The 69,719-nt window shown below is 41.1% G+C and overlaps 6 protein-coding genes across 11 annotated transcripts in view; 4 read left to right on the top strand and 2 right to left on the bottom strand.

The window, feature by feature from the left end:
• Positions 1-10,927, top strand: part of ctdspl2a (CTD (carboxy-terminal domain, RNA polymerase II, polypeptide A) small phosphatase like 2a) — an 11,225-nt gene extending 298 nt beyond the window's left edge. The window contains exons 2-13 of one of the 4 annotated variants that reach the window (XM_015974900.3): positions 992-1,203; positions 1,479-1,614; positions 1,849-1,995; positions 2,390-2,605; positions 2,893-2,986; positions 3,281-3,392; positions 4,739-4,825; positions 6,682-6,744; positions 6,842-6,921; positions 7,006-7,132; positions 7,210-7,305; positions 10,253-10,927. In XM_015974900.3, coding sequence (XP_015830386.1) covers positions 1,015-1,203; positions 1,479-1,614; positions 1,849-1,995; positions 2,390-2,605; positions 2,893-2,986; positions 3,281-3,392; positions 4,739-4,825; positions 6,682-6,744; positions 6,842-6,921; positions 7,006-7,132; positions 7,210-7,305; positions 10,253-10,318 — 1,413 coding nt within the window. In that variant the 5' untranslated portion in view covers positions 992-1,014 and the 3' untranslated portion in view covers positions 10,319-10,927. Of the gene's footprint in view, positions 1-991; positions 1,204-1,478; positions 1,615-1,848; positions 1,996-2,380; positions 2,606-2,892; positions 2,987-3,280; positions 3,393-4,738; positions 4,826-6,681; positions 6,745-6,841; positions 6,922-7,005; positions 7,133-7,209; positions 7,306-10,218 lie in introns of all 4 variants that reach the window. The other 3 variants (XM_015974899.3, XM_054732940.2, XM_054732939.2) reach the window with 3 other exon arrangements.
• A 1,139-nt stretch (positions 10,928-12,066) lies between these two features.
• si:ch73-330k17.3 (insulin-like growth factor-binding protein 4) lies at positions 12,067-13,481 on the top strand. Its single transcript, XM_015974896.3, has 4 exons — positions 12,067-12,479; positions 12,861-12,948; positions 13,027-13,222; positions 13,314-13,481. The coding sequence occupies exons 1-4, from the start codon at positions 12,152-12,154 to the stop codon at positions 13,371-13,373; spliced, it is 672 nt and encodes a 223-aa protein (XP_015830382.1). The 5' UTR covers positions 12,067-12,151; the 3' UTR covers positions 13,374-13,481.
• A 4,696-nt stretch (positions 13,482-18,177) lies between these two features.
• On the bottom strand, positions 18,178-28,510 carry parp16 (poly (ADP-ribose) polymerase family, member 16). Of its 2 annotated transcripts, none has more exons than XM_015974903.3 (7): positions 28,491-28,510; positions 27,593-27,792; positions 26,608-26,745; positions 26,320-26,526; positions 26,000-26,171; positions 25,782-25,926; positions 18,178-18,604 (listed from the first exon to the last, which is right to left on the bottom strand). In XM_015974903.3, the coding sequence occupies exons 2-7, from the start codon at positions 27,782-27,784 to the stop codon at positions 18,469-18,471; spliced, it is 990 nt and encodes a 329-aa protein (XP_015830389.1). In that variant the 5' UTR covers positions 27,785-27,792; positions 28,491-28,510; the 3' UTR covers positions 18,178-18,468. The 2 variants fall into 2 exon arrangements, with proteins under 2 accessions (XP_015830389.1, XP_015830388.1); XM_015974902.2 differs by lacking the exon at positions 28,491-28,510 and adding an exon at positions 28,399-28,490.
• Positions 28,511-30,064: 1,554 nt separating this feature from the next.
• scamp5a (secretory carrier membrane protein 5a) lies at positions 30,065-35,954 on the top strand. The gene is made up of 7 exons (XM_015974904.3): positions 30,065-30,204; positions 30,898-30,978; positions 31,096-31,215; positions 33,772-33,928; positions 34,020-34,121; positions 34,771-34,888; positions 35,005-35,954. Exons 2-7 carry the CDS (start codon positions 30,972-30,974, stop codon positions 35,191-35,193), a joined length of 693 nt encoding a protein of 230 aa, XP_015830390.1. The 5' UTR covers positions 30,065-30,204; positions 30,898-30,971; the 3' UTR covers positions 35,194-35,954.
• A 7,738-nt stretch (positions 35,955-43,692) lies between these two features.
• Positions 43,693-62,056, bottom strand: LOC107395503 (ubiquitin-conjugating enzyme E2 Q2). Of its 2 annotated transcripts, none has more exons than XM_015974897.3 (13): positions 61,757-62,056; positions 51,384-51,488; positions 49,741-49,863; positions 49,610-49,666; positions 49,366-49,518; positions 49,195-49,279; positions 49,046-49,106; positions 48,872-48,962; positions 48,727-48,785; positions 48,462-48,510; positions 48,213-48,308; positions 44,356-44,422; positions 43,693-44,283 (listed from the first exon to the last, which is right to left on the bottom strand). In XM_015974897.3, the coding sequence occupies exons 1-13, from the start codon at positions 61,913-61,915 to the stop codon at positions 44,252-44,254; spliced, it is 1,137 nt and encodes a 378-aa protein (XP_015830383.1). In that variant the 5' UTR covers positions 61,916-62,056; the 3' UTR covers positions 43,693-44,251. The 2 variants fall into 2 exon arrangements, with proteins under 2 accessions (XP_015830383.1, XP_015830384.1); XM_015974898.3 differs by having other exon boundaries at positions 49,366-49,515.
• A 3,579-nt stretch (positions 62,057-65,635) lies between these two features.
• LOC107395509 (UDP-glucuronosyltransferase 2C1) lies at positions 65,636-68,070 on the top strand. The gene is made up of 2 exons (XM_054732938.2): positions 65,636-65,752; positions 66,381-68,070. The coding sequence occupies exon 2, from the start codon at positions 66,397-66,399 to the stop codon at positions 67,990-67,992; it is 1,596 nt and encodes a 531-aa protein (XP_054588913.1). The 5' UTR covers positions 65,636-65,752; positions 66,381-66,396; the 3' UTR covers positions 67,993-68,070.
• The last annotated feature ends 1,649 nt before the right edge of the window (positions 68,071-69,719 follow it).

Below are 69,719 nucleotides of genomic sequence, written 5' to 3'. Positions count from 1 at the left end.
TGTTTATATATATGCATTACTGTACACGTATATTAACACATTCTACACACACACACATTAAAGAGGACTAACGTAACGCACTGTGGTTAGCGAGGCTATTAACGTTAATGTATTTCTTTGACTACCGTTGATGTTTTGTTAGCCTCAAAGCTAACTGTAACCTGTTAGTCACAGATTGCACCGACAGCATGTAGCTTGTTAGCATCATTAAGACATTCACCCAGATGATGAGTGTCACCAGTCTCTATGAACGTGTAATGCATTACCAAACGTAAGTCATCAGCGTACACCCGGTGCTCGGCGAACAGCGGGCTGTCGCTGCTTTGTGGCTAATAACGCTGACTGAACGCAGCCTGTTTGATGTTACATAACGACAGTCCGCGGTTCCGTTTGATGTCAGATCGAATTTAGCAACAATCGACTAGACACAAGCCACTAACGTACCTACTAGTCATCAATAAAACTTGAACAAATCGATGAAAGGCCTTAAATTTGCAAATATCTTTTTTTTGTAATACATTACACCTAGTACACAAACGCACATCTTAAAAACATTTTCTGAATCAGGATTAACTTTTGGTTTTAATCACTTCCTTCTACATGTGTAGACATTATTTTATGTTAGAAGTGTGTTATTTGTACTGCTTCTGTCATTTTTTTCAGCTATTTCTTAAATGTGTCTAATTCAGTTTGTCCTGCTGTAAAGTGAGATCATCATAGCTTTTGAATCTCTTGAACATTATAAATGTACATGTATCACTAGCAAAATATTAAAACAATATTATTGAGTTGGTATATTTTCAAAAGTAAAACAGTTTAGGCATAAGAAATTGTTTGCATGTAATTGCAGTGAAATAAAAATGTTATTTGATTAATCTGGATATTAATCGTCGTTTGTTTCAGTGCATGTCCTTTATTCAGTGTCACAAAACAAAACCTTCATCCAAAGTCACGTTTTTCTTTTTCTCGCTGTTTTTGTCGCCCTCATCAGATTTTTCTATGTGACGTTGGAGCATGATGAGGCTGAGAGTGCGTAAAGCTCCTCAGCAGCTGAACCGAGGCCACCGAACGCATCCGTCCCAGGCCAAACGGAAACATTGCGACGTGAAGCCGTCACCAGTGAGGGGTCGAGGCAAGATGCAGAAGAACGAAACAGGCCTGTTCTCTACTATAAAGAAATTTATTCGAGGAAATGCTGTTAAGGTGGGAACAGATTTCCAAATGTTTCTTTACAAATTTCTCTGATTTCCAAAAGAGTGTCTGCATAAAAGCTTTATTTTGTGCTTGTTTAGATTGTTTTAGTCTCAACTAGTGCAAATGGAAACGCATAGTTGCAACATTAAATTATCCCACTGATTATAAACTGGAGTTAATTAGTATTTGCCTTGATCAAAGTCTGTTAACAAGGCTGAGGGTTTGTTTAGAGGACTGAAAACTTGCTGTGAAGATGGACTTTTTAAATTATTATCATGTTTCAGGTGGAGCAGGAGATCCCAGCCAAGAGAAGTCGCACAGATTGTAATGCAAACAATGATCTCATTACTTCAACACCTCAGACCAGAGGTCTCTCCAACAAATCAGTCTCCAGAGTTGGCAGGAAAACTCAAAGTAAAGGTACCAAAGCACTTCTTTCACCTGGATTTCAGAAGACTCATGTCATCCTATGAACTTAGCTTTTCATACTGTTTTTGTGTTAAAAAAAATAGTCATGGTGCACATTGGGATATATTAAAACAAATGTTTGGAAGCAGTAAATTGAAATGTTAAACCTTTGAATGTATTTAAATTTACTGTTACTGTAGTTAAAAGAAGTTGTTTGTATTAAAATGTGTATTTGTTTGTTTTAAGACACGATGACCTGCAACAATATACCCCTGAAACCAAATGGTAAACTAGAGGCCCCAGTCGACACGTCCAGCAGCCCGCCACGTACAACGCTACTCGGGACCATCTTCTCCCCGGTCTTCAACTTTTTCTCACCAGCAACTAAAACTGGTGAGAAACAGTTATTTACCTTCAACTGTGGGATTCCATCAGACGTGGGCCACACGTGGTTTCCTGCTGTCACTTTGCAAACTTTAGAGAGTCAAGGACAAACTTTGTTGATGGTGCAACACATTTCCAGTCACGTTAGTATTACAGGCACACAGGTGTGATGTGGGTCTTCGCTGAAGTTTCACTCATCTGTTTTTCACCTGCTGCCTGAATCCTCGTCAGTAGTTGGTAGAATCTTCTGTCTGTCACTTTTGTCATTTTGAAGCTTTCTAAATTGAATCAAGTTCAACTTGCTTCCTATCAACTGTTTATAATTTTTTTTCCACATCCATTTCTGCCAAAAGTTAAAAATTATTTATATTCAGAAAAAAAAACTTTCTTTAAGCCACCCCAGGCTCTGATTCTCCGGGACAAGCAGTAGAAGCTGAGGAAATCATGAAGCAGCTGGACATAGAACAGGCTGAGGAAATGCCCAGCAGCACTTTCACATCCAGAGAAGGAATCACTCCGTGTCACACCATCCCCATCCTACCACAGAGGCTTCAGATCTCCTCAGAAACAACAATAGAAGGAGAGATTGTCACTGAAACTGACATACCCCCACTAACAGGTAGGACCTCCCTCTCGTAAAAGCCTCGGCTTCAAAATGAAGCAGCTACAAAAGTTGTCACCAGTGTTTTTGTTTTTGCCTTTTTTTTAGGCTCATAGACCTAAAAGTTTACACGTAGCTTGTTAATTACAACATAACACCACCCTGTTAATGCTAAAGCTTCAGTTTTACCCAATCAGCTTCACACAGCACTGAAGCTAAATTGGCTCTATATTTGGTAGTAAAATTGATATAATTGAAAGTATGAGCTGCTTATTTCTCTTTTCCTGGCTTCATGTCTCTCTCAGCTCCTGGGTGTATGCCAGACGGCAGCTACCCCCACCCGCTCCCCTCAGCACCTGCTGAAACCTCGTATGATGAGGAATGGGAAGTTTTTGACCCGTAAGCACATCAGAACACTTTTTGATATTCTTGTGAAACAAACGTTATAAGTCTATACAGAATGTCTGCTTTTAGTTTCTATATTAAACTCTATGTTGAGATTATGGATACAAGCACATGTTTAGGATGACAGTTTATAATCTGTAACTTTTAGCCACTAGATGGCAACAAAGAGCAACAACTGTTCCATCAGAGATGGTAAAATAGTTTAATTAAAGTCAGTTTAAGCGTGGCTGATTTTAATCACCTTATTTGACTGAATACCATTACATCATAAGACTTCTCATCTTCTAGATACTTCTTCATCAAGCACGTGCCTCCGCTGACAGAAGAACAGTTAACACGGAAACCAGCGTTACCTTTGAAAACACGCAGCACGCCCGAGTTCTCCCTGGTCCTAGATCTGGTAAGCAGCCAAAGGTTTAATGGAGATTCATTACCTGTTAGATAGAGCTGTAGCAAAGCGTTGATGACGTCGACAGCGCGATTCTAAAAATTCGTCTACGTCAGATCCGGTAGTCGACACACCACGCCCACTTGTTGCATCCCCAGGAGTTTGTAAATAGAGGAGGAATCTGCAAGTTTTTCCTCCTCTAGTTCGCCCTCTTCTCCGCCTTCACTAACATCTCCGCCAAATACAGAAGACCCGGAACAATGTCCGTCGGCTACTAGATTCCTTTCCTGTTTTGCCCACCTTGGTCTCCCGGCAACGGACAACAACTTCCGGGGTCAGATGCGCTGCTTCGTCTCTACCGCAGATGTAGAAAATCACCGGGAGCGTTTCTCCCTTCATAAAGGAGCTTCTTTCAGACATTAGGAGAGCTGTTTTTATGGTAGCAGTCTCTCCTCCATGCTGGTCTGTTTGCTGCTGGGTATTTTTGGTTTATTTAAACTTGGTAACTTGAACTTAACGTTGGTAAAGCTACTGTTAGCATTTTCGCTAACAGCTTCTTGTGTTTGGATACGCTGTTACGTTTTGGTTTAGAGTTTATCTTTTTTGTGGTACAGATCTCCCTTTTATTACATTTAGAGTGGTGTGGGTTTTCGGTTTAGTTTAAAATATCACCTTGAGTTTGGTTTAACCGCCCAGTTTAGAGTTTGGACCTTTGGAGATTCTTATTTTGGTCCAGAACCCAGTAATCTTTGCCCAGTGGGACATCCCTAGTTATTTGTACTTTTATTTTAATTCCCCACAGACAGAATTAGTTTTATAATTCCCAACCTGTGGATGGAAAGATTTATGATTTTTGTAGTTGTAAATAAACCTGATCATCATTTTAACTTTTAAATCCCGTTATTGTCCCTTCCTTTTTGCACACGAGCCAAACTCCCCAAGAAGAGTCGTAACACCACTCGCCTCACGCACATAAGTGACCAAAACAAAGCAGTATGGAGACACTCCGTCTCCAACCACCTCTCAGGCAGCAGCCTGCACTCCCAAGTTCTACACGTCACCAGAACGTAACCAACCGCTACACAATAAAAGCAGTATTCTATAAAATGGAAGGCCTGTAGTGTTTGTTCTCTTACAGTAACAATTTATCAATTTTTTTTGAGGAATTTATTTGAGATTTTCTTGTTTTCATTAATTGTGCAATAAGAAAATAATCGCTAGATTAATTATCTAAACAATCATTAGAATAGTCGACTATTCGATAAAATAATCGTCAGACTAATCGTTTTAAAAATAATCGTTTACCCTGCTCTTAGAAAAACATTGATTTGTTTATTTTGTTTTCATTATGCTGCCAGGATGAAACTCTGGTTCACTGCAGTCTGAATGAATTAGATGATGCAGCCCTGACATTCCCAGTCCTCTTCCAGGATGTAATATACCAGGTAAGACCTATACATTGCTCAAAGAAAATAAAGGGGACACAAAATAAGATATCCTAGATCTGAATGAATGAAATCTTATTAAATACTTTGTTCTTTAACACTAATATTATCAATGAAAATTAAATGTATCAACCCACGGAGGTCTGGATTTGCAGTCACTCTCAAAATTAAAGTGGACAATCACAACAGGCTGATCTAACTCTGATGGAATGCTCTTAAAACAAGTAAAAATGAGGCTCAGTAGTGTGTGTGGGCTCCACGTGTCTGTATGACCTCCCTACAACGCCTGAGCATGCTCCTGATGAGGTGGCAGATGGTCTCCTGAGGGATCTCCTCCCAGACCTAGACTACAGCATGCACCAACTCCTGGACAGTCTGTGGTGCAACGTGGTGTTGGTGGATGGAGTGAGACATGGAGTCTCAGATCTGCTCAATTGGATTCAGGTCTGGGGAACGGACGGGCCAGTCCATGGCACCAATGTCTCGTCTTGCAGGAACTGCTGACACAGTCCAGCCACATGAGGTCATTGTCTTGCATTAGAAGGAACCCAGGGCCAACCACACCAGGATATGGTCTCACAAGTGGTCTGAGGATCTCATCTTTGCACTTAATAGCAACCAGGCTACCTGTGGTGGGCTCATGGAGGGTTGTGCAGCCCCCCACAGAAATGCCACTCCACACCATTACTGACACACTGCCAAATCGGTCATGCTGGAAGATGTTGTAGGTAGCAGAATGTTCTCCACGGTGTCTCCAGACTGTCCCATGTGCTCACCGTGAACCTGCTTTAATCTGTGAAGAGCACGATGCACCAGTGGCAAATTGGTGTTCTCTGGCAAATGCCAAACGTCCTGCATGGTGTTGCAGGGCTCTGGCAATGCTCCTCCTGTTCTCCCTTGCATAAAGACGGAGGTAGTGGTCCTGCTGCTGGGTTGTTGACCTCCACCGTTGTCTCCTGATGTACTGGCCTGTCTCCTGGTAGCACCTCTGTGCTCTGGACACTACGCTGGCAGACACAACAAACCTTGTTGCCACAGCTCACATTGATGTGCCATCCTGGATGAGCTGCAACACCTGAGCCACTTGTGTGGGTTGTAGACTCCGTCTGATGCTACCACTTAGTGAAAGCACCACCAGCATTCAAAAGTGACCAAAACATCAGCTAGAAAGCAAAGGAACTGAGGAGTAGTCTGTGGTCACTGCCTGCAGAACCACTCCTTTATTGGATGTCTTGCTAATTTTCTATAATTACCCACCTGTTGTCTTTCCCATTTGCACAACAGCAGGTGAAACTGGTTAATCCATGTTGCTTCCTAAGTGGACAGTTTGATTTCACAGAAGCATGACTGACTTGGAGTTACATTGTGTTGTTTAAAGAGGGACTGCACACCATCAGAAAATGTAACTCCACCCCTAGTCAAGATTTGAAAAATGCTATGAAAGTGGGCGTTGCCAGGAGGCACAGAGTGGCATGGCCAAGTGTGGGGAATTTCCATCCTGGGAGGGAGGGGGAGTGGGAGGAGACTGTACCGATGATGTGAAATTGTACCAGCCCCAGTCAATCACAACTTCAAAATGCAGTAGCTGCTGTTCTGCCACAGGGGGCAGCACTAAGACGTTTTTAGACCTAGATTTAGATTTAATCAAGTTTACACAAACATGTCGAAAAATGCACAGAAACAGAAAGATTGCATTTGTAAAGACCCAATTATACAGTTAATTAGCAAAAAAAATATATTTTTAGGTTTAGTTACTCTTTAAGTGTTCCCTTTATTTTTTGAGCAGTGTATATACGTCTTATTTTCTTTTATTACAGCTGTGATGAAACTTCTGTTTTGTTTATGTAATCTTGAAGGTTTACGTTCGGTTGAGGCCCTTTTTTCGAGAGTTTCTTGAGCGCATGTCTCAGTTGTACGAGGTGAGATTTATTACGCAGACTGCTTACTGTACCTGTTTAATCTTTCCAGCCGACACAATGTAAATTATTAATTTATTGCTATGTATTAACATTTCAGATTATTCTCTTCACGGCTTCAAAGAAGGTCTATGCTGATAAGTTGCTCAACATCTTGGATCCGAAAAAACAATTAGTAAGGTGAGTGAAAGCGTTAAACTCGAGACAGATTTCTGATATCTAGCTTTCATCTGTGACTAATTCTCATATTGTTTTTATTTTTAGACACAGACTATTTCGAGAACATTGTGTTTGTGTTCAAGGGAATTATATTAAAGACCTGAACATTCTTGGGCGGGATCTTTCGAAGACTGTAATAATTGATAACTCACCCCAAGCCTTCGCTTATCAGGTAAAATTCTAATGAGAAACTGGGACAATAAAAAAGCATTCCTCAGTCACAGCTGACGTGGATTTGATCTTTTCTAGCTTTCTAATGGAATCCCCATCGAGAGCTGGTTTGTGGATAGAAACGACAACGAGCTTCTAAAGCTTGTTCCCTTTCTGGAGAAGCTTGTGGAGCTGGTACGTCACACCCAAAAGCATTCAGTCTGTTCTTTAACAAAAAGCCCTATGCATATCAGTGTATTAGTAACCATGGTGACAAGATATTTAGGTCATTCTAATCAGTAGGGGTGGGTGCAATTAATCGATGTGGCGATGCATCTAAAAGCTTAACATGCTGTTTCGGCATCGATGAATGAACGTCGATGCTTAAAAAAACATAACATCAAAGTTTTGTTGTGAATCCGGTACTAAAAAAATTAAAACACGTAACCAGAGACTTAACACGCGCGCCGCCCGGACTGTTTAATGAGTGGCACTACCTCTTTGACCTCTTTCTCCATTTTGGAGACTGTCTCCAAACTACCGAAGAACTCTGAGAAGGCGAGGAGCATTACAAAAGCAATAGCTACTTTTATGGCGACGGATCTACGCCCGTATTCAGTAGTAAACAACAGGGGGTTTCGGTTAGTGGTGCGCACCATGGAGCCGCGCTATAAACTCCCTCACCGAAAACACTTCGCAGAAGTCCCCCACCTCTACGAGGAAACCAAAGCAAGCGTTCTGGAGTCCATGAAGAAGGCAACCGAGATAGCGCTCACATGCGATGCATGGACGTCGGTTGCCACCAAATCCTTTGTTACTGTAATGGCGCGTTTTGTTCTCGCGTCGGACAAGAACGGGTGGAAGTTGGTGAGTCACGTTCTTCAAACTCGAGAGATGAGTGAGAGACTAAGTAGCACAATGTTGACATTTGCCCACCTCACACAACAGGAGGATGTAGGGGGACAAGAGGGAGGGGAGGGAGTATGAGTGTCACGCTGCTCTTTTTTGTTGTGTTCGCCTCACTGCACTGAAGCTCCAGGCTGAATATATGTTCAGTTGAATTATGCACTTTTGTGCTGAAAAAAAATGCAACATATTACCTTCAAATATAGCAAGTTTTTTTCTGTTACCTATATTCCAGACTGAATAAGCTGAATTTATTTATTTGATCTGTATGGCAGCTTTTTTGTAATGTTATCATATGGCCAGACTCATAAGTTTCCATTAAATAAATTTGATGGAAGTAAAAATCTTGTTTACTTGAATTAATTATCTCATTAAATCCAGGGCTTGCCTGTTTTCAGTGTTTCCCAACAATGGAGGGGAGACTAGTGTAAGTAAAGCTTTCCCTGGTCGAAGTTAAGTTGGTCAAAGTGCAAATATTTACACGTCATTCAGTCATAAAATAAGAATTTGTCTTTGAAAAATGATTAAATGTTAAAAAAATGTATTTACATACAGAGAATAGTTTTAGAGGAACTGAATTAATTGATAGGATTTTTATTTACAAATGTAGATAAAGAAGAAGACAATCTTGTATGAAAAAAACATAAAAAATGTCAATCGAAGAATCGTGGCACCAGTAATCGTATCGAACCAAAAAATCATTATAATCGAAGCTCCCATAATCAAATCGAATCATGAAATACCCTTTTTGGAACACCCGTACTAATCAGATGTTTTGAGACTAGATAGACTGAATTGTCTTTCATGGTTGAGCTATAGAAGTATCTGGGTTCAACGGAACATCAGTTTGCATTTGTATCAATCTGAATTTTGCTAATAGTCATATCAGAAGCGCTTCAAACTGCATGAATGGCTGCTTCATAACTGCATGCAGAAGTTTGTTTTGTTTCTAATTAGCTGTGTGGAAAAATTTTCCATTTAATCATCTAAAGCAGTGAGGAGCAGCATGCTGCAGTAGATCATGTAATTTACACCTACGGCTGGCCATTCTGTTCTGTCTGCTCTCCACCTACCGATAGCAACCAATGAAATTAAATGTTTTGTCATAAAAATGAATAAATTTAATCACTTCTGAAAATTACAATCCTTGTAAAAACTCGTCCAGTCACAGTGTTGGTTTCACTTCTCAAAGATTAGATCATAACCCACCCATCAAACTGCTCCTCTGAACGTCCACGTAACGCGTTCTCAGCTTGGAGCAGCCAAACGGGAAGCTAGCTGAGCTGCCTACTGTCATGGATGGAATGTCTTTCTTTTTGCAGATCTGATTTAAGGAGTTTTTTTTTTACATGTTCTGTTTAGAGTCTGGTTCTGTTCAGGTTGGGAAACGTTTAGGTGACCAGGTTATTGTCTGGGCACGCAGCTAAGCTGCAGCTCTGTTGCATGTGAGAGAGTGTGCACATGTGCCACTGTGAGTACACAGAACAGTTTCATTCAGGTTCTGGAAGTTTCTATTTGCTAGTTTAGGGGTTTTACCAGATTGCTGTTGACACTGAGCTGCTGTGAAAGGAAGTTAAAGAGCAAGTCACCCCCAAATCAACTTTATTTTTTCTGATAAACTATATAAATGCATGTCTAATCGTGCTGCAGACACGTGTAGTCAATAGTTTAGCACTTTAATGCATTTTAGTTAAAATTTTAATTTTCTGCCTTAAACTGTCAGTGTTGTGCCGTTGTCGGGTAAAAACTCTGCACTGCACTGCATTTGAATTAAAATCTGCCATCGCTATTGGCTAAGAGGTACCCTAGAACGTTAGCTGGTACCATATGATGTCACAATGTCGTTGTGAGCCTTTGTGTGTGTGTGTGTATTTGTTAGCGGCTATGCCCTCTTGGTCTGCTAGGCAACAGCATTTGTTGCATTTTTCTAACAGGAAGTGGGAGTTGAGTAAGAATTTGGTAGGGGGTGACTTGCTCTTTGAGAATTTCTTCCTCATTTTTCACCATCAAAGTTCCACATGCTATATGCTAACATGCAAAATCAGATTCTGTGACTCTATGCGGGAGCCTGAAAACAGGAAGTCAGGCCTTTCCACATTTTTTTTCTCTTCCAAAATAAGATCATCCTGTGCACCTTTAAGTCTTTATCACATCAGCTTTTTTTAAATTTTAATTACATTTTCTGTTTGACACGGGTAACAGGTCAGTTACGACTCATGTTTCCTCCGTCCCACAGAACGGAGACGTCAGGCCGCACATCCGAGAACATTTTCGTTTGCATGACCTCCTGCCTCCAGACTGAAGAACTCTACTTCATCTTTCATTTCAAGATGGCAACAAGATGGATCAGTGGTTTTCCCTTTTCATACACAGCATTGCCCCTTTCTTTACTTTTTTTAATATCAAAAGCTATGTTTCTGTCAAAAGTCTTCGATGTCTTATTACTTTTTTCTATACCAACTAAACCACTTGGAACAACAAAACGGCCTTCTGGATGGTAGTTCAACCCTTTTGGATGAACAAAACTGAATGTCACGTGTTGGGTAATGCAGACCTTGGTGGTTTCAGCCTTGAGCGGCCAGTTAAATTTGTATATTCTCTCTATTTACCTGTAAATATATGTACATAATTGTTATTTTTCTTTAAGGTTTTTAAGTCGTTTTACTTCCGTTTAAAATGTTAGTATGTACTTTTAATTGGTTGCTTTTATAAACCCACAAAATGTTTTTTGTCATTCAAATTATTGATAAGCCGCAGTTTTTTGTTGTATGCCTGCAGTATTCCTGTGATGCTTTTCTTCATTACATGCAGTTGTCTGTAATAAGGTGCAGTTTTCAAACAAATGTTTCTCTGGGAGAGAAATTATTATGAAATATTTTAAAATTAAGACGTATAAGCTAGAATAAGGTCTCAAATGAATACAAAGCCATAATGGCCAAACAATAATTGTAGAGATTTGTATTTGGGTCCATTTCTGATTTTGACACTTTGATGGAGGTGGGGGGGTCAGGCATCTTGCACTTTGACATCTAGCCCTTTGTAAGTTGATATAAATTCTTGTCACTTTTCTACACAGGTGTCTATCACCTTAATTTGTTGTTTGAGGGGTGAATATAAAATTGTAGCACCAGCAAAATTGCCAACATGTCTGCTTTGAAACCTTGGTTTCCAAATCGTTGTGTCTGTTGAATCTTTGATGACGTAGGAGTCACAAGTTTTATTGACTATTGAATGATCACTCCTGGTGTATTCAGTGTTAACTCGATGGTTTCCTCCAAAATAAAAGAATTTTTATACGACTCTGGGTCTCTTAATGGCTTTGTTTTCAATTTTCTCTCAAAGCATAGGTTATTAGAAATACCAAAAAAAAAAAAAAAAAAGCCAAATTTGATGAAGAATTATCAATGAATGCATCACACACTGGTGAAATTACATCTGCATTTGACCCATACCTGTGAGGAGCGGTGAGCTGCAGCAGTGGCTGCGTTCAGGAACTATTTGGTGGTTTAACACCCCCCCACCCCCATCCAACCCCTTATAGCAGAGTGTCACGCTGGGAGGCATTGGGTCACATTTTTAAAGTCTTTGGTACAATGCAACTGGATTTGAACCCTGATCTCCCCGTCCTAGGGCAGGCACACCACTAGGTCACTGAGAAGGTAACACTTGCAAACAAAACCAGGGTAAAAAGTTAATTTAAAAATATGTTTTTAAATATAAATGTTTCTAAACCTTTTGAAACAGGTAGCTCGGTTGAAAGGCCAGACTGTTCGGATCATTTATGATTGTGCTCACATCCTGCCAGTTTTTGCTCACAGATACGACGCTTACGAGATCTCTCCATCAGATAACCTTCTCTGTGTTAGTCCTTTTGTTCTTTTGAGAAATGGGTCATTACCTGATTACAGGTGTGTGGTGAATTGCCTTGTTCTGGGGTCACGTGACTCCAAAACAAAGGGGGCCAGTCTTCTCATCACACTTATCTCGCTGCTCAGTTCAAAACAAATTCATGTTGATAGTGTGAAGATAAGACCAGGGGGTGATTACACACCCCCTTGCAGGCATCGATTGGTTGCTAGTGAAAGTCGTGTCTTATAAGTGATCCCACAGCTGGGTTAAGAATCACAGCAGCCTGATGTTAAAGATGTGGATTCTCCTGTTTTTGTGCGGCCCTTTGGGGTCATTGGGGTCAAAGGAGGTGATGAGTGGAGCCACTCGGCAGCTGCAGGTTCTCCACTGCCCGCCCTGTGAGCAAATACACTGCTCCTCCAGACGGGCCTTGAAGCTCCAGTGTAGAGGAGGTTTGACGACGGGCGTGTGCGGCTGCTGTCCCACGTGTGCCAGGCTGGAGGGGGAGACCTGTGGAGGGGCGTGGGACTACCTGGGGAAGTGTGACATTGGGCTGGTGTGTGTTTATCAGGAGTCGGAAACAGAAGCAGAGCAAAAAGGAATCTGCAAGGCTGGTAAGATAATAATTCTTAGCTCACCACACAATGTTATAGGCCTTGGATTATTTTCTAACACCATAATCTTAAAGGATATATATTGAATTTGGATTAAAATGATTTGGTAACATAATTTGGAAAGACTCAAAACAGTGATTCCTGATTGGAAAAGAGCCAGCATGGTAAATACTGTTTATGAGCTGCGAAGGACTGATAGTCTCTTCAAGGTTTCCTTTGATCCAAAGGTTTCTGCTCACATAATTATCCTGCTTATCTGGCCTTGATGAAATGAGTTGTCACCTTTAGCGATACGGGACCGCACATCCTATGATGAGAGGTGAATGTCATGTCTTGTTGCTGCTCAGATCATGTAAAAAGAGTTGTGAACTTTGTGTGCAGTGGTTGAACATGTAGATCCAGACAGCTGTAATCCAGAGTGCACTAGGGATTACTGTCATGCCAACCCCTCTGCAATCTGCTCTGCCAGGTGACTAAATTTACTCCCAGCACCACAGATTATTGCAATTTTAAAGCAGAAATGTGACGTTCTTGTTTTTCCTCACAGGTCTGTATCTCTGGAGAATACAGCATGCCAGGGCTGCTGTCAGCACACCTCATGCTCAAGCTGTCTCACACTGAGACGTCCTCCGTGTCATCACACCTGTGCCCCATCTGATTCCACCTGTCTGCAACACTTTGGGAGGTGTGTGCACAATCATGTGAGAGAGAGTTCAGACTGGCTCTGCAACAGCAACATGCAGGTAGCAAACATGCATCTTTTTAAAAGATCAACATCTTGTATCCTCTGTTTTCATCTTTTTAGTAAACCACATGCTGCTTTGTTTTCTGTAGAGTAACAATGAGGGGAGTTTCGTTTGTTTGGTTCCTCTTCAGTCGAGCTCAAGCAAGTAATCCCTCATGGAATGAGAAGAAAACTTCACAAGCCCAGAAGTAAAAGTGGGGAAAGGCAGCTCATAGGTCAAAGGGGGTTATTTGAAGGGATTTTTAATAAAATAAACTATGTACTGTTTAATTTTACAATGCAAATCAAACTTTTGTAATTGTATGAAAAATAAAACTTGCAGAAAACTTTTTATTTTAAATTGTGTTTTAAATTTTGTGTTTAAAAAGTGAACTTCAGTTTGCAATTTTAATAATAAATTTCTCAGTGATCAACCAATAACTGTTATTTTATTCAGTCTGAATTTATAGTAATTCATGTGACATCATGCATCAAGGGGACCCTTTGCACATGACGCTATGTCGCTCATGGGACCACCCCCTTAACCATTGCGGATGGTAGAAAGACTGTTTACACATGTTGAGACTCCATTGAAGCTAGTTTGTAACCTTTGATCACATTTATTTAGTTAATTTCACAGTAAAACAGTAATAGTTTGCTGCACTAACAGAAAATGATATAAACTCAAATAGTCCTTTTTAAATTAACTTTGATGGAAAGAGAAAAAGGGAATGAACTGTAGCAATCATCCATCCATCGTCTGAACCCACTTTGTCCACGCGCATGCAGGGAGAACATGCAAACACCATGCAGAAAGATCCCAGGCCAGGAAGCAAACCCAGGACCTTCTTGCTACAAGGCAACAGCTCTGGCAACTGCGCAGCCCCCTGTAGCAATCAATCAAACGGAAAGCAGCTTTCAGATTTGCAGCAAAAATGTTTTGCCGAAGTGTGTTGAGGGTGATTTTCAGTTTTAGTCTATATAATTATTTTCAGACTCTACTGCAATGCCCTTCTAACTGGTCTTCCAGCCTGTACCGTGAGACCTCTTCAGATGGTCCAGAATCTGGTCTTCAATCAGCCTAAAAGAGCATATGTCACCCCTCTGCTCATTGAGCTCCATTGGCCACCGCTAGCTGCAAGCATCGTTCAAATTGCTAGCACTAGCACATCCTGGAAGGAACAGCTCCATAGCTCCCTATATATATATATATATATATATATATATATATGTGTGTGTGTGTGTGTGTGTTTTTAATGACTTGCATGACTGGTGAAAACATTTGCTGGTATAAATATACGAGCAGCTTATAAACTGAGTTGTGAAACTCTTTTGTTCTGCTGCAAGATGCTGATTTAGAACAGAAATTATATTTTCAAATAACAAAAAACAACAAAACACAAGGCAAGAAAATAAAGTACAATAATAATTCAATTAGATCAGAGGTATAACTGTATTTTGTCTGTTGTTTCTCATTCTGCTACTCTCTTGTAGATGATGTCACCGTAGTCCAGAATTGGTAGTATTGTCATTTTAACAAGGATGTGTTTGGCAGCGTGCGTGAAGGAGGTTTAGTTACAAAAAAGAAAAGCTAATTTTGCTTTGATTTTTGTTTGCAGATTGTTGATATGAGTGGTGAAAGATAAAGATGAATCCAGCCAGACGCCCAGATATTTGTAGGTTGTGACATAATCCAGAGCAGAGCCATCAGCACACCAGATCTTTGGGGGATTGAATGTTTGGTTTTTCCCTATCAAAGATGATGCATTTGGTCTTCTTGGCATTAAGGCAGAGATGAAGAGTGTGAAAGGACTGTTCAACAGAGGTGAGGCTGAGCTGAAGAGTTGAGGCTGCAGAGTTGAGAGAAGGGCCAACTGAGTACAGAATGATGTCATCAGCATGCAGGTAGATCTGAGAATTACCGGCAGTTTTAGCAACATCATTAATTTAGATAGAAATAGCATGTGTGGGTTTTCTGGTATTCTTTCACAGACAAAATAAAGCATATCAGGTTAATTTGAGACTAAAATTTTCCTGTGTGACTGTATCTGTGATGGACTACAGACTAGGGTGTCCCTCTCAGATAATGGATGAATTTTACCAGCATAAACAGTCTCAATCAAAAGACCGCTGGAAAAATGGTGTAATATATTTTGCTTGACTGGATCTCAACAAGGTTCCTAAATAATTCTGAGGGTTATGAAACAAAAAAGTCAAGTTGAAGACCCAAAAATAATTTCACCAGCACTGGAGGATCCTCAACCCAGCTCAAGGGCCTTACTGGTGCCAACTGCAGCCCTGTAACCATCAGACGACATCTGAGACTGAAGGGCTTAAAAAATGTCTTCAAAGACCTTGTTTCCTTGAACACCACAGAACTGACAGAGCACCAATCAGACAGTGAAGGGTGGAAGAAAGTTTTATTTTCTGATAAGGGGGTCCTGATTGCTTCCAACATTACAGGCATAAGCTGATCCCACCTGAGATGTTATCTTTGTACTGCAGTAGAGGGGGCGCCATAATGGTCTGGGGTGCTTTTTCTCTCAGTGGAACAAAGGAGCTTCATGAGGTGCAGGGGTGTCACAGCCTGGCTGCCTATGTCCGGATGTTACAGAGCATCCCTCACGGCTGAGAGCTCCCATCCATGTGGTAACCACTGGGTTTTCCACCAGGCCAGGCGCTACAGAAAACAGTGCTCACAGGACAAGGGTCTTCTTTAAGGAAAATAACATATCTCTTTTTGACCTTCCTGCATGTTCCTAACTGAGCACTTTGCTCTCAGACTGCAGGTCTACTGGTGGTTCCCAGAATATCTAAAATTAGGATGGGAGGCAGATCTTTTAGTTATCAGGCTCCTCTTCTGTGGAACCAGCTCCCAGCTTTAGTCCGTGAGGCAGACACTTTGTTTACTTTTAAGAACAGGCTTAAAACATTTTTATTTGATAGGGCCTATGGTTAAAATCTGATGTTAGCCTAAATCTGGACAAGTGGGGGAGTAGAGGGAGGTGGAGTGTACAGTCGGTAAAGACAGCTCTCCCTCGCCCTGACTCCAACATGCCTCCATCTAAATAGGATAGATTATCCAGAGTTATCTCTGTGGTTATGCTGCTATATGCTTAGACTGCTGGAGGACACACTGACCACTTTTCACACTCTACTGCTTTCTTCTACAATCTGCTCTTTAACTGTACTATTTTCTGCAATTTCAGCTGTTAACTTTATTTTCTCTGTAAGTGTTTTTCTCCCCAGAAGAAGCTACAATGACGTTCTACTGAGCTGTGGTGGCCTCATGGAGGGGGCCATCGACTAGCACACTGCTGCTAACCACTAAAACATTCTCCCTCTCCTGATAATAACTTTTTGCTTTCCTTGACGTTGGATGTGCTACTACTAGTTTTTCCATTTAATTATAGATCCACTAGGATAAATACAATAAAGTTTATCTCTCACCAAACAGACACATTACTTGTCTTTGTGTGTGTGCGTGTGTGTGTGTGTGTGTGCTTGCTCTGTCTTCTCGATCCCCAGTGAGTCGTGGAGGATGGCTGCTTATACTGAGCCAGGATTCTCTGGAGGTTTCTTCCTGTTAAAAGGGAGTTTTCCTCTCCACTGTCGCTTTATGCTTGCTTAGTATGAGGATTGCTGTATAGTCACTGACACTAGTCAGTGACTTGATGCAATTTGCTGGGTTCCTTATATAGGAAACATTATTTCTGATTGGCTTAATGAACTGTGAATTGGAATGTTTATTATGTGAAGTGCCTTGAGACGACTCTTGTCGTGATTTGGCGCTATATAAATAAACTTGAATTGAATTCCCCTGCTCTTAATTCAGTTGAAAACCTTTTTTTTTGGGGGGGGGGGGGGGGGGGGGGGGGTGAATGCCAAGGGAACTTTACAAAAATGGACAACAGTTCCAGGCAGCAGATGCCCTTCATGCTGCTGTCTTCATCACTTGGGAGTAATTATCCCACTCACCTCATGGAAACGATTGCATCAAGCATCTATACATCCATCCATTTTCATCTGCTTAGCTGGGGTCGGGTCACAGGGGCAGCAGCCTAAGCAGGGAGGCCCAGACTTCCCTTTCCCAGTCACTTGAGCCAGCTCCTAAAGGGAATCGTAAGTAATTGATTCCCTGGTCAGCTGAGAAACAGCCCCTTTATTGTGTTCTGGGTCTTCCCCCGGTTGGATGTGACAGGGAAACCTCACCAGGGAGACGTCCTACCAAATGCAGGAGCCACCTCAACTGCAACACATTTTTAAAGTGACCAGAAGCAACATTAAAGCTGCTCATTACTGAGTTTCAGTTTTTTGGGAGGTGAGGGTGCTTTTGTTCATTTGAGGTTTGGTCTTAAAACTTTTGATCAGCAGTAAAACTGTTTGGTCTTACTCTCATTGCTTGTTGTTGCCATTTTTCAAGTGGTCTTAAACTTTTGATGGGAACAGTATGACATCCAGTTTTCCATTATACGACATCACTTTAGCTTCTGTGGATTTGTATAATTTTATCAGGTGTCCGTCAGGACGGCAGGGCTTGCCATCAAAGAGTGCCGTCTTTGTTAACAGTCTTCTATCCATCTAACTTTTCTTCACTGATAACAGAGAACTGTGTGTGTGCCAGCAGTAATAAACATGCCCCTGTCTGAGTTTGCACCTGTTCATACCTCTAAAGGCAACAGAAAACACCTCAGAGACAGAGCCACCTCACACTAAAAATTTAAACAGTTTACTGGTGTCAGTTCCTTTATTTCTTAAAGCAAATATGAAGACTTTTCTTTTGATAAAGTTTGAATATATTTATTTTACTGCAGTAAAGATACAAAAGATTATCCACCTAAAACTGAGGTGGTATTTGTGGTAGTTTTCAAACAGATACGGAGACGCCTGGGAGCATCCCGCCTCACACTTCAGCAAGATTGTTGTGATTCATTGTTGGTTAGTAGAAATAAAGACTAAAACCACACAACAGCATGAAATTGTCCCCCAGAACTTTACTAAACCACCCAAATTACACAATAAAGACTGAAATTTTACTTAAAATACACAGTGGCCTTCTTACCTCAACAAAACCAAATCCTCAAGAGTTGCTGCTAATAAAGATATATAAGAATGAATGTCTATATATAAATTTATTGGAACAAAAATAGAACTATAGTCAGAAGAAACTGTATTAAAGGTGTATAAAACTCAGTCTTTGCACAGACCTCCAATCTGGTCTGATCAGAAAGGCACTGCAGATAATAAACATCTCAAGTCTTCTCATCACTTGAACAGTCTGTTCCAGAAGGAGATGAAGGGGGTGGAGTTAAAGGCCCCAATGAATATGAGGAGCAGAAGATAGAGACTCATCATGATGGCAAAATGGTGTCTTAGGAGCCACGACCTGCTGCGGGAATTCCTGGTGAAAGAAAAGAATAAATAACAAAATTAATAACCTTTATAGGCCACTTTGACTCTTTATGATTAGATTTTAAATACAAATGTACTTGATAACTTTTAGTAAGGCAGCCAAAAACAAGTTAAAATATTTATTGTCCAAGGAACTATGGAGAATAACAATGATCTGAAGGCTTCTTTAACTCATTCACTGCCAATGATGATTAAAGTCGTCATTTGCATTTTTTACTGTGTGGGCGTCGGAACGAGCCCCCGCAACCTGAGTGAAGTTGGCCCCCCCCCCACCTTCTTCAAATCCAACAAAAGTGGTATCAAACCATTGTGCTACGTTTGTGCTGGTTTGTGCTGCAAAAATTTTTGTTTGTGCTACTATCGTTTTCAAGATATTAATAAAACTTTCTGGAGGTCATCAGAGGTCAACCAGCCCCCCCACATAAATGGAATCAAACAAAACTGGTGTCAATCAACTGTTCTACGTTTGTGCTGGTTTGTGCTGCTAAAATTGTCGTTTGTGCTGCTTCTGTCTTGAAGATATTAATGAAAATATAAAGGTCAAAAGGTCAACCAGCCCCCCCACCTTCTTCAAATCCAACAAAAGTGGTATCAAACCATTGCGCTACGTTTGTGCTGGTTTGTGTGGCAAAAATTTTTGTTTGTGCTACTATCGTTTTCAAGATATTAATAAAACTTTCTGGAGGTCATCAGAGGTCAACCAGCCCCCCCACATTAATGGAATCAAACAAAACTGGTGTCAATCAACTGTTCTACGTTTGTGCTGGTTTGTGCTGCTTCTTTCTTGAAGATATTAATGAAAATGTAAAGGTCAAAAGGTCAAACAGCCCCCCCCCACCTTCTTCAAATCCAACAAAAGTGGTATCAAACCATTGTGCTACGTTTGTGCTGGTTTGTGCTGCAAAAATTTTCGTTTGTGCTGCTTTCATTTGGAAACCAAAAAAGTTTCTAAAGCTCAACCAGCCCCTTTCTTTAATGTTTAATTTTAAAGATATTAATAAAATTCCATCCATCCATCTATTCGCTTCCACTTATCCTTCTAAGGGTCACGTGTGGGCGCTGGAACCTATCCGAGCGGTCATAGGGCAAGAGGCAGGGTACATCCTGGACAGGTTGCCAGTCTGTCACAGGGCCAACACAAGGGACAGACATCCATTTACACTCGCAGCTATGGGCAATTTGGATTAACCAATTAACCTATCCCCACAAGCTGCATGTCTTTGGAGAGAACCCACGCAAACACGGGGAGAACATGAAAACTCCACACAGAAAGACCCTGTAACAGTGCTAACCACCGTGCTGCCGTAATAATAACATTAATTAACATTGATGAAGAAATGTAAAGGGGCATGCCAGTAGGTGCGTATCAGTTTATAACTAGATTTGTGGATCACTGACTACCATGTTTCTTAACATTACCTTACTCCATCTAGTGTGCTACCAGCAGGGTATATGGTAAAATGCTAACGATTGTTAAAACATTAACCTAATAATATGTGAACTGTAGCTTTTAAGTAAAATGCTAATATTAACAAAAGTGCTGTCATTTGGATGTGGGCTAACATGAGCAAGTTGTATAAAATTAACATACACAGGAGTGCACTTCAGTGACTACGTTTACATGCAGCCAATATCCGGGTTATGATCACGTTAAGGTCGGTATTCGGGTTTCTGAGTTGATCAGAATAACCCGTTTACAAGCCCGTTAACAATAAATAGAAAGAGTTCAATTCAATTCAATTCAAGTTTATTTATATAGCGCCAAATCACGACAAGAGCGTCTCAAGGCACTTCACATAATAAACATTCCAATTCACAGTTCATTAAGCCAATCAGAAATAATGTTTCCTATATAAGGAACCCAGCAAATTGCATCAAGTCACTGACTAGTGTCAGTGACTATACAGCAATCCTAATACTAAGCAAGCATGCAGCGACAGTGGAGAGGAAAACACCCTTTTAACAGGAAGAAACCTCCAGAGAATCCTGGCTCAGTATAAGCAGCCATCCTCCACGACTCACTGGGGATTGAGAAGACAGAGCGCACACACACACACACACACACACACACACACACACACACACACACACACACACACACACACACACACACACACACACACACACACACACACACACACACACACACACACACACACACACACACACACACACACACACACACACAAGTAATGTGTCTACAGTTATATTATGATGTCTTAGTAAATATTCTATTTGGTGAAAGATAAACTTTATTGTATTTATCCTAGTGGATCTATAATTAAACAGATAAACTAGTTTTAGCACATCAAAAGTCAAGGAAACCAAAAAGTTATTATCAGGAGAGGGAGAATGTTTAAGTAGTTAGCAGCAGTGTGCTAGTCGATGGCCCCCTCCATGAGGCCACCACAGCTCAGCAGAACGTCATTGTAGCTTCTTCTTGGGAGAGAAACACTTACAGAGAAAATAAAGTTAACAGCTGAAATTGCACAAAATAGTACAAAGAGCAGACTGTAGAAGAAAGAAGTAGAGTGTGAGAAGTGGTCAGTGTATCCTCCAGCAGTCTAAGCCTATAGCAGCATAACTACAGAGATAACTCTGGATAATCTATCCTATTTAGATGTAGTCATGTTGGAGGCAGGGCAAGGGAGAGCCGTCTTTACCGACTGCACACTCCACCTCCCTCTACTACCCCACTTGTCCAGATTTAGGCTAACATCAGATTTTAACCATAGGCCCTATCAAATAAAAATGTTTTAAGCCTATTCTTAAATGTAGACAAAGTGTCTGCCTCACGGACTAAGGCTGGGAGCTGGTTCCACAGGAGAGGAGCCTGATAACTAAAAGATCTGCCTCCCATCCTAATTTTAGATATTCTTGGAATCACCAGTAGACCTGCAGTCTGAGAGCGAAGCGCTCGGTTAGGAACGTATGGAACAATTAGATCACTGATGTATGATGGAGCTTGATTATTAAGAGCTTTATATGTGAGAAGAAGGATCTTAAAATCTATTCTGAATTGAACAGGTAGCCAATGTAGGGAAGCTAAGACAGGAGAGATATGATCTCTCTTTTTAATTCTCATCAGAACTCTAGCTGCAGCATTTTGGACAAGCTGAAGACTTTTAACTACATTCTGTGGACTTCCTGAGAGTAATGAATTACAGTAATCCAGTCTTGATGTAATAAATGCATGAACTTGTTTTTCAGCATCACTTCTGGAAAGTATGCTTCTAATCTTAGCAATATTCCGAAGGTGGAAAAAGGAAATCCTACAAACTTGTGTAACCTGGGATTTGAATGACATGTCCTGGTCAAAGATAACACCAAGGTTCCTTGCTTTGTTCGCGGAGATTAATGTAATGCCATTAAGGTCAGGCGATTGGCTAAGCAATTTCCTTTTCTGGATTTCTGGTCCAAAGATGAGAACTTCCGTCTTGTCTTGATTTAAAAGCAAAAAGTTTAGAGTCATCCAATTTTTTATGTCCTCAAGACAAGCCTGTAATCTACCCAACCGATTAGGTTCATCAGGGTTAATGGATAAATATAGATGAGTATCGTCAGCATAACAGTGGAAGTTTATCCCATGCTGTCTAATGATTTTACCAATTGGGAGCATATATATAGTAAAAAGAATTGGTCCAAGCACTGAACCCTGTGGTACTCCGCAAGTAACCCTGGAGTATGAAGATGATTTGTCATGTACGTTTACAAAATGAAATCTGTCAGACAGGTAGGATTTAAACCAGCCTAACGCTGTTCCTTTGATCCCTACAACATGTTCAAGTCTTTCTAAAAGAACATTGTGATCAACTGTGTCAAAGGCACAATAGAAAGAGTTACACCTAACTTGCATAACCCGATTTAAATGCGGACGTTGGGGTAGCGTCAGGACGTATGGACTACGTCCAGACGCAATATGCGTCATTTCCGGTTCTTCTTGTTCCAGTATCCGTGAAAACAACAACATGTTTCCCAGTTCGGAAGAGATAGCGACCGCGTTCGTTTGTGCTTTAGTTTCTTCGTCACTCCAAAAGTGTGGTGCTGTGCCGCGACTCGCCATTTTGCTCCCAACTTGTTGTTTACTTCCGGTGTTCTGGCGCATACAAGACGTCTCGCTACGCAAAAGACCAAGATTCCTTGTGAACAGAGCATGTGCAGAACACATGCTTTGATGGGGATATCCCGGTATGCGTTTACACGACCAAACATTCGGGTTAGAAAAGGGTTACCCCCGGTTATGAGCATATCTGGGTTTTTGGCTGTGTTTTCAAGGACCTGCGGAACCGGGTTATTGTGAATATTCGGGTTTTAAAAGGGTTACTGGCTGCATGTAAACGCACTCAGTGATTCAGCAAATCTGAACTCAAAGGCTCCAAACAGCCTGCAGAACTGTGAATCTTATGTAACTGTCAATGTTACCTGAAAGGGCCAAACTATATTTTTTTGCAAGAGTCAAACTTCTGTAGCCATGGTGACAAAGGGCTATTAAATGAGTGGACTATTAAACACGTGTGGGATTGACACAGACACAGATTTATCTCAACAGAGCATGGATTTATCTACAAGTATTTTGATGATGAGCAAGGAACATTGACTAAATTCATTTTTGTACTGATCAAATGAATTTTGAACTAGATCTTGTTAAGGATAAACTGGTACAACTCTGCCAGAAAAAAACAAACGTAGCGACCTGTGTTTGGTTTGTGATCACAAGGGGGTGCTATCATACACATTCTACTTCTGAGAGAAAAAAACAAGAGTTGAAGAAAACATGTGCTAGCTATCTTATCTGAATTTTTAAGCTAGATTCCATGAGCAACTAGCCTGGCAAGCCAGATTAAATAAATGTATTATTTAGTGGCCATGCTCCATTGACGGCTCTCGGTTGTGGGGCGGGTTCTACCGTTGTATTTCAAATGATCTCCGCATTCCACTGGACAATGAATGTGACATACTCTTGTTTCACTCTGTTGAATCATCCCACCCACCAGGCATATAGAGAGTGCCCTGATTGGCCCACAAAGCGGATAAAGCTCTGTGATTTGTTCACTAAGCAGATAGAGCACTATGATTGGCCCTCTATTATGGACCAATCACAGCTCTTTTTGTGTTTGAAACCCCTCTAGAGAGCTGTGATTGGCTAGACAGAGTCCTGGTAGGAGCTGCTGAGGTTCCAATGGAGCATGCCTAGACCAAACTTTGCAAAGCAAAAATTTGGTCTAGTTCACTAGGCTAATGAGCAACAGCAGCACAAACGATAATTTTAGCAGCACAAGCCAGCACAAACGTAGCACAATTGATTTACACCAGTTTTGTTTGATTCCATTAATGTGGGGGGGGGCTGGTTGACCTCTGATGACCTCTAGAAATTTTCATTAATATCTTCAAGAAAGAAGCAGCACAAACGACAATTTTAGCAGCACAAACCAGCACAAACGTAGAACAGTTGATTGACACCAGTTTTGTTTGATTCCATTAATGTGGGGGGGCTGGTTGACCTCTGATGACCTCCAGAAATTTTTATTAATATCTTTAAAACGATAGTAACCCAAACAAAAATTTTTGCAGCAAAAACCAGCACAAACGTAGCACAATGGTTTGATACCACTTTTGTTCGATTTGAAGAAGGTGGGGGGGCTGGTTGACCTTTTGACCTTTATATTTTCATTAATATCTTCAAGAAAGAAGCAGCACAAACGACAATTTTAGCAGCACAAACCAGCACAAATGTAGAACAGTTGATTGACACCAGTTTTGTTTGATTCCATTAATGTGGGGGGGGCTGGTTGACCTCTGATGACCTCCAGAAAGTTTTATTAATATCTTGAAAACGATAGTAGCACAAACAAAAATTTTTGCAGCACAAACCAGCACAAACGTAGCACAATGGTTTGATACCACTTTTGTTGGATTTGAAGAAGGTGGGGGGGCTGGTTGACCTTTTGACCTTTACATTTTCATTAATATCTTCAAGAAAGAAGCAGCACAAACGACAGTTTTAGCAGCACAAACCAGCACAAACGTAGAACAGTTGATTGACACCAGTTTTGTTTGATTCCATTAATGTGGGGGGGCTGGTTGACCTCTGATGACCTCCAGAAAGTTTTATTAATATCTTGAAAACGATAGTAGCACAAACAAAAATTTTTGCAGCACAAACCAGCACAAACGTAGCACAATGGTTTGATACCACTTTTGTTGTATTTGAAGAAGGTGGGGGGGCCAACTTCACTCAGGTGCCCCCGCACCGTGAGAACAAACACCTCAGCTCTAACACCAATCTTCATCTGCATACGTCACGTCACGTGACCAGGAAGCAGAAAATCCATGTGTTAGGAGATTGTTTTGGGCCGCTGCTGCAAAAAATGTAAGGCGCGAACCGGAAAAGCTTCTGACGATCACAATTTGACAACGGATTATGAAAGAACGGATAACGCTCGAAACGCGCAGATGCTTCCTGATGTAAGAGGTGAGTCTACTCTTTGTTTTGGTTGTTTTGGCGTCAACATCATCCTAGCACGCAACGTTCTGCGAGCCTTAAAAAAACAGTAAAAACTGTGAGAAACGTTGTCAGCGAAGGGCTTTACCAATCAGGAAACAGCTGGCAGCGAATGAGTTAAAGGTATGGAAAACCGAAAAACCATTTAGCATGCATTAGCTTCTGATAGAGAACTCTAGGATTTGAAAAGCCTGACAGATCTACCCCACAGTGACACTTGACGTTCATGGACTCACCCTTCTTGACTCAACGGGGAAGGCTGTTGTTGGCTAGTAGAAGCTAACAGTTAGCATTAGCAACTCCACAACAAAGTAGAACTCCTCCATGCTTTTGTTAATCGTGGAGACAAAACAAACCGAGTCAATGTAAGCGTTGCGTTGCTGTTAGTCCGAGGAGAGATGTCCAAATATCAGGTCCAAATCCTGGCATCTGACGCTCAGCTCAGAAATGGCTCAATTCTAGTTCCTGAAACTGGTGCACTGGAGTTCTGTTTCCCCAGAGTCCGACTTACCAAGTACTCATTCCGACTAGAAACCACTTGATAAGTACTGATTAAACGAGTGATCCACACATTTAAAAATGAAACTTAGCTAGGCTCTTAAGAGGTTTCCACCACAGATACATAACAAAAAGGATTTGTGCTTTTGATCTGAGTGATTCCTACCTGGACAGGTGTTTCCCCTGAGAGTATACAAGAAGATACTTGACTCGTAAAAGCTGATTATTGGTGACTATAAAGTATTTCTGTGGTACATCACCACCCTCGCTGTTCCTCGCTCGCGAACGCCGCCTATCGATGATATCGGAATCTGAAAGAACGAGGAGACTTTAACAGCTAGTGAGAGGAGAGTGGCTGTCTATGTGTCTCGGGATCAAACAAACCTTTTTTCTTCACTTGGCACTTAACATCAGGATGATCAATGACTTCACACAAGGCCACGCAGCTGAGGAATGGACCCAGGATGCTTTCTCTCCAGCTGCTGCCGTGGGGACTGTAGAGCAGAGCCATGCTGAGGTCACTGGTGAGGTAGGTCCCTTCTCCAAAAACTGAGTTCTACAAAAATAATGAATGAACAAATGTTAAGTTTGCATGACAGAAAATACTATACCTGTCTCGCAGAAGTGACAATCTGCTCGTTTTAACATCTGTTTTAAAGTACAACTACATAAGGAACACAGTTCATATTTTTCTCATCTGAGACCTTGTTGAGGTGACACTGCAGCCCGTTGTGAATGATTGAGTGAAAGTTCTCCAGTCGGCTCCCATGGAATGCATAGAAAACCTCTCGCCCTTCTCTAGTCTTCTCAAACCTGGTGTTCAGGTGATCCGAGTACTCCAGCTCAAACAGGAAGTTGGGCGCAGGTGCAGAAGTACAATCACTTTCCATCAGGTTACAAAGTTTGGCATACTAGAGAATATTAAAAAAATCCAAATTAAACAAAACTGCAAGAAGAAGGAGACACTGCAGAGTACAAATGATCCTTTGTACCTCATCCCTTTCCAGTGTGTTTACAGCAAGGCTCTTTGAGGACAGGATCCAGTGTACAAGAGCCAGATGATGATCTCCCTCTCCAGGTTGTAGTCTCACCAGATCTCTCACACCAGGCAATGAGTCAACATCTGCCAACTAAAAGCCAAAACTTAAAAAAATATACTAACAAACTAAAATGATTATCACAGATACATGGCTGTATTATAAATTGAATGCACAGTTGTTATGGCCACCAGCCTGGCCTCTTCAGGTGGAAGAGCCAGGATCACCCCGCCCCGGTGATCAGCCCGACACCACCCCTCCTCCTCCTCTCTTCCAGGCTGCTGAAGAGCACAGCTGAGCTGAATCTTTCTGATGACCTGGGATAAAAAGGCTGTGCCTTCAGCAGTCTGGGAGGCAGCAGTGCAGGGGTTCTGCTGGCCTCCAGACTTCATTTTGTTCCCAGCCCCTTCAATTAGATGTGTTTTAACTCTTGAGTGATCAGAAGGATTGTTTTATAGGTTAACTTGGCGATGCAATTTTACTGACTTTGGTTATAAACACCTTCTGTTTGGTAAAACTTTTAATATAAGTTAACCAGGTGTTTTTAATGTTGGTAATTGGGCTTTTAATGTTAATTTTTTAAAGTTTTTTTTGTTTGGCATTATTTTAATAATGCTCGCCAGCTGTTTGCACTTGTTTTCAGAACCTTTTATAACAATTAAACCCATTTTAACCCCACTATCATGTTTCTTATGTTACCACCTCCTTCACATTTTAACACCTCCTGTCGGGGACGTAACAACAGTACTAATCAAAATTTTTATATTTAGTATTGGACAGATGACATAAAACAGCCCATTACTGCCACCAAGTGTCTGTATTTCCAAGATAATGTGCATGTGCACTCTTCAACATCTTCGATCATAAAAATATCAAGGCTTGTAAAAGTATGACCGTGTTTGACATGTTGGCCTCTGAAAGCAAACTCTACAGCTCTTACCAAATCCTCAAAGTCCTTTTGTATCTTAAGATTTATGTATCGGGGAGGGAAGGGTCTGAGCAAAGAGTCCCTCTTGTAGCTCTGTGCAGCAGCAACAAACAGGCTGCAGCGGAGGTCAGCAGCTACTGGGTCTCTGTGCAGACAGGAGCTCACCAGCTCCCTGACAGCCTCCGGTGGCAGGAGGGGCTGCATTCCCAACACTAGAGACAAGAGAAAAACACGAGACACGTCAGACTAACAAAGTAACATGTAACAACGAATAACTCGAACCAACATGAGGGGTGACTCAAAAGCCTGAAATTTTAGGTTTATTAAAATATTAATTTTCCTTTTTGACAAAAATAGTCACATTTTAATTACTTTTGATTTCATACTACTTGTCGAAGATCTAACAAAAAGTTGTAAATTGGTAAAGTCAATAAATATGAAAACATGGTCGCTGTTGTTTATTTGAAGAAAGACATTTTTACAAAACATAACAGCTGGTCACTAGCTACCCAACAGTTCAACTTTATTCTAACTCCATTGACCAACATAGACACACTTGCTGAAATAAAAATACAAATGTAAAACTCAGTTTTTAACGCTGCCATTTAAGTCACGAGTTAAAATAGCTGTTGTGCCTCCGACTTCGCTAGTTTAAAGAAGCTAACATTAGCTGTGACGTAAATATCCGTTGACCTGTAACCCTGTAACCTTAGATACTACCATCGAAATTAAAACACCCGTTTTCTAATTTCTGGAAAATAATGTAAGACTCATATATTCACGAATACAATTCAAAAACAACAATGAAGTAACCCTACCTTCTAACAGGCTCAACTCACATAACTGCAATGCGTGAAAATGCTAACATTAAGTTAGCAGACGTCCCGCTGTATTCAAAGACAGTACAAACCTCGGAATTTTCCAATTCAACCGACTTCAATTTGATGTCAGTCCTCGAGAATTAACAGAAAATCATTGAAAAAAATCTCAGAAATGTTTAAAACTCATCTGGCAAAAACATTCCTTCATAAAGTTGAATAATTATTTGCATACACACGGAGATGAAGTGTAAAGTTCAATATTACGATAACACAAAGGCAGCAGACGTAATGCAGTAACAACTGGTGACGCAAAGACGTAAAAATGATGTGAAGATTCTTAAGAGAAAACTGCACCGATTGTTTATTCTATTAATCTGGAATTTCTTTTTTACTTTTATTTAATTGAAAATTGTGACAATATCACATAAATTTAAATACCTGATTATAAATTATTATAATTCAATTCTAGTCTTCTAGTCTAAAATCTATTCTTTTTGAGGTAGCAATGACTTGTTGGCAACTATCAGATATGAGTCCTATGGGTGACCCATGCACTTCATACCCTCATAACACACGTAAAAATAAGGAACTCCTTAACGAAAGCACCCCTCAAAAGTCCCTGACATGTAATCTGCAATTCTGAATCTGACATTTGACATCAAGATGTCTTCTCCCGATCCGATTGATTTCTTTTAGAGAAATCTAAATTAATCATTCAAACTTCTATGAACTTCTATTTTTTACTCTGATTTTGAGTCTTTCTTTTCTTCAAGTTGTCTAATAAATAAGCATTGGAGTATTGTTTTTTATTAAGCCTTTTCATTTGACACTGACACAAAACATTCAGAAAGGCCAGTGGCATAATAATTTAGCAAAGAACTACGTTTAAATGAAATATCTGAACAGTGTTTGGCTACCTGTAAAATACTTAATTTTTTTCCTCAGTTTGTTCAGTTTACTCAGTGAATACTACCAAAGATAACTGATGATGTCTTTTGGGACAGTCTTATGAACAGCATGTGATGATGATCTATAATGGGTGGCTCAGGTCTTTTCTCAGCACTTTTCTGGAAGTTTTATTATTTTTTAGATATAATGTTGAGTGCTAATTAGATATATTTTAGAACTTTTCATAAGACCTTTTAGTCTGACGCTATTAAACCAGACATCTGAGTTTTTTTAATGAAACCTGACGTTTTTATTTTCTCATATCAGACACCTGAGACCTGAGGATATCCTAAAATAGCCTATACAACACCAGATGTTCATCTTTTTGTACCACTGGCACTTCTTCTGTTTCCCTAGCAATATTTTCTATTTACGTTACACACAGTTTACCATCATAGTCAAGTGCAAGCAATAAAAACGAGTGAAAATTCAGCCAAAATCCAAATGTGGAAACCTTAATTTGATCAGAAACGATTGTGTGCTAAGATGCAGCCAATCAGCTCGCCTCTTCCATGGAGCACGGATGAGAGAGGCATGGCTTAGTAAAACGTTCCTCGTTTCTGATTGGTTGATTTGAGCTCGCAGCAAATTCCTTGTTGTTTTTCTAGGAGCCGCTGTCCTCCCACACGGGTACAATCCAGCAGAGGGGGTTATGCGCGTAAAGAAAAGACCTCACGTCACGTGACCACCTCTGACTCCAAACCCACCATCCGAGAGGAATAACGGCACATATTTATACGAGCAGCGGCCTATTTGATTCCTTTCACCTGCGTCTTTTTTAAAGCTAGAGAAACCCATAAGATGCAGACTAAACGAGCAGAAGGATTCTAGCGTCGTCCTCGGACTGAACGGGAGGTAAGGCGTGTAAATCGCTGCAATTTCATTCATTACAAACCAGCTTTATGGAGGAGGTGAATAAAAAAAAGATAAAAGCTGCGAAGTGAAGCCTCAAAATGTGTTAGGTTGTTTATTGCAATGAGCATGGATGGAGGAGAGGCACCCATGGCACGGTGACGCACAGGCTGAAGGACGCCTCTCCATCGCCTGTGATCACGATGCACCGCGACCTGCTGCTGCATCACTGCCACCCGCCGAAATGTGCACACATTTTATCCTGGTTGAGCCTAAAAATTTACGAAAACCCTCCATTGGTGCGTTTTGTTTAGCTATTATACGTTCCCGACAGAAAAATGTCCTTCAAACTCCATCATATACATCCACCATGATGCACAGCCAGGGAAGGCATCCAGATGATGAATTTCAGCCTACGGAAATTTATCAGTCAGCTGAACTATTTATAGCCTAAACTATAAACCCTTAGCCCGTGTTTTCGCCTATCTTTAAGGTCCCAGCCTCACAAGAAATGTTTAGGCTATCCATGATAATTCCACAAATGATGCTGGATGATGGGTGGGCCAGTTTTATTCAAATTACATGAGGATAAAATTTGTTTCCTAGCAGAGAAGTGGATGCTGAGGCCTGGATGAGCTGTGCCCTGCATGATGCTACAGGAAGTGTATTGTTTACTGGGTCATTTTCTCTCCACAGTTTGGATTTTAAGGCAGCTGATAGCAAAGTTTGTGCATCTGATTACGAGAGTGGGAGAAGTCTGAGCAGCAATCATGGCTGGTAAGCTTTCCTTTCTGTATTTAATTTTATTTTTTACTGCTTTATGATTAAAGGAACATCCTTATTGAGCCACTCAGATCACTTCATTTGTGGTATTTTTATTCTCTTTCCCCGTAGAGAACAACTTTCCTCCCCTTCCAAGGTTCATCCCCCTCAAGCCATGTTTTTATCAGGACTTCAATGAAATCCCAGACCAGCGGCGCACCATGTGCAAGAGGCTTTACTACCTCTGGATCTGTGAGTGCTCCTGCAGGGAGAAGAGCACATGCTGGATGAAATGCCATTTATGTTCTGATGAATGAAGGGCATGAGGATATCTCCTCAACACGAGGAGACCTGACTAAAAACAAAGGAAGATGATTACTTTTAACCCTGTTTTAATGTTAAAAGCCAAGAAAAGTTTGGATGACTAGTTTTTTTATTTGCACAAGTTTTTCTTGAATCTAAAGCAGAAGTTGATCGGAACAAACTATGGTAATTCAGATCTAAACAACAATAACCTAAACAGCTTTTAAGAAGCAAATTGTTGGGCAATTTGCAGGTTTAGTTCATTTTTTTATATTTATGAAGACGATTAGCCTCTATAGCTTCATCTGTAAATTTCCAGGTAAAACATATAAAGTAAAAAGCAAAGTCACTAAAAGACCCTAAATATATAAGTTCAGAAATAAACAGCAGTGCTTTTTTAAAAATAGCATTATTCTTTTGCAACACAAATAACCTAAAATCAAACAAACTTCAAATGGAATGTTGTGTAAACATTTAGTGGAAACAGTTTGCAACATATTCAAAAATGTTTCTACTTTTTGGTCTAGCAAGGAAGAAGAGATGAAAAATGTCACATTTCAACCATCATTAAACATGATTTATTCTTTACTGGCCCTAAATCAGGGGTTTGCAACCCTTCAGAGCCATTTTCATGATCTCTCCTATTAAATATAATACAGATAGAGCTACTAAATCAACTTGAAAATCAAGATTTAAACATTTTACTTAAAGGGGCATTATGGAAGTTTGACAGCCAAAACTTGTATAGAAATAATACATTTCTTCTTCATACATTCTCCTGCAATGCGCTGGTCCTGTAGAATGATTTTTTTACTGTGATTGCCTGTTTTTCTGTAAAATCACAGAAAAAGAGAGCTGCTCGGGTTGAGCAGGCTGCTTCATGCGCGTTCACGCTCAGGCATAGGCCTCCTAACCGTTCTTTGAACGTTGTTTAAGCTGTTATCAAGGATATAAATGTTACAGATACCAAGGATGTCACTGGAGCTTTAGCTCACCTAGTAAGGCGTCGGATTCTTGCGTAGAAGATCTGGGTTCGATTGTGTGTGTGAATATAGTTTATTTAGAGTTTATTTTTTACATTAATGGTATATTTTTTTTACAGTAAGATGCCCAAATTTTTGTTTGAGACTCACCGAACGGCATTGAATTCACAGATAAAAAAGATGTGGGTTCAACTTTCATTTTGGAACAAATTTTCAAGCAAGGGAAGGGAATGATCTGAGCATGCTGGAGGACTGATACATCATAAACCTTTGTCGGCTGTGCTGAAGAGAAAGGTACAGAACCAAATTATTTAATTAATTAGCAGCGCGTTCTCCTGTCCTCTGTCCTCCAGGCCCCACGCACGCACACACACACACACACACACACACACACACACACACACACACACACACACACACACACACACACACACAAACACAGGACTGTCTCAGCTGTTATTTTCGTTGAGGAGTGTGCACGTACAGCATGTGCGCCTCGTGCACGAGCCTACTATTGAAGCTGCCGTTACGCTTTTGGCCTGAGGGGGCAATCGCGAGCATAAAAATTCAAAAGTCCGTAAAGTCGCTTTAACTAATTGTGACATAAAAAAGAAATCACAAAACATGTATTGTTCAGAGCTATGTACTGTTTCAGCCCAAAGCAGGAAGCCTAAAGTGATCACTGCATAAAAAATAAAACATTTACATTATTTTAATGAAAACGAGAATTGTTTTTTGTATTGTGTTTGGTTTTAGTTGACTGGTAGCAGAATATGAGCTGAGAAAAATTTGTTTGCTCCCCTACACCTCTAACTTTATATAATTTATTTTCTATAAAATATCAGAAATTTGTGCAAAATCCTAAAACCAATCTAAATGATGAAAATATTTATAGATTATTTCAAAATCTCGCCCTTTGACATCAATAATATCAGTTTAGCAGTTTGTTTAGCATCTAAATAAATATATTATTTTATTGAAAACTTTAGTGTTTATTTCTTCATGGGAGTAGTCATTTATGAATATTCAATATAATTTGTTATTTATTTGTACAAGCTTAGAGGGCTTTTAATCTATTTTAAATATGTTCTAAACTTTTTTGCATCATTTTTGATGATGTGGAATTTATTATCAGAACAAATGAAAATGACTTGATAAATATAGAAAAAAAGCCTTGATATTGTAAAAGACTAACATGTAATTAGAATTTTTACACTGGAGTAGAGAGTAGATTATCTACAAATAAATATGTAATTGATAAAGTATGAACATGTAGTTTTATTTTTTTGAGTGCAATAGTTAGACACTCCCTCTAAAATGCATTAAAACGTGTATAATGAAGATTTCTGGGGTGAATTAAAAATGATTACAGGAACTGTGACAATATGTTTAGTTAAGCTAACGCTGAATGATTTTGACTCATCAGATCAGTGATCAAACCCGCTGCATCATGACAAACAGGCTGATCGTGGTTTTTTTGTTTTCAGCCTCATATGACTGTCTGTTTTTGTGACATTGACAGTGAACTCTGCCACGCTCGCTGTTAATCTGATTGGCTGCCTGGCCTGGATGTGTGGAGGTGGAGGAGCCACCAACTTCGGCATGGCCTTCCTCTGGCTCATCCTCTTCACTCCTTGTTCCTACGTGTGCTGGTTTAGGCCCATCTACAAGGCATTCAAGTAAGCCCTTTGACCTCTGAGCATGCATGTGCCACTTTAACAGATCTGCTGAGTTACACAGTTGATTGAGCTGATTCTTCCCTCCACATAGGACCGACAGCTCATTCAACTTCATGGCTTTCTTCTTCGTCTTCATGGCTCAGGTGGTGATAAGCATCATCCAAACCGTTGGTATACCAGGGTGGGGCGTCTGGTAAGTGGCTCCAGTGGTCTAGCCCCAGTAACACACACTCCATGTTTACTATGTTTTACGTCACGCCTGAGAGAATCTTAGATGACAGTCAGTCATAATATGGTTATTTCTAAAAGTTTATCAGCTACAGACATACATCCAATGGTTACTGTTTAAGATTTTCAATAAAATCCATCTTTTATTGCATGAGGTATTTTGCCAACCAGGTTAGCTCCAACGTTTAGACCTTTAATGTCTGAAATAAGATACAAAAATATCTGAAGAAATGTTTCATTTAAATGTCTTACTCCTTACCTAATGTTATTAAAACAATTATATAATAATCAATTTCATTTAATTAAATCATAATAAAGGATTTAAATTGCCCCTTGCAACTTGTAGATCTTCCACCAGAGGGCAGTAGACTGTATGGGTTAAACAGGGTTTTGATGAAGGTGCTAATCCTAATACACATAGGCCAGACATGGATTAATGCTAAATGAGACAACAGTCTACAAGGGGATAATGCTAACCTTATATACAGGCAAAACGGTTATAGCCCACCTCTCGCCTTTCAGCAATAACCACTGATTTCACATGCTAAACTGTTGGGTGCATGGATGCTTTATAGTGTTGTGGTGTGTGATTACTTCATTGTACTTTTCCTCAGCGGCTGGCTGGCTACCATCACCTTCTTCAGCACCAACATAGGCTCAGCTGTTGTGATGCTGATTCCCACCATCATGTTTACTGCAGTGGCCGTGCTCTCCTTCATTGCTCTCACAAAGGTGATTCGTTAAAGCTAAACTTGTTCTCCTGCAGCGCAACTAAAATGGGACAAAAATGTTTAAGCTGCACAAGTCAAAAACTCTTAAATGTACTGCATGTATTGTGTATTTTCCAGGTTCATAACTTCTATCGTGGAAGTGGTGGGAGTCTAGGTAAAGCCCAGGAGGAGTGGGCCACGGGGGCCTGGAAGAACCCACATGTCCAACAAGCAGCCCAGCAGGCGGCGATGGGGGCCGCACAAGGGGCCATACAGCAGAATCAGTACTCAGCAGCTCCCACCTACAACTACGACGACCCGATGTAGGACAAGAGGAGGGGGTCAGACAGCAGAGTGGGAGAGCTAAAAAGGGATCAATTAACAAACACAACCAGAATTAGGTGCCCTTCATATTATCACAGTACAAGCTGAATTTAAACAGAAAGTGAGGGGGAAAGAGATGGAAATGTGCTTTTGATGACATTTGACTTATAGGATTAAATGATTTACTGAAATTTGAGGTAGGATAAAATAACGAGCTGATTCTCACTTAAATCAACAAACAGTTGTCAAAACAAGCTGCCGTTTCGCTGCTTTGTTTAGCTCCCTGATGTGTTTATTTCTGATATTACACAACTATAACTATTCCTTCAGCGCCATCAATTCCTTCAGGTTCATTTGTGTGTCTTTTGATACATCCCGCTTCTCAGTTTAAAAACCTTTAAGGTGCTGGAACAGCCACGTCGTTCAAAGTGTTTTCTTGTTGCTTTGACGCTCACAAAATGGCTACTAGGTCACATAAACGCGTGTCAAGAAAACCTTTAAGAATAACCTCCCACTCTAGGAATAGTTTGCCTTTTCTTCAACTCAGAGTTTTCCAGTTTTTTGATAGATGGTAACTGCTTCCTCTAGCAGCTGGTTATATTGTCTGGTTCTGGTTCTTTACGCTTGTTTCATTTCTTGATGCTAAGCTAAGCTGCTAGTGATCGTTTCGTATTCATTCAACAATCATGCTGACAATAAAAATTGTGATTCTGACCACTTCCTAAAGTTTAGGGAATATTAAAGCGTACGTTTAATTGCTGTAATTACTTAGAATCATTAAGTTTATTATTGAGTGTGTTTTTCATTAAAAAAAAGTTAGCATTAGCAGTTTTGGTTAGGGTTAAGATTTTGGTTTAGATTAGTTTTTTTTTTACATTCTCAGGAAAAAAATGTGTTTTAAGCCCTTAAAATGTCAACGGTTTTGTCTTGTTTGCTTCTTTTTATCTACTAAAATGTTTTTTTTTCTCCATTCATTTTTAAAAGCAGGCAAATTTCTTTCCTTTTGTAATATTTCATTTTTAAATTGAAGCACACACAGCATTTAGGGATTCATATTGATTGGAAAAACATTCAGAATCAGTGTTGTAAAAGTGAAAATGCAACAGAAAACCAAAACAGCTGCAGGTCGGACAAACAGTAAATAATATTTGTTGTCGATGGTTGAAGCTTTACGTTGCGTGATGGGTGTTTCCCGTTCCCTTTGGAATATTCTCCCAGGCCCCCCTTTAATGTAAATGCTTCAACTTGTCTCTGAAGTTCTGAACTCCAGGACTTATAGTGTGTCATTTTGTGGCTGTTGGTGTCCACGAATCAACGTAATATTAAAAGAAAATAGAATATTCAATTGAAGGCAGTTATGTTGTTTACAGAGTGAAATTTAACAAGAGGACAAATACTGTATGTGAGGCCTGATGTGAGTTTTTAGAGCCGTGTTGATTTCAGACAGAAGACTTTTGGTCTTTTTTGAGAATTTCCTAGTCCTCCAGTAGATGGTTACTGCAGTAAAGTACAGTATTAGGCTTGAAACTGATGTGAAAATACGTATCTGAATGCTCATTCGTTCTAAATTGTGAGTCGTCTTGTCTGACTGTGATGATGTTGTATTCTATTGGCTGTTTCTTGTTTAACTTTTTGGTTTTATTTGCTCAGTTCTAAAGCGACATATATGTTTTCCCGTGCAATAATGTGTGGGTGAGACTGAGGCACGTGTTTGTTGTGTCTCTTCATGGCTGTGGTGAAGTTGTTTAAGTTCTAACTCTTTTTGAGGATTTCACTGAGTGTTTGTACTGGGTTTCCCTCGTCGATATTCAGTTCGAACAAAAATTCGGAGTGAATTCACGGTGCAGCAATACTCACATTATTACAGAGTCGTGTTCAGCCCAGACAAGGTAACAGTGACTAGTTTGGAGCATTTGAAGTTAGTTTCTGCAGAAACAAAAATCACAAATAGTATCTCACCCTGAGTGAACTCAGTTTAAAGAAATAATTTTATTTCTGATCAGTTTGACAAGCTAACGGCTAGTCTAAAGGAGGCTAAGAATAAAGGGGATCTCTACCGTCATAATACAGTCTGAATCTCAAGTGCAATTTTATAGTAGGCCCTGTGAACAGAGTTTTATAAAACTTTACATCCCCACTAGTTTCACATTATTACATTAGCAAATTAGCAGCAGTGGCTAAGTGTAGCACTTCCTGTGGTGCCTGGACACAACCAGCAAGAACGTGAAATTATTTCTGCTAGAATAATAATTTAGGCTAAAAATGAGAGCTTTCTGATTAACCTCAGCTTGGAGAAACAGGGTGATCAAATAGACAAGCTAATGGCTAATCTAACAGACCCCAGACCGGAGTGATTTACTACTAGAATAAACGTTTTGCTCTCAGACTTGTTCGTTACCTGGAGAGTGTTGCAAAGCAATTCCCCGCCAGGACAACAGAGGGCGTATCGCTTTTCTGTGGCATCATGGCACCTTTGCTGTCATGTATACGGTCCACGGTAGTTATTTATTACCGTGTTAACATAATTCAGAGACTTAATAATACAGACACATTTTTCTTCATTCTCCTCCACCTTTTCATGGAGCGCCACCTCTAAACCATGCTCTAAATCTGTTTTGTGTCTGCCACTAAATATCTTTTTACTTTTTACCGGACGCAATGGTGGCGCTGTTGACAAATTTACAGGAAGCTGCGTCTTGACCAATCACAAGCTTGAAGTATAAATCAGGCTGAAGTCCCAACAGAGTGGCCCGCCAGGCTGAAACTGCAAATACAATATTCTGGCCACAGAGGCCGGTGGGGGTCTGAGTGACATTTCATTAACCCTCTAAAGCAGGGGCGGGGAACCCTGGTCCATCGAGGGCCACTATCCAGCATATTTTAGTTTCAACCCGGCTTCAACACACCTGATTTCAGTCAGCAGGTGATTAACAGGCTTCTGCAGAGCTTGATGAGCTGCTGCACAGGTGAATCAACCACTGAATCAGAAGTGTTGGAATAAAGACATGCAGGACACCGGCCCTCGAGGACCAGGGTTCCCCACGCCTGCTCTAAAGGGTCACTTTAGCACATACTGGGTCAAGAAAATGGTTTGAAAATATGTAAAGTTGCAAAGTATGGCTTTAAGGTGGCAGTGATTCACTTTGATATTTGCCCCACTCACACTAGCTGTTAACTTGTCAATCCAGTGCAAATATAACTTTGTCTTCCCAAAATTAAGCTATTTAAACAACTATTTACAACTAGTAATATGTTAAGTCTTCATAACTGTTCCACAGAACCCCACTTTAAAGACTAAATCTTTAACATTTGAGTGTTTCACTGTTAGAAAATAAAAGAAAAGGTTGATTTCGAGCTGGAGTTTTAATTAAAAGCTGCGTTAACATTTTCACCAGCAGATAGATACAGTAGATAGTCTGTAAACATCACCACACGTGCATTCATCTGCACATCTGATTCTTTTTATGCATTTAGCGGGAAGCATATTGCACATAAATACACACTTGATGGAATTATTGAAAGTTACAGCTGTGTGTTTAACGTGTAGCAGGAGCTGAAGCTAACCGGAAAGCCATGACTTCTTTCCATGTTCACACATGTACTGTACTGTATGTTGTATGAAATGTATTATCATGTACTATATCATAAGTAGGTATGAATATATAATTACATGAGGTGATATAATCTTTGCCATGGATAAACACATTCAATAGGAACATGCTGTATTTCGGTGAAATAAATGTTTGAAGGGCGCCGTGACTCCATAAGTGACGTAAATGAGAAATACATTTTTGTGTATTACTTTTGTATTATTTGTTCTTATCCTAATAGATAATAAATAGTTCTTGTTGCATCCTGGTTTGTACTTTTTAAAGCTTGAATGCAGCGTTGACCTTTGATTTACTGACTCATCGAGGATTTTCAAAAGATTAAATGGATTGAAATCGAATACTTTAACATACCGGACAGTCATAACTGATTATTTCTCTGTAGTTATGCTGATTGTATAGAGATTAGCTTGCAAAATTGACTGTGAACATTTGGTTTGCCATGACACATTTTAGAATTTCTTCATGTTTAATTGAGCAAAATCTATAAATTATGATTGTGTACTTCACGCACGTTTACTTTGGCTATAAAATATTTATATTCCATGTAAAGCAGTGTCCAAACCCTCTGAGAAATGTCATGGGTCATGAACTTATTTTACATATACTCACACACACACACACACACACGCACGCACGCACGCACGCACACACACACACACACACACACACACACACACATACCCACATATATAAATATATATATATATATATATATATATGTATATATATATATATAAATATATATATATATATATATATATATATATATATATATATGTATGTGTGTGTGTGTGTGTGTGTGTGTGTGTGTGTGTGTGTAAGAATGTGTTGCGATGTCAGACGGGCCGGTTTGAGTATTTCACAATCGGCTCAGTTACTAGGATTTTCACACACAACCATCTCTAGGGTTTACAATAAATGGTGTGAAAATGGAAAAACATCCAGTATGCGGCAGTCCTGTGGGCGAAAATGCCTTGTTCATGCTAGAGGTCAGAGGAGAATGGGCCGACTGATTCAAGCTGATAGAAGAGCTACTTTGACTGAAATAACCACTCGTTACAACTGAGGAATGCAGCAAAGCGTTTGTGAAGCCACACCACGCATGGCCTTGAGGCGGATGGGCTACAACAGCAGAAGACCCCACCGGGTACCACTCCTATCCACTACAAATAGAAAAAAGAGGCTACAATTAGCAGGAGCTCACCAAAATTGAACAGTTGACGACTGGAAAAATGTTGCCTGGTCTGAGGAGTCTCTATTTCTGTTGAGACATTTAAATGGTAGAGTCAGAATTTGGCGTAAACAGAATGAGAACATGGATCCATCATGCCTTGTTATCACTGTGCAGGCTGCTGCTGGTGGTGTAATGGCATGGGGGATATTTTCTGCACACTTTAGGCCCCTTAATGCCAATTGGGCATCGTTGAAATGCCACGGGCTACCCGAGCATTGTTTCTGGCCATGTCCATCGCTTCATGACCACCATGTACCCATCCTCTTATAGAAACTTCCAGCAGGATAATGCACCATGTCATAAAGCTCCAATCATTTCAAACTGATTTCTTGAACATGACAATGAGTTCATTGTACTACAACGGCCCCCACAGTCACCAGATCTCAACCTGATAGAGCATCTTTGGGATGTGGTAGAACGGGAGCTTCATGCCCTGGATGTGCATCCCACAAATCTCCATCAATTGCAAGTTGCTATCTGTAGCAGAGGCAAATTGATGATTTTATGTGTTACAACCAGGAGGATGTAATATGCTATATAAATAAAAAATATTAACCTGCGAGGTCCTTTATTGTATAATCAGAAGATTCTAGGATTTACTTCAGAAGATCTAGGTTCTTTGCTTTTTCAGTGATCAACCACACTTCGTGTTACTTCAAGAAAGAGTCATGTTTATAAAAGTAAGAATTTATTTTACAAACAATTTAAAACATGACTAATTAACTAAGCATTTTCTGTGATTGGATGTAACTAAATGTGAGGAAGAAACCTACGTGTGAATGAAATGTCAGGCAGAGCTTCCTTATCAAAGTAAGCTAAGTTCTGGTGAAAAGAATTTGATTTGCTCTAAGCTATACAGTTTTTATCATCAGAAGAACATTCAGATGCAATCTGTCATGTCTACTGTACCCGTTTCAGAGAGACCCTCTTGGTGGATCCGAAAGTCACAGGGGTCGGCTGACCGCTGGCACCGGAGAGCTGTAGAATACCGTGGTACTGACTCTTCAGTCCAGAGATGTCTCGGGTCACAACAGCTGGATGGAACCGTGCGTCTGGCAGACTCTTAAGGAGTCTAACAATATCAGCTTTGTTACTGCAGGAACTGTTTGCTCATCAGCTGTGCAGGTGCAAAAAGGTTTTGACGTGTCAAAATCTTTGATGGTTAAAGAGGTTTTGCTAAAGATGGCCGGTCTGAGCGATTCTCTAGAACTGTCGAATCTCTCAGAATGATCCAGTTTTAAGGTTTAGCTGTTATCATTTGCACAGCCAATCAGAGGCTGACAGGTTTGAGAGATGTTAACAAGACAACTCAGAAACACGCCTTCTTGATACAGGATGTTCTGACTGGGTTAATACTATGTGTGTCAGGGTTTAACTTAGCTGTACTTGTAATGTGTGTGTGCAGGTGTGAGGACCTGTCGTCTAAACATGTTGAACACATGGCAGTCTTAGTAGACATAACACTCATTTCCCTTCAATTATTGAGCACAGATTAATGAAGTCTTTCAATACAATATAATGATTGTTAAGTAGCAATAAACAAATGTTTATTTAATGATTATCTAGATTATAAGTCATGGAAGAAGTTCATATTGATTTAGTAAATCATTCTTGAATTTACCAACTGATTCGAGCTGGAGTTCTTCTGTGGAGGCACAGATGGGACTTTGGGAAAGAAAGTTATTGTTTATCTTTCAGACTTGCAGTCTGTGAATCTCAGCTGGTGTGCAGGCACTCATTTAAAAGGAACACATGCAATGTTGTCTCCTTTCTGACCAGATGTTTAATAGATGGTGAAAGGTCAGGCTGTACCTAAACTGACCATTGCTGGACGCTACATATCCTATCATTATGGGACAACATTCTGCAGCAGCTCATCAGAATGCTTTCAGCACCCTGTTGAATCAATGCCATGTAGAATTAAGGCAGTTATGAAGGTGAAAGGAGGTCAAACACCATATTAGCATGGTGTTGCTGATAATCCTTTAGGTGAGTGTAATTATATATATATATATATATATATATATATATATATATATATATACACACACACTTGAAACATTTTATATAAATTACAAAAGCCAAAAGTATTTTATTTTGAAAATATTTATCTTCTGCTGCCAAGTAATGAATGTGCTCATATACCTCAAGATTAAAGTAACTGGTTCCCACTGACACCCTTGCTGATCAGACCACAAAGCAATAAAAACAGAAATCAGTTTAAAATTCTTTATTCATAAACTTGATGCAAGTTTACAAATTACTGTACATGGTCAGTTTCTTCAAATGGTAAAATGAAAATTAAATCAAAAACCAGTGAGCCGAAAGCAAGACTCCATCATCTGTCGGTGCCAGAAAAGCTGAGAACCAACTTAAAGATTGAATCTTTTAAACACGCGGTGGTCCAGTTAAGAGAAGCAAGACAATCCAACCACCACAGGGGTGTACCTTCAGACATCGCTGCAGCAAAGAATGTTGAGATTAAAAAAGCTTCCTAGTTCAGATTTCTGTCTTAACCACACACACGCACGCAGACACCTGTCAGCCGTGGCTTACTGATGACGTCACACATGCTCCTCCCCCCTCAAACACATCTAAGACATGTAACAGCAGAAAACAGAGCAGTGTAAAGATAAATATTTCTCCTGATCTGAAAACACACCACCTCTCTGGGAACGTTGCATCAGGAAATGGGACAAAGCTGCACGCTGAGACTGGGAGTAAACAAATACCAGATGGATCTGAGGAGGCCACCATGCTTCTGAAATCCTACTTTTCATTTCTCTCCTACGTTCATCACTCGCATCACAAAAAAAATAAAAAATAAACCAACAGATTTTCTTTTTAGGACACGGGATCTCTGGGTGAATAAGCCTGGCAGAGATGGATTAATACTGTTGATTACCTGAGTCGCCATTTACACAAACATTTGCAATTAAAACTGCAACAGAGCTATCAGATCAATAGGTACAGTTTGTGTCCTGTGGAGTGGGGGTGGGGCAGCAGCACTCAGGGTACTACATTATATTGCATTATTTAAACGAGCAAAGGTTCAGATTTCTCCTGATGATGCCCATAGATGGACGGCATCTGCTAACATAAGAGACTACCATAACTTCTTTTTGCACATCTTCTGCTCTGTTCGGATACGTTCACCTGATAATTTAGTTACAATCAAGAAACAAAAGCTTCTGAAACAACAGGATCCTTCTGAGCTGCTTTAATTAATAACAAAACCTGCAAAGCTGCAGAGGTGTAACAGAGTTTTTGGCTCAGTACACAGGAGAAATATGGTGGTTTCTTTTTGTTAAAAATGGCTGGACTGAAGAAAGATCGAGCTACCTCCTCTGTACAGACCATCCCAGCTCTTCTGCTGATAGAGTAATCAAAACAGTCAACCTTTTTAACCAAATCAACAGAAAAATAATGCAAAACAACAACCTTCAATTTCAAAATTAAAACTTCTAAAATTTTACTTTTCTTCTGGTGAAAACAGATCTATTTCCCAGCTGGTGGGATTTTCTGTAACAGCTGATCTTCAGTCCACAAAGACCGCAGCCTTTTGATTCAGTGGCCAAATGTTCTCAACATGTTCTAAACAAGCAGGAGCTAAAAGATGCCGAGTGGCATCTCACGTTTTAAGATAAAACTTCCAACTTAAGAAATTGGCTTAATTTTATTATCTAAGGCGTTCAAATAACAAAAAGTCAAACAATACATCGGAAACATTATATGCATTTATGTACCTGTTAATTTTCAAAAGAAAAATAAAGAAAATAAATCACAGTTGATTAAAAACGGGTGCAACGAGGGGCCTTCTCAAGAGCTTCGGTGTCGAGCCTTTAAAAATTCCCAAACACTGACCGTGGGTTTGTCAAAGCAGCTAAAGTAAAGCACCCCCTCATCTAAAAGGAAGAAAAAAAAAACAAAAGTTTTGTTTTTCGTTCTTGTTAAATAAAGGACAAATGAGAATTTTATTTCTCAAATAGTTTAGAGAATCAGGACAAGCATTTTCCCTGCGTCCTCCTCCGGATTAAAACCCGAAGGGGTGGGGGAGCCAAGCAAAAGAAAACTTGTCAGATGAGCCGGTGAGATGTCTCTGTGAGGAAGATGATTTATTCCCAGTAAGTCAGAGAGGGGAAATGTTCTGAAGAGAACAAGATAACCCCAAAAAAAAAAAAAAAATGTGTTCCCAGTGCATAGTGGTGGAGGTTCCTTATCCGTCCTCTTTGGGTGGTGTGTACCAGCCTGGAAGAACGGAGACCATCAAGTGTTGGTGGATCAGTAGAGAACTAAACTCCAGTTACAACAGAAACCTACCGTTCTTTTCATGGATCTGCACCAGGGATTTGTATGACTGTTGTGCTCTGGCAAGATTGTACTGGTTCTGGAATACAAGACATAATAAAACTGTTAATTAGGGCTGCAACAAACGATTATTTGGATAATCGATTAATCGGATGGGGTCTCGACACAATTAATCGGATTACATGGGGAAATTTTTTTAAACTGCTAGGGAAACGTTTTTTCTCTCCTTCCTTCACTTTATTAAACACAATGCTATTAGAAAACAGTTCATTAGCAGAAAACAACATATTATCACCTAAATTGTCTTACAGCTTCAGATAAGTTGCATTGCAATGCAAAAATGTAAGCATATCAACATGTTCCTGACTCAGGCTTGCTCGCTTCTTTGAGGCGATATTGCCAGCAGCAGAAAACAGACGCTCAGATGGAGTTGAGGTTCCTGGGATGGACAAGTAGGACCTTGCTAGCCTGGCCAACATGGGATATTTGTCTTGGTTCTCTTTCCACCACTTCAATGGACCTTCTTCTTTTGCAAGGTTCATTTCTTCAAAGTAACTGTGGACCTCATTCCTCACTTGGACATTCTCATCATCACTAGCTTCCACTTGCCCTGGACTGTCTTCATCACCATCAGAGTCAAGGAGTGAGTCAAGAAGAGTTCCTGATGTTGATTTAGGAGCTACATCACTGGTAGATGTGGTCCTGCTACTGCTTTGCTGCTGAATATCCACCTCCCTTCTCTCACCAAATGCCATTGCTTGGATTTTGCCCTGGACATCAAAGATTTCCTGTGGTGACAGAAACTTCAGTCTCCTGAACCTTGGGTCAAGGGCTGCTGCAAGAACCACTGTGTTTGGTAAAGTGTCTGAAAAAGATGTTTCAATCTTCCATCGCTTTTGCAGCTGCTCCACAGCTGTAAGCTTGAAAGCCTGCAGTGCAGCTGACTGAAAATCTGCACTCAGAGTGGACCTCAACCGCCCCTTCACCAGTGGAGGTATAGCAGATATAGTGGTGTATGTCTGCCCGCTCATACAGTGGCACATTCAAAAGGCTTAACAGCCTCCGAAAGCTCCTCAAGCAAGCTCCACTGGTCTGGTTTCAGGTCCAGATACTTTTTGTGCTTGTGTGTGACAGAGCTGTCAGACAGTGTTGCTGTCACGGGCCACCTTTATTCAAGCAGTCTGGTGATCATATACAATGTGCTGTTCCACCGTGTGCTAACATCTTGGACTAGGTTGTGCTCAGGTGTGGCCATTTGTTTCTGTTTTTCTTAAAGCTTTGTGGTGGCAAGCTCACTTCTCTTAAAGTGTTCAACCAGACATCTTGCCGCCCTAACAGCTTTATCGATCGCTTGATTCTTCAAAGCAGAGTTGATCACAAGTTGTAAGGTATGGCCCGTACAACTGACAAGAGGACCACCCATGTTTCTCCTCCAGGGTGTTTGCTGCAGCCACAACATTGGCACCGTTATCATGCATTAGAGCAATGATTTTGTTGAGAGGAATTTCAAATCGGGTTACTGCCTCCTCTAACCACTCTGCAATGTTGGATGCAGTGTGTCTGTCCTGCAGTGGTTTGGTGGTGAGGCAGATTGACTGCATTTCCCAGTCTTCTGTGATGTAGTGGCATGTAATTCCAAGGTACGCTTCAGTGGCAACGCTGGTCCAGACATCAGCTGTAAGAGCAAGCTTGCTGCTTGTTAATTTAATTACAGTCTTAATCTTTTGACATGTGTCCACATATTTTCTCTCCATGAGTTTGGTGAAATGGGTCCTGGATGGGAGGGTATAACCAGGATTCAAGGTATGGACCATGGCGATAAAGCCATAATCCTCCACCATTGAGAGAGGCCTTATGTCAGTCACCAGCATATTCAAGATGCTATCTGTGATGACAGCTGCTTGTTGAGGGGTGCGTGATTTGCTTGACAATAATAAGCTGCTCAGTGTTTGTTGTTTTGCCCTGGAGATCATAAAGAATAAAGTCAGCCTATTATGACACAACATGAAGTTTTAGCATAGCAAGTAAGAAAGTGTCAATTCCACCCAGCCCCTTCCATGTGTACCATGCGGTTTGCCAGACAACACCTCTTTCTGCTAACCCATTTTTCAAAAAATGAAAAACCAGAAATGAAGCCTTCAGAATACTTTGGAAGGAGATGACCAAGGGAGGATAAGGTGTATAGACAGAGACCCTAAGCTACACCTATCTGTGACCTAAAATGCTTGGTCCAAGTTAAACAGCTTCAGGGCAATTCTCATCTGTCTTGCTTGATCTCATCTGTAGACATTTATTATAATTCGGGATGTCAAACGACTAATTTTTAAATGTAATTAAACATAGGCTGTGAATTAATCAAAATTAATCTCCATTTCCAAAAATGACTGAAAAAATACCAAAAAAAAAAAATTTTGATAATAATAAAAAAATAAAAGGATGCCGCCCTCCTTGTGATGATGCCCTGAGCAAACGCCATAAAGTCACATCAAGAAATGCTGCTGATCGTTCCAATGAATTCCATTTCCAAAACAACACCAACAAATGAACATTTTAAATAAACTCACATTAGGCCACATGAAAGCAACTGAACCCACATTAACCAGTATATATATCTGCAGGTCTAAGGGAGCCAAATTTAAGACTTTTTAAGACCTTTTTTATGGCCACTTTGACCAAATTTAAGCTAATTTTTTAAATTAAATTTAAGCTATAATTTCCAGCTATTGCATGGAACCGGTGCTAACCACGTCGTGAACGTGGGATTAGCCATCCAGTTACCATTAATGTTGCACTTCCCCATGGCGCAAGCTCCCACTAGCATGCTCCTCTAAAAATAGGCCCCTTTCACAACCAACCGAATGTGTACAGTTCCGCTTACGCCAACATCATACACAAAAAATGCTGAACTAACTAGAAATTCACGAAAACTTTATAGAAATAAAATAATCTTGTTTATTGGGTCTTTGGTAACTTAAGACCTTTGGAAACTGTATTTAAGGATTATTTGTCATTTTTAAGGATTTTTAAGGCCTTAAATTTGGAAAAGCTAATTTAAGACTTTTTAAGGACCCGCGGATATCCTGTATATAACTGCACTCTCACACAACACCCCTGCAGCAACAGTTAGGACTCCCCCCTCCCTTTTGAAAGTGTTTTCGCTTCCGAGGACGCAGTGGTTGTAAAGCCACATGTTAGTAGTCTGGCCCCGGTGTGATCACCCCCCATGAGACATTGTCCCTTCAGCATGTCCTGGGTCTTCCTTTAGGTCTGTTCCCAGTTGGACGTGCCCTGACCAGATTCCCGAGCCACCTCAACTGGCTCCTCTCGATGTGGAGGAGCAGCAGGTCTACTTCGAACCCCACTAGGATGACAGAGCTTATAACCCTTTCTCTAAGGGAGAGCCCAGCCACCCTGCGGAGAAAACTCATTTCGGCCGCTTGTATCTACGATCTCGTTCTTTCGGTCACTACTCAAAGCTCGTAACCATAGGTGAGGGTAAGAACGTAGATTGACCGGTAAATCGAGAGCTTCACCATCCGACTCAGCTCTCTCTTCACCACGAAAGACCGGTACAACGCCTGCATCACTGCAGACGCAGCACCAATCCACCTGTCGATATCACGCTCCATCTTTCCCTCACTAGAACAAGACCCTGTGACATTCCAAGCTGGCTCTAGGCGAGTGGAATGTCACATTATTAAATGCGTTACCTAAACTAAAGCTTTTTGCGATGAAGCTCCACAAAGCAGACACTTACTAAACTTTAGCAAAACTCCCAACAAGAAAACACATTGTTGTATTTTTACACAAATTAAAACATTTGAAGACATTTTCTTTTGTTAGAGGCACATTTACAAGTCTGACGTTACCTTATTGGCTCCGAACTGCACTCTGGCTTTGCCTTTAACCAGAGTCGCATTTATCTGCATAATGACAGATTCTATTGAATAGGCACTGCTCCAGCCCTGAAAACACACACACACACACACACACACACACACACACACACACACACACACCCACACCCACACACCCACACACACACACATGAAACCCAACCAAACTGGCAATGGGAGATAAAGGAAGTAGAGGCATTTTGTGTTAACTTGTGCACGTGCCTGTTTTGTGAGAAGTTCCATACACAAAGCTCCTCCTCCGAGGACGTAGCTAAAAACGACACAAACAAAACCACCATCAATACCAAAGGGAAAATGGATAAGTCACCATTATTCCACAAATGCTAACTGGACTTGGTGATTTTTTAAAATTAATTAAACAAAATCCTGACAATGCAGAAAACAAGCTCAAACAGGAAAAGTCACAGGTAGGATAACAGAGTAATTAGCTTCTAACAGATAGGAAATAAGATTCCCACACACTCACCCTCCAGACAGCACAGGTGAGACAACCCGCACAAAAGGTGGGTCAAAGGGGAAATTATCCTGCCAGATAGAAAAGACACATTATAGTATTAAAACCTTACACCTTTTCTTCCGTAAAAATCACATATGTTCTCCTTTTAACTCACTTTATAAGAGAAATTGAGCAGAATAAAGTCCACTCCTTCCTTTTCTTTTAAAACCTGCAAGTCGCTATGTAACGGACTGTCTGGATCTACCCTGAAACGAAGCACACGCCGATTCAACAAATCACAGCTTTCTCACGAGCAGAAGATTTAAGAGACGTGGAAAACAGGACTTACTTCTTTAACTTGATGTGCCAATCATAAAGGCTGTCACTGACTAGTTCGACTGAATAAATACCTGAGGAATGAGTGACAAAAACAGAAGTTTAATCAGCTGATGACATGTTGATTCAGTAAAAACTACAATCATGGATCTCTGCAGTCACCTGTCTTGTAACTCTGTGACCTGTAGATCTCCCTGAGTTCCTTCATTAGGCGATCCGAGGCTTGGACCGAACCAGAAACAGCGCCCTGCAATGTCATTTAGGAATCAGAGACACGACCCAAACAAGAGGACTCAGTCAGGAACCAAATCAAAAGCACGGAGACAATCTTACATTTAGGTGATCTTGTCTCTGGTTTTTACGGATTTTCTCCAAGATGGCCAGATTTTCCTTTTCTATTCCATCATCTTCTGACTTTTTGCCTTCTGCTGGCTCCTCTTCTTTCATGTCGTAATGGTCCAGGTCTTGGTCCAGATCGATGTCCTGCTGCCACATTATTTTCATTCAAGTTTAAAAAAAAAACATCATATTAAGATTTCACAGTGGGAATTCTCTGGACTGTTAGTCATATACATACTTCTGCCATGTCTTCTTCTTCCTCCTCTTCAGATGTCACCTCATCCGATGGCCCATGCTGTGGCAGGGTCAAACATTTGAAAATAAAAAAAAGTTTGCGACAAACACTAAGCCCTTGAGTCGTGCACCTACCTTGCGCTCCTGGATAATTGGGGCAGCAGGTAGAGGCTGGTCCAGCATCTCCACATCGGGATGCTGGGGCAGGTTGTAAAGCCGACACAGATCGCAAATGAGGCGCTTCAGCTGCTGAAGAAGCTAAAAAGGATACCAAGGAAACAGAATATCTGATGAATAATTCCCCTGTCAGCAAAAACACAACAAGCTTCATAGATAAACAATAGCTGGGAACTGCTGCAAACACATACTCAGGTCTCAGGAAAACATCAGACCATTGGAGAAAAAAAGACTTCCCGATTCTGACTTCTGATGAAATGGCGTTGACAAAAAAAAAAAAAAAAGTCGTCTCGGGGAAAACTACAGTAAGACAAAACACCGTCAGATGAAATGGACCCAGGAAAATATGTGAAAGCGTTCTCAGATAGAAGCATCCTGCAGGTGGCGCTGTTGTCGGGTCATGCCTGAATTATTGTCCGAATAATTCAATCTGCGACAGCAGTAGAGCGCAAGATTCTGGCGTCTGACAACAACATGTACGCTTGATTTAGTCTCTCTGTACGTTTGCTAGTGTTATTAAGGATGCCAGAAACTATTAATACACTGAAATATCGCAATATTTCATGTTATGATACTGAATCAATATTTAAAAACAGCTAATCGATGTTTAATGAGAATTAACGTGCAAAAACTCCGACTTCACTGACGGAACAAAGAGATTTCGTGATAACAATGGGTGTGTCTCAAAAGCGTCTGGTCTGAGTTTTTCAATGAAATTCAGTCCTAAGAATCACGAATATCATCTGGATTTTAGTATCACAATATATCCTATTATCTTGCTGTGCCATTAAAGATCGGGTCCTACTTTTGCCGTGAGCCACTTCAGGGGCACATCAATTTCTACAGTTCACATAGGGTTAGACAGGAAATCACACAGTTTCGGTGTAAAATCTCCTGGTAATTTCCAAAATAAAAGTATTGTAGCAATGCAATTTCATATATATGTAGCTTATGTGTGACCTAAAAGCTTCTTTACTCCCTGCACTGTTCAAGAAGTGCAAGGGTTTGCTTTTCAGCTTCAATCCTGGCAGTGGAGGAGCAACATCATATGTGACAACAAACAGCAAAATCAAATGTAATTTCCTTCTTTTTAGTTTAATAGTGGGTGGCAAAAGCAAACCATGACCTTTGAAGTCTCGAGGGATTTTGTGATCTTAAGAACCCAGCGAGGAAGCCGTTCCACGGCCAAGACTCCTGGTGTGTAATGGTCAGCATTGAAGCTCGCGAGTAAAACGTTTCTCTTTCGTTCCACACCGCTGATGCTTCCGGGGTGTAATAGAGGTTAGGTGTGTAATATTTTTTCCCCCCAGCTTTTGTGATATTTTCATGACAAAACACAATTTAAATAAAGTAATAAAACAACGCCCAACAACAGCTTCACCTGCAAGATGCGTCTCCCTGAGGCATTTTGAGTTTTCTCAAAAACATTTTCTGACACCATTTAGTCTTCAACATCTGATGGGTTTATGGATGACAGTTGATACGTTTTTCTCCATGATGTGATGTCTGACTATGTTTTCCTGAGACCCGAGGAGGTCCTAAAATATACACCATACAAGAAACGACTACTAGATGAAAAGATCCATGAAGAACTGACTCACCAAGGTGCTGCCTTTTCTCACATCCTCCAAGCGCTCCAACACTTCAGCCAGACTGGGATCATCCGAGTCAACAAACCATATGGGAGGTGTAGATGGGTAGGATTCCTAAAACAGAGACAAACATTTAGCTGCTTGTCTATTGTTGTGATTCAATAATCTCTAAACTGGACAGGGACCAAAATACTGACTTGGGGAAAATATTATTCCAGACCTATACATGATTTCAAACCAAATGCTCCAGCCCACACATCTGCCCACTAGGCGTGGGCGGTATTACCGCATCCAGCCGGTGCTATAAAAATAGCAACAATGTCAGTTCCAATGCGGTCATGGGGGGTGTTGAACCATTTCGGTTTGGTCCAGTGGCGTACCGTTTCGGTTTATTTTTTCTGTAAAGTTGTGAACTTTTATTTGCGTGATTTCAATCCAGCAGACAAAAGTTTCAAGGTGAGTTTCCGCACTGTACTGAGTGATGCACGATGGCTGCACGCGCCAGATCTCTGTTTAAAAAATGTGATCTGAAAATTCTGATCAATGCCTTTCAGAGCGGATCAAACCAGCTGGCTGTCGCTGCTACGGCACGGAGGAAGCTTGTTATTTAATACGAGTTTTAAAGAAGAAACTCTGGGCGGTGTGAGGTGAGTTTTTAAGGCTCGCTGCAGAAATAAAAACACGGAGCATCAACACTCAAACACAACACTTATCTGCATGAGCGTTACACTCATAGCTGCACAAATAATCAGTGAAATAATTAAAGACATCACACTAGATCAGCAGCCTGTGATGACACCTGGTTCTGCTCACTATACGAGCTGCTTCAGATAAAATAAAATATAATAATAATAATAATATACCAAAAATTTATCAAGCCAAGCCCTCAAAAACGCTTACCTGAACCGATTAAGATTTTAGCGTACCGTTACACCCCTACTGATGAGGAAATTTGTGCAAACAAAAGATGACCCTGTCTGAACCACAGAAGAGCAAACTGTAGCCAAACCGAAATAGCATCTTTCTGTCTGAAGCCTGTTATTAAAAGACAACAATTCACTTTTCTGGTAAAAAATAAGCTGCCAGCCTTCCCCGGATGTGACTAGCACCAAAGTATCCTCCGTATGTCGGTGCCACAAACTCATCAGAGCGGGTTTTCAGCAGTCGGAGGTTGAAGCCGGAAAAGGTAAACATGCTGGTTTTTCCAGGAAAAAAAATATTTTTTATAAGCTTAGTTTTAAAAAAGTTGTTAATATTATGTGTTTTTGTTTTATTTATAGTGTTTGTTACTCAGTTTTCTCCTCCTTGAACCGTCACCTTATCGTGGTGGAGGAGTTTGAGTGCCCTAATGATCCTAGGAGCTATGTTGTCTGGGGCACTTAGTGCCCCTGGTAGGGTCTCCCATGACAAATTGGTCTTAGGTGAAGGGTGAGACAAAGAACGGTTCGAAGGATCTTTCATGGCGGTTAAAACGAAGAGTCGGAGTACCCGGCCCGGAGGGTTACCGGGATCCCAGCCTGGAGCCAGGCCTGGGGTTGGGGCCCGTGAGCGAGCGCCTGGTGGCCGGGCTTTCGCCCATGGGGCCCGGCTGGGCCCAGCCCGAACCGGATACATGGGCTCGTCCAACTGTGGACCCACCACCCGCAGGAGGAACATGAAGGGTCCGGTGCAATGCGAATCGGGTGGCAGACCAAGGCGGGAGCCTTGGCGGTCCAATCCCCGGACAAGAAAACTAGTTTTTGGGACATGGAACGTCACCTCGCTGGCGGGGAAGGAGCCGGAGCTTGTGGCAGAGGTTGAGCGGTACCGGCTAGATATAGTCGGACTCACCTCGACACATTGCATTGGCTCTGGAACCCGAGACCTGGAGAGGGGTTGGACACTCTACTTTGCTGGAGTTGCTCCGGGTGAGAGGCGGAGGGCTGGGGTTGGCTTTTTGTTAGCCCCGAGACTCTCTGCCTGTGTGTTGGGGTTTACCCCGGGGGACAAGAGGGTAGCTTCCTTGCGCCTTCGGGTCGGGGAACGGGTCCTGACTGTTGTTTGTGCTTATGGGCCAAATATCAGTTCAGAGTACCCACCCTTTCTGGAGTCCCTGGGACGAGTGCTAGATAGTGCTCCATCAGGGGACTCCATTATCCTGCTGGGGGACTTCAATGCTCACGTGGGCAATGACAGCTTGACCTGGAGGGGTGTGATTGGGAGGAACGGCCCACCTAATCTGAACTCGAGCGGTGTTTTGTTATTGGACTTCGGTACAAGCCGCAGTTTGGCCATAACGAACACCATGTTCGAACATAAGGATGCCCACCGGTACACTTGGTACCAGGGCAGCCTAGGTCACAGGTCGATGATAGATTTTGTAGTCGTATCATCTGACCTGCGGCCGTATGTTTTGGACACCCAAGTGAAGAGAGGGGCGGAGCTGTCAACTGATCACCACCTGGTGGTGAGTTGGATCAGATGGCAAGGGAACATGCCGCGTAGACCTGGCAGACCCAAACGCATAGTGAGGGTCTGCTGGGAACGCCTGGCAGAAGAACCTGTCAAGACGGTCTTCAACTCCCACCTCCGGCAGAGCTTTGACCACGTCCCGAGAGCAGTGGGGGACATTGAGTCCGAGTGGGCCTTGTTCCACTCTGCGATTGTCGAGGCGGCTGTTGCTAGCTGTGGTCGTAAGGTGGCCGGTGCCAGTCGTGGTGGCAACCCCCATACCCGCTGGTGGACACCAGAGGTTCGGGGAGCCGTCAGGCTGAAGAAGGAGGCCTACAGGGCGTGGCTGGTTTGTGGGTCTCCGGAGGCAGCAGACAGGTACCGGATAGCCAAGCGGGGTGCAGCAGTGGCAGTTGCCGAGGCAAAATCTCGGGCGTGGGAGGAGTTTGGTGAGGCCATGGAGAAAGACTATCGATCGGCTCCAAAGAGGTTCTGGCAAACTGTCCGGCGCCTCAGGAGAGGAAGGCAGCAACTCGCTCACACTGTTTACAGTGGGGATGGGGAGCTGCTGACGTCAACTGAGGCTATAGTCGGATGGTGGAAGGAATACTTTGAGGAGCTCCTCAATCCCACCAATGCGCATTCCGAGGAGGAACCAGAGCTGGGAGGCCTGGGGATGGACTGTCCGATCTCGGGGGCAGAAGTTGCTGAGGTAGTCAAACAACTACACAGCGGCGGAGCCCCGGGGGCGGATGAGGTTCGTCCTGGGTATCTCAAGGCTATGGATGTTGTAGGGCTGTCATGGTTGACACGTCTCTACAACATTGCGTGGTCATCGGGGGCAGTTCCTAGGGAGTGGCAGACCGGGGTGGTGGTCCCCATCTTTAAGAAGGGTGACCTGAGGGTGTATTCCAACTATAGGGGGATCACACTCCTCAGCCTCCCGGGAAAGGTCTACGCCAAGGTACTGGAGAGGAGGGTCCGATCGATAGTTGAATCTCAGATAGAGGAGGAGCAATGTGGTTTTCGTCCTGGCCGTGGAACTGTGGACCAGCTCTATACCCTTGCAAGGGTGATGGAGGGGGCATGGGAGTTTGCCCAACCAATCCACATGTGCTTTGTGGATTTGGAGAAGGCTTATGACCGTGTCCCCAGGGGCACCCTGTGGGGGACGCTCCAGGAGTATGGGGTGGGTGGCTTTCTGTTAAGGGCCATTCAGTCCCTTTATCAGAGGAGCGTGAGTTTGGTCCGCATAGCCGGTAGTAAGTCGGACCTGTTCCCAGTGAGGGGTTGGACTCCGCCAGGGCTGCCCTTTGTCACCGGTTCTGTTCATCACTTTTATGGACAGAATTTCTAGACGCAGCCGTGGTGTGGAGTGTGTCGAGTTTGGTGGCAGGAGAATCTCGTCTCTGCTTTTTGCGGATGATGTGGTCCTCCAAGCTTCATCCAGCTCTGACCTTCAGCTCTTGCTGGGTAGGTTCGCGGCCGAATGTGAAGCGGCTGGGATGAGGATCAGCACCTCCAAATCTGAGACCATGGTTCTCGACCGGGAAAGGGTGGCTTGCCACCTCCGGGTCGGGGGAGAGGTCCTACCTCAAGTGGAGGAGTTTAAGTATCTCGGGGTCTTGTTCACGAGTGAGGGTAGGAGGGATCGGGAGATCGACAGGCGGATTGGTTCGGCGTCTGCAGTGATGCGGACGCTGAGCCGATCTGTCGTGGGGAAGAGGGAGCTGAGCCAGAAAGCCAGGCTCTCGATTTACCGGTCGATCTACGTCCCAATCCTCACCTATGGTCATGAGCTTTGGGTAATGACCGAAAGAACGAGATCGCGGATACAAGCGGCCGAAATGAGTTTCCTCCGTAGGGTGGCCGGGCTCAGCCTTAGAGATAGGGTGAGGAGCTCGGACATTCGGGAGGGACTCGGAGTAGAACCGCTGCTCCTCCGGATCGAAAGGAGCCAGTTGAGGTGGTTTGGGCATCTGGTCAGGATGCCTCCTGGACGCCTCCCCGGGGAGGTGTTTCGGGCATGTCCTGCCGGCAGAAGGCCCCCGGGTCGACCCAGGACACGTTGGAGAGGTTACATCTCCAATCTGGTCCGGGAACGCCTTGGGGTCCTGCCAGAGGAGCTGGTGGACAAGGCCGGGGAGAGGACGGCCTGGAGCTCCCTAATTGGGATGCTGCCCCCGCGACCCGGACCCGGATAAGCGGAGGAAGACGAAGACGAAGTTACTCAGTTTCTGAACGGTGAAAGTCCAAACAGACAGCTTAGTAATGCCACTTGAGGCTTTTTTCATCATTTTAAAATTAGTCCCGGTAATACCGCACACCTTGGTAAATTGAGGAGGAAGATAGATGGTATTAAAATTTGGAAACCGCCCAAACCTACCGCCCATTAAGCCAAACGATGCGTCTAGTGTCAGCAACAGAGCCAGAACACATCCAGCACAAACGACACGAGGATGCGAGCGTCTGCCTAGCTCCATTTAGACCTTGAACTAAATGTTTAATTCGCCTTAAGGTTTAAGAGGAAATAGTAAAACAAACTAAATGAAAGATGATAGAAATGCTGTTCAAAGCACTGATTTATGCTCCCTCAATGTGATTTACTGGGAACTAGGAACACCACGTCGTTCCTTGTAATCATCCAAACTTAAATATTAGATTCCAACATAACTACTTCTACTTGTGACAAAATAAATATGTTGAAGACATCTCTGAAGTCAGAGAGCATGTAAACAAACAAGCATCCCAACGGGTGTAAACAACCAGCCGTACGTGGAAATGAACACCTGAGTCCCATGGGCATCAAGTAGGACATCAGCAGCTCCATTGATTCTGTAAAGTCATAAACTCGCCTGAACTCAATTGGATATTTACATCTAGAAAGGTCACAGTGATGGCTTCAGTGTTCAGACTTTGTGCTTGTTGACACAAAGAAAAAAGAAAGACTTCACATAAGCGTTAATCACCCAAACCAATTCACCGAATAAAAGTGACTCAATAAACATTTTATTTCAATCAAATCTGCAGATTAAAGCAGCCACAGGTGAACATCTAAATGCAACACACTGGTTTAAGGACAAGCTGAAACGCTGATTTTATGTAAATATTTGTTATTCTTTTATAATGTTTGGCTTATATAATAACATTTAAATGTTGTGAATTTAAAACTGGGAAAAGAATGAGTGTGGTTGCCTTCTTTTGATGAGAGAGATCGATATATGAACATGGCTCAGCTCTAAATATTCAGCATGGGGCCAGTTAAAAGACAACTTGCAGCACCAGCAGGATAGATCCAGACCTTTGGCGCTGAGCTAACAGCAGTCAAGTTCATGTTCAGAGGAGATATTAACATAAAACACATGCAGAGTTTATGTTTTCTGAATGGTATCTTGAATGAGTTCAGGTGCTACGGTTTAGCGATGATAATAATCTCAAAGCGCATGCATGAATGTCATCTCAGTGGTTAGATGACACGTTTTCAGTTAATGCCACATTATTTGAAAAAAAAAAAGTGTATCGAGTGAAATCACAACAGATGCATAATTATTACATGAAGCAGGTTTACGCCTGTGTTTTTGGAACAGTGAAAACTATACAAACCAGAAAACATCAAAGAGGAAATGTTCGTATTAAAAGGTGTCAAACCACCCCTGAATGTGTCCAGAGCAAGAGATGGTGCATGTGGGGTTTTATGTTACAGGTTTTTGGAAGGTCACAAGTTGGAATAAATGAAAAATAAACAAACTGCAGCTTTAATCTACACCTAATTCCATGCACCACATCCTACGGCTTTTAGATGCCATCAACACAAACATCAAAACAAAGTTCCATTGCTCCAACTGATTCAAACTGAAGAAGTGTTGAGTTTTTGTTTATTGCATCAAGTCAAATAGTTTTCAAGCAAGTTACTCTAATTTAAATCACTAATTTGGGGGATCCTTATAAGGATATTTATTTAGAAAACCTCTGTGGATTTGATCAATATATGCAGGTTTTGTAGCTTACGGTGTGCAGCTTCTTGACAAATGCACAAGTAAAATTTAAGAAATGACAAAGTTGCATCAACACAACTTCAACTGTTGATATTTGTGGGCCTCCGTTAAATACAGTCCAGTGCTCCCCTACAGACTTCAGTTTCTCTCATTCTCTATAGAAGCATTCTGATGCTTGCACCATGCAACACTACTTAATCGTGCACTGTTGCATCTAAATATCATCTGAAAGCTAGCTTGTTTGTGTCCCCAAAAACATGCAAAATGGAACTTTGTGTGTGTGCATGCACGCTTCTGCTGAGAGAGAAGGATGTGGTCAGACTGTCACAGAGGTTCTTCATCTGTGCCATCCGAATCACACAAATGCTCTGACAATACTCGAATTTGTCTCTTTAATGTTCTGAATTATGAGATGGAGGTAGAACTTGTGCAAACCCTTTGAGCTACCCCTCATGTTCTTCATGCTTGATGAAGACTTTCTCAGTTTCTTTGGACCTTTGCTGCTTTCTCACTCATTTTCTGTAAAACCCTTATGCTTGTCAAAACAAAACAAAAAGACACAAGACTGTGCATTGTGTTTAAGATAAGACTTTTTTTGGATCCCACAGCAGGGACATTTGTGCAGTACCACAGTTCAGGACAGAGAGCAAGAGTACTAGAATGACCAAGAATACATAAAAGCAGACATTATATACAATAGTAGTTTCTATGTAGACACATACACAGTAGGCATTATGGACGAATACGTAAGCAAACATGTACAAATACATATATCAGATGCATTATGCAAGGAGTGGCTGTGGAGTTAAGATGACTGAGTGACTCATGACAACATCATCATCATCATCATCATCATGTGTTATACAGTGGGGCAAAAAAGTATTTAGTAAGCCACCGACTGTGCAAGTTCTCCCACTTAAAATGATGACAGAGGTCAGTAATTTTCATCATACGTACACTTCAACTGTGAGAGACAGAATGTGAAAAAAAATCCATGAATACACATGGCAGGATTTTTAAAGAATTTATTTGTAAATCAGGGTGGAAAATAAGTATTTGGTCAATAAAAAAATTCAGCTCAATACTTTGTAACATAACCTTTGTTGGCAATAACAGAGGTCAAACGATTACTATAGGTCTTTACCAGGTTTGCACACACACAGTAGCTGGTATTTTGGCCCATTCCTCCATGCAGATCTTCTCGAGAGCAGTGATGTTTTGGGGCTGTCGCCGAGCAACACGGACTTTCAACTCCCTCCAGATTTTCTATGGGGTTGAGGTCTGGAGACTGGCTAGACCACTCCAGGACTTTCAAATGCCTCTTACGGAGCCACTCCTTTGTTGCCCGGGCGGTGTGTTTGGGATCATTGTCGTGTTGGAAGACCCAGCCACGTTTCATCTTCAAAGCTCTCACTGATGGAAGGAGGTTTTGGCTCAGAATCTCACGATACATGGCCCCATTCATTCTGTCCTTAACACGGATCAGTCGTCCTGTCCCCTTAGCAGAAAAACAGCCCCAAAGCATGATGTTCCCACCCCCATGCTTCACAGTAGGTATGGTGTTCTTGGGATGCAACAGTATTCTTCTTCCTCCAAACACGACGAGTTGAGTTTATACCAAAAAGTTCTACTTTAGTTTCATCTGACCACATGCCATTCTCCCAATCCTCTGCTGTATCATCCATGTGCTTTCTGGCAAACTTCAGACGGGCCTGGACATGCACTGGCTTCAGCAGCGGAACACGTCTGGCACTGCAGGATTTGGCTCCCTGCCGTTGTAGTGTGTTCCTGATGGTGACCTTTGTTACTGTGGTCCCAGCTCTCTGCAGGTCATTCACCAGGTCCCCCCGTGTGGTTCTGGGATTCTTGCTCACCGTTCTCATGATCATTTTGACCCCACGGGATGAGATCGTGCGTGGAGCCCCAGATCGAGGGAGATTATCAGTGGTCTTGTATGTCTTCCATTTTCTGATAATTGCTCCCACAGTTGATTTTTTCACACCAAGCTGCTTGCCTATTGTAGATTCACTCTTCCGAGTCTGGTGCAGGCCTACAATTGTTTTCCTGGTGTCCTTCGAAAGCTCTTTGGTCTTGGCTATAGTGGAGTTTGGAGTCTCATTGTTTGAGGCTGTGGACAGGTGTCTTTTATACAGATAATGAGTTCAAACAGGTGCCATTAATACAGGTAACGAGAGGAGGACAGAACAGCTTCTTAAAGAAGACGTTACAGGTCTGTGAGAGCCAGAGATTTTCCTTGTTTGGTGACCAAATACTTATTTTCCACCCTGATTTACAAATAAATTCTTTAAAAATCCTGCCATGTGAATTCATGGATTTTTTTTCACATTCTGTCTCTCACAGTTGAAGTGTACCTATGATGTAAATTACTGACCTCTGTCATCATTTTAAGTGGGAGAACTTGCACAATCCGTGGCTGACTAAATACTTTTTTGCCCCACTGTAAATCCTAACTGTTGTTGGAATGAATGAATGAGGGGAATAAGATGAAGGAAAAAAGAAGTGTTGGACCTCAACAGCTACAGAGATGCACCATCCTTCCGATCATCTACTAAATATTATGTTGAGCTAAAAGCTAGATGAGGATCATCCAGTTTAGGGATGTAAGAAAAAAATCTATATGGCAATATATATCGTGATTTTTTTCCCCAGCAATTTTCTATCAATATTCAAAAGCCGTGTATCGAATTTTTGGAAGAATTTACACGCAAACATTTTTTTTCCTTTGGTGCAATTCAAACACAGCCTGCTAGTTGGCAGCAGTGTTCAATGGGTTTTGTTTCCACCATTGAAATGTAAATCCCTCCATTATGGCTCAGATACCTCATGTTATACAGGTTACGTACCAGTTTGGACTGTTTATTGAATTTTCCTACAATAAATTGAATGTAAAAAAAATAAAAAATAAAAACTGCTAATATCGTCTGGCTGAATGTATGGCAATATATAGTGATATATCCATCGTATCATCTCCCCTGTATCATGATATGTATTGTATCGCCACAATTTCACCAATACACATCGCTAATCCTGTTTGTTGGTGACACAGCTTTTGGGAATTTTCATTTATTTTTGGGCAAGGATGCTGCTGAGGTCCAAAAGATCCTTTTATTATAAGTTCTTTGTAAAGTGTTTTATTTTTTTGGCCCATCCCTTGAGTTTTGAGCCTTTCTGTACACAAATGAATCATGGGTCAGAGTAAGCGGCTAAGTATTTTTCTAATATCGGTCAATTTAATTAAAATAAAATCAGCCAAAGCCTAGAGAAAAAAGACGTAAGAAGAAAACTAGTTTGTTTGGGTCATTAAATAATAAAATCAGCTCAAAATAGCACATCATGTCATCGTTTCCAAGTAGGTTAAGATGTCAGCTTAACGAACCTCTAACAGTCCTTGAGTATGTGCCAAAAACTTGGTTAAGGGGATCAGTCTATTTACTGAAAAGGAAGAAAACAACTAGCCAATAGACCGCCCGGAATTCACGTAACGTTCGCGCAAAATTACACGAACGCATTTATTAAAATAATGGTCAAATTTATTCCTGACAACATGAAAGTGTCCCAGTTGTAAACTAGACCTTGCTGTGACAACACTGAATGTATTCTAAGGACTATAAAGTTGATAGTTGAAGAACAGCACGTAGTAACGCAGTTATTTTAGCTAACCGAACAAGCTAGCGTTACTTTTAGCTAACCCAAGCTACCGCAGCGTCGTTACTAAATGATGTTGTGTACTTTCATTTGAAAAGTGAATTCAGCGTTGCCGGGTGTTGACTTCCCATTTCCACTACAATCCTCAGCTCTAGATGTTTAAAAACTGTGCGAAAAGAAAAGCGAGCACTTAATCTGTAGTTGCGTTAGTAAACAGGGAGCCTGATCTGGTTTCAGTAGATAGTCGGAGGCTGCGTTAGCCTGTGCGCAGCAGAACTGGCCTCCACTCACCGTGATGTTGCAGTGAATGATCAGCAGCTTCTCTCTCGTTACGTTGAACTGGCAACTGAGTTCATCGGGTTTCCAGTCTATTATTCTGAATCGTTCGTGGTTTGGGTCGAAGATTGACTCCAAAAACTTCAGTTCGGCCTTCAGCCCCGAAACCGACATCTTCTGTTCATCTCAAAGCACCAGGCCGCTGGCAGAGGGGAAGTCAGGGCGGAATGCGACCGCGCAGTTGAGTCGGCTCCTCGGATCTCGCATGTTAGCGTGAGAAATACAACAAAGGGCTGGAGACGCCGCTTTATATAACAAACCATCATTACAATGAACGCTCTACACGGGCAAACACCAGATAAGGCATCTCACTGATTCTCATCTGTGTTTATTTTGGGTATTAAAAAAACACTTGAGCCACATCCACCTTTAAATTATGAATGTAAGAGAGTTGGTTTCTGTTGGGATTGTGCATTGTAAAACTTATGTTATGACTATAAAATAATAAATAACATGTTTTCAAATTATGAAGAATCTGTTACACATAATAAGTGGTGACTATGGAAAAGAAATTCTTAGTGGGGTGGGTATGTGCAAAAATATTTCCTTTCTTATTCAATTCATTTCAATTCAGTTCAACTCAACTCAACTCAATTAATTTCAATTAAACTCAACTCAATTAATTTCAATTCAATATAATGCAATTTAATTCAGTTTACAGTGCCTTGAAACGACGCCAAGAGTCATCTCAAGGCGCTTCGCAAAGTAAACATTCCAATTGAGCTCAGTTCATTATGCCAATTAGTAAGTCGCTGACTTGTGTCAGTGATTTTATAGCAATCCCCGTACTAAGCAAGCATGTAGCAACAGTAGAGAGGAAAACTCCCTTTTAAAAAGAAGAAACCCAACCTGGCTAAGTAAGTAAGTAAGTTAAGTAAAGTTTATTTATATAGCGCCTTTCACAGATATAAATCACAAAGCGCTGTTATTTGTCTTAAAATAAACTTTATTTTTTCCACCTGAGTTAATCATAATTATTTCAACAGGTGAAAATGTTATTATCAGGAGAGGGAGAGTGTTTAGTGGTTGGCAACAGTGTGCTAGCTGATGACCTGCTGATGAGGTCACCAAAGCTCACCAGAACACCAGTATAAATTCTTCTGGGGAGAAAAACACCTAAAGAAAACATAAGTTAATAGTGGAATTTACAAGAAATAATGGAATGGGAGAGTAGAGGTAGACTAAAGTAGAGTGAGGAAAGTGATCAGAATGTCCTCCATCAGTCTAAGCCTATGGCAGCCTAACTACAGTAATAACTCAAGATGACCTTGCCTTAAAGATGGAGTCATGTGGGAGCCAGGGCCAGGGGAAACCATCTTTACCGACTGTATTCCCCGTTGTACACTCCACCTCCCTCTACTCCCCCTAAAGGTTTGCCCATTCTGTGTATTAAAATTTCAAAATGACTACAATTTCACAGCAGTCATCTATTTCACTTCTTCATATTAGCAGTTTCATTGTGCAAATTTTTATTTATTTCAGGCAAAACAACAGGGACCCAGCTCATACGCAATTTTACTTTCCAGAGGTCCAACATCTCTATGTAAATCAATTTCCCTCTGGGATTAATAAAGTATTTTTGAATTGAATTGAATTGAATTAAAATCTTTGTTTTATTGATTAAATGCAATATTAAATTCCCGTCTCACCCTCCGCAGGTGGTCTCATCCTTCCAAGCTCAGGTCCTCTACCAGAGGCCTGGGAGCTTGAGGGTTCTGCAGTATCTTAGCTGTTTCTAGAACTGCACTGTTCTGGACTGAGATGTTTGATGTTGTTCCTGGGATCTGCTCTAGCTACTCCTCATGCTTGGGGGTTACTGCCCCGAGTGCCCCGATGACCTCGGGCACCACCGGTGTCTTCACTCTCCTGGCTTCCTCAAGTTCTTCTTTGAGGCCCTGTAACTTCTCTAGTTTCTCGTGTTCCTTTTTCCTGATGTTGCCATCACTTGGTGTTGCCACATCAACCACAACGGCTGTCCTCTGTTGTTTGTCCACCACCACCACATTGTCTGATTGGTTTGCCATCACCATTTTGTCAGTCCGGATCTGGAACTCCCACAGGAGCTTGGCTCTCTCATTCTCAACCAACTTAGGGGGTGTTTCCCACTTTGACCTTGGGGCTTCCAGTCCATATTCTGCACAGATGTTCCTGTACACGATGCCAGCTACTTGATTGTGGCGTTCCATGTATGCTTCCCCTGCCAGCATCTTACACGCTGCAGTTATGTGGTTGATTGTCTCAGGGGCCTCTTTGCTTATGGGTATTGTCTGGTGTGGTAGATCTTGTCCTTAGTTGCTTAGGTCTTCAGGGCCTGTTCCTGTGCAGCCACAGTGCCTCTGTGCTGTCCTTCAGATCAGCTCTTTCTAGCCACTGTTAAAATTTCTTCATATCAGCCACTTCAGTTATCTGTTGGTGGTACATCCCATGTAGGGGCTTGTCCTCCCACGATGGTTAGGGAGAGGGATCTGTTGGGGCCTTTTCCTTGATGTACTTATGGATCATGGACATTGGCTCTCATGCTCACTAGTCCTCGGCCTCCTTCCTTACGGCTAGTGTACAGTCTCAGGGTGCTGGACTTGGGATGGAACCATCCATGCATGGTTAGGAGCTTCCGTGTCTTAACATCTGTGGTTAATTAAGTGATTCACTTATTTACGTTATTTATTTATTTATATTTATATATTTAATTATACATAGATGTTATATAATAATGAAGATTTAAAAATATCAATGACAGTTTTCTGTAGTTAAAAGTTTTTATTATATTAACAAATCACAAGAACTTAGATCTAAATTCATTTTGTCTTCAAATTCAAATTTCTACAACAAAAAGGGGAATATGACAGAATTCTTGGAGAATATTTCTCAAAATTAACGTAAAATAATAATGAAATGAATAATGAAATTGAAACTGTCCTGTATAAAACAAACAAAATAAAATGACCAGTTGGCACAATACAATTGGATATGGGGAACGGGGATTCTCTCCAGTTCCTCTTGGAAGTTTCCAATCCATTCCCAGACCTGAGAGGAAATAAGATCCCTCCAGTGAGTTCTGGGTCTCCTCCAGACATTTTTCTTGTTCGTCAGTATTTAGTGCTTGATTGGAAATGCCAGAGGTGTGGCCAAGTCACTGCTTTGCAAGTCACAAGTAAGTCACAAGTCTTTCCAGTCAAGTCTCGAGTCAAGTCCAAGTCAAAGACAACCAAGTCCAAGTCGAGTCCAAAGTCAATGATGTGGAAGTTCAAGTCAAGTCCAAGTCCTTAACTTTGAATTTTCAAGTCATAATCAAGTCATCTGTCCAACTTTAATTTAATGATGATGATAATAAATAAATTCCAGAAATAAAGCTTCTGAAAGCTTCATTTATTTGCTCAAACAAGCAGTGCAACTAAAACTGATTATAAACAAAGTGCTGCAACAGTTAGCAGTACAAGATCTAACCCAGAACGAACAATTATTTATGATTTTTGTCCATGTCATGCCACTTTTGTGCTAAAATATCAAATAAGCTTAAATCATCATCAAGTCCACAGATGCAGGTCAATTCAAGTCGCAAATCATTGGCGTTCAAGTCCGAGTCAAGTCGTAAGTCTTTATAGATTTTATCAAGTCATTAAAATAATGACTCGAGTCTGACTCGACTCCAAGTCATGTGTCTCGAGTTCACACCTATGGGAAATGCAAAGTTGCATTTTAACGTGAACTCTTGGTTTCTAGAGCAGTGGTGCAGCAACACACCAGTCAATGCTATGCTCTGACTCAACACCAGATGACGCAATCTGTTCATGTAATAAACATGAGCTGTTGCTGTTGTTCACTGACCTGGTCAAACCTTTTATAACAGGACACTTATCAGTCATGTGTGCCAAACAGACATGATTTTGAAGAGGAAACCTGTCAGAGCCACAGTCCCGCTTCAGCTGTGGTTCAGTTCTGTTGCAGATTTAGGTAAGGCACACAGAATCATTAAAATACTATTAAACATTGATCGGTTTATTGCCCAGGTAAAGTGTAAAGTCTGACAGGTGATAAGACTCTCAAAAAGGATTTTCAGTGACTTTTAGGAAGCATTAATGTAAAATATTTGTTCATTTTAATATTGACTTTTTATGTTTGATTATTGATTGTTCTGAAGTGGTGAGGCGTTTACTCTTCACTGATTTAGTATCACAGTTGGAAATTTAGATATTTTCTTTCATCAGAACGATGTTTTCCATAGCATTAATGATTATAAATAAAAACAGAATTATTTCAATAATCCATGCGTTAAAATAGTAATAAAAAATACACAAAAAAATGTAGAAGTTTAGTATGAATGCCACTCATGATGGACTCCGCTGAGCCAGGTGCAGTTTGGTTTAGTTCCAGAGAGCTGTGATCCTTCAGTGAGCAGTGAGATTTACCCTAGGAAGCTAGAACTTCAGAGCGGGAATAAAATATATGTGTCAAAAGCTAAGTTATTAAATGTGATAATTTAATAAATGTGCATTTCTCATCAGTAAATGTTTATATAGTCATAGAAAAACATGCAAACCACCAAATTCTGCTTACTCACTCGTTTTTCTGTATTTTTAAGGTATCAGGGAGCCATCATGAAGCACTTGTTTTTATTCACCTTTACTCTACTATTCATGCAAACCTCAAGCTCATCAGGGGGCAAGATTCTGGTGTTCCCATTGGATGGAAGCCATTGGGTCAACATGAAAGTCCTCATAGAGGAGCTGCACAGCAGAGGCCACCAGATCACTGTGCTGCGGCCATCTGACAGTTGGTACGTGGAAGAAACGTCCCCCTTCTATACCTCCATCACTCTCTCATGTCCTGGCAAATTTGAGGCAAACTTTGAAAAATATTTGTCTCGAATGCTGGAGATTCGCCTGGAGAAGAAGCCAGTGTCTTTGTGGTCTAAGCTGTGGACTCACATCCAGTTGGAGAGAGCACTTATTGAGCAGTTCTCCCAGTTCCACAGGGAAGTGGGTGAAGTGATCATCCACATGTTTGAAGATGCAAACCTGATGCAGTCTTTACATGCTGCCAAGTACGACTTGGTCCTGACTGATCCTGGTGTTGGAGGAGGTGCGCTGCTGGCTCGTAAACTCCAAGTTCCTCTGGTTTTTAATGTCAGGTGGACCATTCAGGGCGAAGCTCACTTCCTTATCGCTCCCTCACCTCTGTCATACATTCCCTTTACAGCGACTGAGCTGACTGATAAGATGACCTTCACTCAAAGAGTAAAGAACGTCTTGGCTTATTTCTTTGGCAGGTACACTTTAACGTACATCACAGAACCTGTTTACAAACCCATTGTCAAGCGCTACTTCGGCCCAGATGTGGACTACTCCACCGTTTTCCTCGACGCTGACATCTGGCTCATGAGGAATGATTTTATCTTTGAGTTTCCACGTCCAACGATGCCAAACATCGTCTACATGGGAGGATTTCAGTGCAAGCCCTCTAAAGCACTCCCAGCTGATCTGGAGGAGTTTGTTCAGAGCTCTGGAGATCACGGGGTTGTAATAATGACTCTAGGAACTTTAGTTAGAAACCTCCCCGAAGAAGTCTCTGAGGAAATAGCTGCAGCCTTTGCTCAGCTGCCTCAGAAGGTAATTTGGAGGTATGTGGGACAAAGGCCGGCCAACCTGGGCAGCAACACATTACTGGTAAATTGGCTGCCACAAAACGACCTATTAGGACATCCCAAAACTCGAGCTTTTGTGACCCACGGAGGCACCAACGGCGTTCAGGAGGCCATTCACCATGGCGTCCCTGTAGTAGGGCTTCCTCTGTTCTATGATCAGGCTGATAATCTCTCCAGAGTCAGAACAAAGGGAGCAGCTGTGATCGTAGACATCGGCATGCTCGATAGACACGTTTTTAAAGAAGCCCTGATGACGGTTCTGTATAACTCCACCTACAGAGGAAGCATGCAGATGCTGTCCAAGCTGCACAAAGATCAGCCCATGAAACCTCTAAACCAAGCCATGTTCTGGTTGGAATATGTCATCAGACACAAAGGAGCTCGTCACCTGCAGACACAGTCGCACAAAATGTCCTGGTTTGTTTACCACTCTGTTGATGTCATCGCAGCTTTATCAGCAGCTGTTTTACTGTCAGTTTTTATCTGCATTTCTGTTATGAGATTGTTGTACCAGAAGATTTTTACAGGGAAAAAAGTTAAACATGAATGAAGCAAAAAATAAAAGAAAAATCACCACTGAAGAAAACGTCGATGTAACTTTTAATGGAAATAAAAACACAAAGAAACACCACAGATTTACACTCAGTCACTGTCAGACAGAAAATAAAAAAATGGGACATTTTAAAGTAAATAAATTAAGTTTAATTTGAAATAATTAAGCTTTACATGAAGATACAAGGTTTCAATCTGACAGCAAAGTAATTTATATTGTCAGTTTTAGTAAATTCATCCAGAAAAATCCAACATCACAATTTTTTTGAACAATAACAAAATATAAAACCAAAGTAAAATCATGCACAATAATGAACAATTTCTCTTTTCTTTCCTTCTCTTTATTTGTTTCATTCAAAGTGTTAATATATATATATATATATATACATACAAACAATATAAAAAACATACATAAACATGAACACCAAACAATTTGAATGAAAAGAGGCAGAAGGAAGAAATATCTTATATTATCTGCCTCTATTTACAAACCAAACTTTTTAATAATGTTTCCAATTCTCAATGAACAACAAAACAAAACGAAACACTGATTCATTTTATATTTTTGTAACTTACAGACCTAATGAGACACCAACTGAATTTAGGTTATTGTAGTTCTGTAATACACTTGATTTGATACATTTTTTAAATATATTTAATGACTTTGATTCTTTTTTGTCTTTGCTAAGGTTGTTCCATATTCTCATGCCATTTACAGAGATAGTTCCTTCATTCTGGTTCTAAATTTCGTTTTTTTTAAATACTTCACTTCTTTTTAAGAAATAATTACTGACTCTTTTCTCAAACATTTTCTGAATTTTGGTGGGTAACTTATTGGTTTTAGCTTTATACATTGTTTGCAATATTTTCATATTCACTAGATCAATCAGTTCAGTTCAGTTCATTTATTTATAAAGCACTTTAAAACACCCAGCACAGGAACAAAGTGCTGTACAGAAAATACATTAAAACAATAGAATAAACAGAAAGCAGCAAAGAGAAATAAATAAAACACAGGAGACATAAAATTAAAACAGCCCAATAATAAGAATAAAAACTAGATAAAAACAGCATTGAAACACACAAAAACAGCTAAATTAAGTCAAAAAAAAATTGTAACCGACATCTCACATGGTGTCAAAAGCAAGGGTAAAGAGGTGTGTTTTCAAGAGTGACTTAAAAACAGGTAAGGAACTGGCCTTATCTCTAAAGGAAGCTCATTCCACAGTTTAGGAGCTGCTACAGCAAAGGCGCGATCTCCTCTAAGTTTACGCCTAGTCCTGGGTACATTCAGGAGCAGCTGATCAGCTGACCTGAGAGAGCGGGAGGGTGTGTAAGGCTGTAACAGGACAGAGAGATAAGAAGGTGCAAGGCCATGAAGACCTTTAAAATCAAACAAAAGAATTTTAAAATGAATCCTAAAAGAAATGGGCAGCCAGTGAAGTGAAGCTAAAACAGGGGAAATGTGCTCAAACTTTGGAGTGCCAGTTAAAAGACGGGCTGCGGCATTTTGCACCCTCTATAGATGACTAATATAAGATACACTGACCCCAATATAGAGTGCGTTACAGTAATCCAGCCGAGTGGTAACAAAGGCGTGGATCACTGTCTCGAAGTGCTGCCGTGAAAGAATTGGCTTTATTTTCGCCAGCTGCCTGAGGTGAAAGAAGCTAGATTTTACCACCGCCCTAATCTGATATTCAAACGTCAGATCACAGACCACTT

This window comes from Nothobranchius furzeri, chromosome 4 (genome assembly GCF_043380555.1).
Source record: "Nothobranchius furzeri strain GRZ-AD chromosome 4, NfurGRZ-RIMD1, whole genome shotgun sequence".
In the NCBI taxonomy this organism is placed as follows: Eukaryota; Metazoa; Chordata; class Actinopteri; order Cyprinodontiformes; family Nothobranchiidae; genus Nothobranchius; species Nothobranchius furzeri.
The sequence above is the reverse complement of the archived record's forward strand: the minus strand, read 5'-3'. Positions and strand labels throughout refer to the sequence as shown.

Coding starts and splice junctions, on each gene's coding strand:
- si:ch73-330k17.3 (XM_015974896.3), top strand. CDS start 12,152: ATGTTAAAGATGTGGATTCTCCTGTTTTTGTGCGGCCCTTTGGGGTCA. Junction 12,480..12,860: donor AAAAGGAATCTGCAAGGCTG/GTAAGATAATAA, acceptor CTTTGTGTGCAG/TGGTTGAACATGTAGATCCA. Junction 13,223..13,313: donor TCTGCAACAGCAACATGCAG/GTAGCAAACATG, acceptor TGTTTTCTGTAG/AGTAACAATGAGGGGAGTTT.
- parp16 (XM_015974903.3), bottom strand. CDS start 27,784: ATGCAGCCCCTCCTGCCACCGGAGGCTGTCAGGGAGCTGGTGAGCTCC. Junction 26,527..26,607: donor ACACACTGGAAAGGGATGAG/GTACAAAGGATC, acceptor AATATTCTCTAG/TATGCCAAACTTTGTAACCT. Junction 25,927..25,999: donor GTGCCAAGTGAAGAAAAAAG/GTTTGTTTGATC, acceptor TCGTTCTTTCAG/ATTCCGATATCATCGATAGG.
- scamp5a (XM_015974904.3), top strand. Junction 31,216..33,771: donor GCTTTACTACCTCTGGATCT/GTGAGTGCTCCT, acceptor TGACATTGACAG/TGAACTCTGCCACGCTCGCT. Junction 34,122..34,770: donor ATACCAGGGTGGGGCGTCTG/GTAAGTGGCTCC, acceptor ACTTTTCCTCAG/CGGCTGGCTGGCTACCATCA.
- LOC107395503 (XM_015974897.3), bottom strand. CDS start 61,915: ATGTCGGTTTCGGGGCTGAAGGCCGAACTGAAGTTTTTGGAGTCAATC. Junction 49,519..49,609: donor AAGAAGAAGACATGGCAGAA/GTATGTATATGA, acceptor ATAATGTGGCAG/CAGGACATCGATCTGGACCA. Junction 44,284..44,355: donor GCAGATCCATGAAAAGAACG/GTAGGTTTCTGT, acceptor CCGTTCTTCCAG/GCTGGTACACACCACCCAAA.
- LOC107395509 (XM_054732938.2), top strand. CDS start 66,397: ATGAAGCACTTGTTTTTATTCACCTTTACTCTACTATTCATGCAAACC.